Source organism: Cottoperca gobio, chromosome 18 (assembly GCF_900634415.1).
Source record: "Cottoperca gobio chromosome 18, fCotGob3.1, whole genome shotgun sequence".
Taxonomy (NCBI): Eukaryota; Metazoa; Chordata; class Actinopteri; order Perciformes; family Bovichtidae; genus Cottoperca; species Cottoperca gobio.
In genome coordinates, this window is record NC_041372.1 from 1,132,604 (window position 1) to 1,200,143 (window position 67,540).

General features: G+C 43.5%; 2 protein-coding genes across 9 annotated transcripts in view; one reads left to right on the top strand and one right to left on the bottom strand.

Annotated features, from left to right (window-relative positions):
• The window catches only part of LOC115023593 (adhesion G protein-coupled receptor L3), a 187,706-nt gene extending 177,913 nt beyond the window's left edge, over positions 1 to 9,793 (bottom strand). For 7 of the 8 annotated variants that reach the window (XM_029454691.1, XM_029454689.1, XM_029454688.1 and 4 more), the window contains exon 1: positions 2,556 to 2,665. The gene's annotated coding sequence lies outside the window, so the exon portion shown is untranslated. Of the gene's footprint in view, positions 1 to 2,555; positions 2,666 to 9,441; positions 9,513 to 9,656 lie in introns of those variants that run through there. The other variant, XM_029454686.1, reaches the window with a different exon arrangement.
• A 6,916-nt stretch (positions 9,794 to 16,709) lies between these two features.
• On the top strand, positions 16,710 to 57,803 carry mpdz (multiple PDZ domain crumbs cell polarity complex component). Its single transcript, XM_029454661.1, is given in 50 exon segments — positions 16,710 to 16,767; positions 19,668 to 19,746; positions 21,112 to 21,278; positions 23,567 to 23,746; positions 23,941 to 24,080; positions 24,293 to 24,509; positions 24,901 to 25,023; positions 25,295 to 25,492; positions 25,932 to 26,034; positions 26,498 to 26,586; positions 28,338 to 28,575; positions 30,096 to 30,182; positions 30,480 to 30,559; positions 30,989 to 31,135; positions 31,258 to 31,422; positions 32,031 to 32,216; positions 32,680 to 32,889; positions 33,754 to 33,909; positions 34,087 to 34,239; positions 36,070 to 36,366; positions 36,703 to 36,814; positions 37,463 to 37,661; positions 38,407 to 38,448; positions 39,412 to 39,519; positions 39,779 to 39,859; positions 40,088 to 40,265; positions 40,404 to 40,514; positions 42,609 to 42,701; positions 43,948 to 44,010; positions 44,103 to 44,174; positions 44,909 to 45,080; positions 46,061 to 46,257; positions 46,484 to 46,575; positions 47,182 to 47,254; positions 48,036 to 48,107; positions 48,912 to 49,007; positions 49,113 to 49,187; positions 49,313 to 49,481; positions 49,560 to 49,705; positions 50,246 to 50,329; positions 51,302 to 51,495; positions 53,418 to 53,565; positions 53,654 to 53,740; positions 53,838 to 53,897; positions 53,899 to 53,935; positions 54,043 to 54,206; positions 54,904 to 55,008; positions 56,010 to 56,104; positions 56,356 to 56,479; positions 56,575 to 57,803. Coding segments are annotated over 49 exon segments (6,348 nt in total). The 5' UTR covers positions 16,710 to 16,767; positions 19,668 to 19,730; the 3' UTR covers positions 56,722 to 57,803.
• The last annotated feature ends 9,737 nt before the right edge of the window (positions 57,804 to 67,540 follow it).

The following is a 67,540-nucleotide window of genomic DNA, read 5'->3' on the forward strand; positions in this document are numbered from 1 at the left end:
CCATGAATACATTTCCTCGTTGGAGCTCATTTCCACGGGAATATGACAAGTAAACGCAACTGATGGCGACGAACATCTGGAGAAGTACGTGCAGGATGACCTTCAGCATTCAAGCTTTGCCAGATCACCACACACACACACACAGACACACAGACACACACACACACACACACACACACACACACAGCAGCTAGATAAAGACATGAAAAGGGTTTTATTCCCTCCATGCTGCTTTCAGACCAGGGTCGAGTAGCATTTGGGAAAGAACAACACTGAAGGTTTCACTAAAAGGTCTTTACACTTTAGGAGAATAAAGCAACAATAGGTGCCGTTCATCTAACAAAAAATACTCATCCAATTCATCGTATCTACCTTACATGTGCAGCACAAAGGCTGTTGACATTAGACAGAAAACGTACGTGTGTGTGTGTGTGTGTGTGTGTGTGAATCTTTTTTTTCAAAAGCTACCGTTTGAAGACTGGTTAACCAAACTAACAGGACGTGATCCGTGAAGCTGGACCCCACGTCTCCGTTCATACTGCGACGGCTAAATGGATTCCTTCTGGCTGCCATCGTATCCAAAATAATAAAAAAAATAACGACACAAAATAAAATAAATGGAACCGACAATGCAAATAAATTGAGTGGCTGTAAAACTACACTATCGCAGGGCGTGGGATCACTTCAGAGGAACAATACAAATAACTAAAATCAGGAAAAAGCATGCTTCCCAATGAGGAGCATATGAACCCATATTGGTGTAACGCAATACAGCAGGAAGACATGTGGAAGAACAAAGAGGTGATGTGTAGACAGTCACTACACAAAGACAAAAGAAGAATAACTCTCTCACAAGTGTTTGAGGTTAAAAGACTAAAGCAGATCAATGTGTAGCTGCACATTTCCATTTTTATTTCCACCACCTATCACTATCTCAATGCGTCGCTTTCCCCGAGATAACAGATTTAATCAACTCAGCACAGAGTCGCATATTCAGCTCACTATCTCCCTACAATGGACTGCAACATAACAACAGCTTCAAGGGAACAATTATTCTATTTTCATACAGTGCCGTCCCATCAGGCATCACACCAGATGCCGAGTTCAACTGCTGTTATATTAAATATAACCGAGATTATATTCCACGAGGAGCAACATTTAGCTGAATCTGAGTGGAGGAGAGGCACTGAAAACAAAGTGCAGGTTGACATAATGTGTGTGTGTGTGTGTGTGTGTGTGTGTGTGTGTGTGTGTGTGTGTGTGTGTGTGTGTGTGTGTGTGTGTGATCTGCTTGAGGGCACGTCGACCAGTGCAGATTATATGACAGATGGTGCAGCACATAATGAATGTAATTGTCAAATAAGGATAAAACCAGCAATAATGTTAATGATATTCTGGAATAGGGGAAATACATTATGCACACACACACACACACACACACACACACACACACACACACACACACACAAACACGAAAAACTCCTCCTGACAAGATCCCCCTCCAAGTTCACAGTTGTTCAAATCCAACAAAGATTGCACCATATTCCAAACACTGATTTGGGAATGGAGAGCATCACGTTGCAGAGCTGAGAAAACTTCCTCTCTGATCCATAGTGATGGTCTTCGCTACCTTTTCCACTTTGATTCAGATGTTGAAAGACAGTGAGCTGTCCTCACATCAAAGCATGCGGTGCAACGGCCCGCAACCCTGCACTTCTCTCAGACACAGGACAGCATGTCTTCCTCAGCAGGTGCATCATTCTCTATTCCCTCTTTTCATACAGTACGAGTGCATTAAATGGTGATATTTGTTGTGCAGTATTCATACGCCTACAGTGACACTTTGGAAAAGGGGGTATTCAGTAAAAAATAGAAATTCTACATAGCTTATACCAATAACTTAAATATTTTATAGCAACATAGTCACCCTATCATGAAAAATGCAGATGCTCACACCACTGCATCTCTCCTCACACTCCAGTACACCCAGAACAACCAACTACACCAGAAGCACACGCAGGCCTGCATCGGTACATCTCTGGATTTATGCTCTACAGCCAGCTCCTGTATTAGCTATAGCCCATGGACACAAGGCTACATATTCAATTTAAAGTGTAGAAAACTGACACACTGTCCATAATTTAACGGCATGAAAAATGTAAATGCAAAAACTTCATCCATAGGCATGCACCCAATATGCAACTTCTCTGCTAAGCCATTCATTTTTTTTACTACACAACAATCCCTGGATACATCAGATCATAATACAGCCCTCCATTACAACGGATTTATTAGTCCAACACGAAATAGAATTTTTCATATTGGCTATCAATATGGTGCGTTTGATCGGCGCTGATTACACCTGAACGCATCGACAGCCCAGTTAAAGTAATTAAGAGCAGATTGGATGCCAGGACTGACATTACAGCACACATCAACAGTGACTGCAGGGATTCATCCATGGGCATTATTATCCCCGAGCTGAATGCGCACATCACGGTGGATGTGCGCACTAACAGACGGACATGCATTCTGTAGCGGGAAGTCACACTTACCGCAGATTCACAAATGACTGCTGAAAACAAGCTCACGTCCTTCCATTCAAAGTATTAGCGATCATTTCTCTCTCTCTCAACTGTCTCTCGGGCGTCGGGTAGCGTCCTTACGCACTGTGTGTGTGTGTGTGTGTGTGTGAGGAACGGACTTGATGAAACGGGTCGAGGAGGGAGAACGACGGATCCAAATAGTTGCCTCCAGCCTGCTCCGTTCAATATCCTCCGTTCAATCCGCTGTGCGTCCTGAATCCGAGTCGCAGTGATGTCGCGCTTTCCTCGTGTTTGTATCCACGGTTCCTGTCCCCTTACATCCCTGTATGGCACAAGGCGTCCTTCTGTGCGGGGGCTACATCACGTCCCATGAAGCTGAAAGGCGAAACGCCAGCTCACCTCTCTCACGCACACAAAACACACACACGCGCACACACACACACACACGCACACAAAGAGTATCCAGAAGAATTTGCAAGGAGGGGGGGGGGGAATCTTGTGCGAAAAGGATCCAAGTTGTTTGGGGTCCAAAAAACTGAGCTCTCTGCGACTATGACAAACCAATTGTGCGCACTGACTGGGAGTAATTCTGTATGGAGACCGAGGGTTTGGAGAGCCAGTGAAAGGTGAGAGGAAAAACTCGGATGTGGATTGCCGCTCTCGCCGTATACTCGGGCTCCACCTAGCAGCAAACACGAGATAACATGCTACAAAACCGAAGCCTCTACCTACAGTGTGTGTTGCCTCGAGGCTGGCAACAAGACCTATGTTATATTACATTCTGTCTGTGCGCCTGTGGCTGCAATATTTATGCCAAATCCACACCTGCCTTCTCTCAGAAGAGTCGATGTTTCTTAAAAATGCAAGAACTGCCCATCAACGGTTCAATAAAGGAAGACATGCCTAACACTGTTTGAGGTGTGGAAGATACAATGGCACACGTGCCTTAAAGTGTTACACATGTGCATTTATAAACAGCATGATCTGTGCATGTTTCTGTCTTCAAAGAGAAGTTCAAGGTCCTTTCTCTTGCTGGGAGCCTGTTTTTCATACCGATCAATTTGCTGGAGGCTGTTGAAGCTCCATCTTCTTATTCTGCCACATCTACTAGAATCCCAGCTGTTCCTCTGACTTTAGAAAACACAAGTTTGTGATGACCTTTTGAACGCTGCACATCACCAGCTGCAAACATTCAGCATTCAACCCCTTAAATCACCCTGTAGCCTATTAATTACTTTAATAATCCTAATTACAATCAAATAATAACCAATAATCGTCCAATCATGTCCCAGAGCTCCACTAATGAGCGTTTGAACACAGACCTGGTGAAGCTCTTGTTTCCTGTCTGAGAAACACCTTGAGCTCCTGAACAGCCTGGTGAAAAACAAGCGTCCGCCCTGCCTTTGAAAAAGATGCAGCGTTATCTCTCCCTGGCACGGCTTCCCATGCAGCCCGGATGCAAATGGATTTCTCCAGGTAGAGCACTGACCAAGGCTGCCTGCCATTACACTCGCATAAACCAGGCAGCTTCAAAGCGACACCTTAACACACGGCTGCTATCTCGACGACATAAAGTATACAAGAAGTACAAAATAACTGTCTTCACATTAGCAGGAACATGAATACTACCCAACACTGCAGATGCCCACAGACTAATAGGATTCTCGTCAGATTCGGATCAGTTCCCTTTTATCTTCTGAATAACACACTCCTCATGATAACAGTATAAAAAGCTTGGCGCGTCCTCCATTATAATGGAAAAGCATTTCAAAAACATGGAAATGAGGGCAAGTTAAACCCGACTATAGTAGTTTCATTGCAGGGAAAGACAAAACTCATGAAAGTGATAAGGAAACGTCCCTGAACTGCATGAATATAGTAGTTTCCTTTTTGAAAAAGAATGCGAGTAAAAACTCCAAGAATAAATGGTGTTTTTATTGAATAGTTGTCAGTATTATGAAGTCCTGAAGCTCTGATCTATAACAGTTTAATGCCCATCAATAGCTTTCTGTGAGAACATGTATAGCCACGTTAGCGGCATTACAAAATACCTTTTATTCTATTATTGTTTCCAGTCAGAGGGTTTGTTCCTTACTTCCTCTCCTCAAGATGGGGATACCATGATGCCGTCAGATGAACAGCTTTTCATTATAATAAAGTATCCTTCCAGGAACTTACGAAAACAAACATTCTTTTTCATATTGCTTTTTTAAACTGCAAAATTAAAATGAGTTCAATTTTGGAGGTGAAACGTTTTAACTAGATCAAATCCAACACCCACACAACATGCTCGTCGTGATTAAAACTCATTATGAACAGAATAACCCAGTATTCAGGGTTATTCAGTGTTTTCATATTAACAGTGACGTCTTGGATGTGAAAGGTTTTGCTCGTAGCGGTGAACACAGATAGCCTTCACCGACTCTGTTACCCTCCGCTCGACGCAGCTCAGAGTCTTTCAGCGCATTGTTTTGGTTCATTCGCACGTCTCAAACACAAGAGCTGCCAACTCGCATGTCTTTAGAGTATAAAGCACAACATCACACAAACTAGCAAATTAAGTCTTCAGCACTCCCAAAGTAAGTACAGTTCACTTTTAATGATGCACGGCAGCAGAAGAACGCAGACTTGTTGCAGCCGGAGGGTTTCTGAGACAGTTGTGGGTGTGACCTTCAAACACCGTCAAAAACTAAATACTAGGACCAAAGAATTGTAAGGAAATTTGGCAAAACAATTCCATTCATAAGAAATATCATATTCTGTTCTTGCAACAATCCAGATAAGTGACCAATTGATCTACACATTCATTAAAAAATATAGAAACTCCATAGAAATACAAACACAATACAGAACAATCTGTGCACCGTGCTCTCCCTGCACCGCACAGACACAGTTAGAAGCTAGCTGGTGAATATATAGTGCAGCATTTGCATCTCAGTAAAAGCAGTGTGTACAGCAGCATCTCCATTCTCTGGCTCACGTTCACAATCAAAGCTCGTGCACTAATAACAAACTGGGGGGAAGTGGCGAGTTTCTTGTGCATCACCGGGTAGGAAGAAGATGCATCCTGGGACATTACACACTGTGCTGTTCTCACAAAAGGTAAAGTAGAATTGAAACATCTTAAGTTTGCCTCGAGTTAACACTGTAACCGTTAATGAATAAAGAAGTGCAGAAGGAAAGGGAGAAGACATAAGAAAAACTCTATTTGCTTGTAAACAGCAACACTTCACTTCATGGCGACATGTGTAATTGTGTGCGTAACATGCTAATGCCAAACTTCCAGCTGCCAACAATGGATTTACTAAATACAGAGAGTTAAGCACCTGAGACAGAGTCATAATTGAACACCATAAAGTGATGCAGAGCACCATAAAACCTCTGTACAGCTACTCACCATGCTGCTGGAAGAAGCTCCTGCCAAATGAAGCTGTGGAGGAAAATGAAGGCTTATGGGGACAGTTGTTGTGCAAAGTGAATCCAATAATGCAGAAGCCGTTTTTCCCCGTTTATCCACGCCTGGGAATCATCATCTGCACAGTGCTGACACTGACACATGCAGCAGTGCTTAAAGCGCTTCGACACGCTTTCTTCAGATGTTTGTGGGGAACTGTGCGGATGTGCACTTACAGAGAAATAGTCCTGGTGATATCAGGACTAAAAGTACCAAAGAGAGAAAACTAGCTGTGTTTAAAAGTAGAACTACTTTGTGAGAAGACATTTCCAGGTCGTGGGATAATTAAGATCAACGTCACCTCCCGGCTCGAGTCACAGCTGATCTTGACCACCACTTTGATCCACTGCTTGAGAGCCTTCAGAACAACAATGTCACACTTCTGCCTTTGTTGCTGAAAGACCAGAACCATAATACACACTGACACTAGAAATCCTTCTCAGGTAAGTCTAAACATACACTGCTTCAGGCATTTCAACAAATGCTGTTTCTTTCTTTCTCTTTGTGCTGTAACAGAGTTCAGGTGTGGAGACACTGACAGGTGAGTCGAGGCTTCTCGTCAGAGGTCGACGGACAGGTTCAGACCTTTTAAAGTCTCTTAATACAACTCTCATCTGCATGTTGAGAGTTCTTGATGAAGGATGATTAAAGCAACTCACAACTGTCTGACATGCAGCATGTGTATTACAAATCACATCATTAATTCAAACACGATGAGAACATCCTGTGATTTGGACCTTTTATGCATCTATCTCTACAAGAGATATTTGAGAGAGGTATTTCATACGAGTCACAGCAGAGAAGACGAGTAGTCAGATATCGCCTTAGACTGAAAAGGTTAAACCAGCGTGTTTAATAACGGTTTGATCTGGATTTTACCATAAACGAAATCTGGGACTCACAGTGACGATTGTGTTTTAACTTACTTTGCACAACGGGGACAAAGGGAAGCAAAGTATCGACCAGAGAAGTCGAAAAGTTTAACACAACTCTAACAATTGGGGAAACCGTAACGCGTTTATCTGCTATTTTAATTCAGCTATTATTATACAATTTTATTTCTGCTATTTTATACTATTTTAATTCTGCTATATTATATTAATTCTGCTATATTATATTAATTCTGCTATTTTATACTATTTTAATTCTGCTATATTATACTATTTTAATTCGGCTATTTTATACTATTTTAATTCTGCTATATTATATTATTTCTGCTATTTTATACTATTTTAATTCTGCTATATTATATTAATTCTGCTATTTTATACTATTTTAATTCTGCTATATTATACTATTTTAATTCTGCTATATTATACTATTTTAATTCGGCTATTTTATACTATTTTAATTCTGCTATATTATATTATTTCTGCTATTTTATCTACTATTTTATACTATTTTAATTCTGCTATTTTATACTATTTTAATTCGGCTATTCGTATCATGGTACTTCAGACTCATGTACATCTACACTGTGATTATTGTACTGTAAATGCTCTTATTCTGTCCTTGTACTAATTGTTATGTTTTTGCTGTGAAGCACTTTGGGCTGCAATTCCTGTATGAAAGGTGCTATACAAATAAACTTTATTATTATTATTACAACCTGTTGCATTATTGAACCTGTTGTAGAAGTTTGCCAGCGTGTTGAATAGTTGGTTGTGTTTAACTTCAGAGCGTGCACGCACATGACAACCCACAGTCAGTGGGCACGACACGACTGCGTCCAACATTACATCAGCTTCCACACACCTCACTCAGCAACACCTACGTTTCTTTCACCCACTGCAGCCTTAATCCTTCAACAAGGGAATATTACAATGACTTGCACAAAGCAACAAGGTCAATTCAATCCCCCACATGTGAGAAAGAAACTCCGCAAACATTAGCATTAACTTAAGAATCAGTTGACTTACAACTGACTTAAATGTCTCAATAATTCAAGCTTATTGTCGTGCAGTCTGTGCGTGTGTGTGCGTGTGTGTACGTATCTCTTTGGATCAAGGTAAAAGTCCTTCTTTTACATCTCATTTATATGATGACTAAGACATAATGAAGCCACCTCTAATAGAATTATTGTAATAATTTAATCTACAACAATCATAATATCGGCTGCTATCCACTTCAGAGTCATTTGTGTCCTAATGAATAATAGTATAATGATTTCCAACACTGACGTATAATTAAATGTAGTGGAAATAAAAGCTGGAGTGTGTGTGTGTGTGTGTGTGTGTGTGTGTGTGTGTGTGTGTGTGTGTGTGTGTGTGTGTGTGTGTGTGTGTGTGTTTGTGTGTGTGTGAAGCTTTGTGATGTTTATGAATTGGTCTAAGATGGTTTTAGTAACAGCTCATCATACATCTTAAACATATTAAACATATTTAGAGTATGAGGTGTTTGAGGGATGTAAGCAAGAGGCATTTCTGCTGGTATGAAACCATTTATTTCCCATTTGTCCTCTCTGTGCTTTTGTTTTTGTCTTTCATTTATTGATTTACTCTTTTAAATGTCGTCTCTTCTTCTCATCAATTTAATTCCTCCCTCTATTTATTGTTGTTTTCCATTAAGATTGCTACTATTAATTCTCCCTTTCTCCGTGCTACTCCTCATCGGTATGTTTGCTATAATTAATTACTCAAATAATAATTGAGGAGATGATACGTTGTTGTCTGTCGGGCTGTGATAGAGTGTCTGCTGTATGTGTGATTGTCTCTTGTACATGTTGTTAAATCCAAAAGTGAAAAATTTAAATAACAATAACACGGATGGCACATCTCCATGATTTGATTCAGCTGTGTGTTCTCATGCGCTTGTAAATGTGTCAAATATATCCAAACATAATAAGAATATAAGCGTTATTAATAATCACATGTACACCTCCAGTGAATCTGTGTGTTCGTGGAGACTTGGGTTTGACCTTTGCTGTGTTTAAACTCCCACATGACTGAGAAATCACTGCAGCAAACACACACGCACACGCACACACACACACACACACACACACACACACACACAAAGGCAAAGACTGAAGCTTTGTGCTAAAACGAGACTTCCTCGACCCACATCGCAGCGTTTCAACACTTTCTGATCGCTGCACTCAGTGTTTTTGCACAATATGCAAAATTTGCACATTTGTTAAAAAGTTTATTTTGAAAAGTTTATCCTAACGGTGCTAGTACTGCTATTCATGTTATTTAAAGGTGTAGGTACGTTTGGGAGAGAAGAGATCTAACATTGAAAAAGACACAGAATGATGCACGTCCTTCCTCCTGTTCCAAAGTTTCATTGATTTTCACACTTTTGTTTTGAAATGAGATCACTGGAAAGCTAAAGAAGTGGCGCTACGGCTGTTTTTGAGATGTTTTGGCCATTAAACCGACTGCACACATTATACATATTCAATTATCAGTACACTAGATGGAGTTAAGACACATTCCTCACCTTTAGAGAGCCTGAAGAGTCGAGAGAATAACAATCATGAACTATGGGAACGCCATCAGGATGAGTCTTAACTGAAAAGAACAAAAAGACAATAATTAAATTCATGAATTGCAGCTTTAAATAAGTCAATTCATTAAACAAGACATTTGTTTTCACTAATTGCTCGGACTGTAATTATGAAAGGAATTAATCCACCTTTTGGGAAATACTCTTACTCGCTTTCTTGCCAAGAGTTGAGTGAAAAGATCGATATGACTCTCAGGTCTTCAACATCACGGAGGTGAAAGTGGGAGCTTCGTTCAGCAGAAGGACTGCAGCAGGGGAACAGCTACAGAATATGTCTGAAGCTCAGACGCTCACTGACTAACTCAGGGTTTATAATTTACTTTATCTGTATACAAACACAACAGTTCAAATGTCAACTTGTTGTGTTGCACAGAAGGAAAACATGTTTTTAAATCAAGAAATAATTACAGCTCATAATTCCTCCTAAAATCTGAAACTTACATTTTTACATAATGTGTACGAATTAAAGAATAAAGATTTACAAATATATGAACCCAACTCTGAAACACTGAGTTTAGTTTATTCAAATGAAAAGTGCACTTATAAATACAATTGATTATTATTATTATTATTATTATTATTATTATTATTATTATTATTATTATTATTATTATAATAACTGAGTAGCTTATTCACCATTTTCTTGGCAGCATGAAACTGGTTATTTCTCATATCAGCATTCTTTATACACACACACACACACACACACACACACACACACACACACACACACACACACACACACACACACACAGCCAAAAAATAAGCTACATTTATAGCGGCTCAGAGGTATTTGCTCTGCACCCTCCATAGCGTTTTTAGTCTGATGCTTTGATTGGTTTTAGTACAGACTGCACTATTAACAAAATTATATTTTATTTCAGGTCAAAATATAATTCTTAATTTAAATATTGGATTGTTTTCTCTTAGTCAGTTCCTATTTTCAACAAAATAGTGGTTTTACCTTTACTTGTAAAATCTTCCATTTTTGGCCGTCAGTCGGAGAAAGAAACTAAACTAAACGGTGTAATAGTGCACGTGACTCTGATGCAGTGGTCTTCACTATTTTATGTGAGAGCCACATTGATAGGACAAAGTCGATAGGAGAGCCACTTTTACCGCAAAGTATGAAAAGTTACATATTGATATATGCGATTAATTTAGATTAATGAATCATAAAGCTTGTAATTAATTAGATTAATTAGTTTTAATCGCTTATAAGCCCTAATAATAATACATAATCATTTAGTCGATTGACATTAGTCATATTTAGTATTAATCTGAATCTGTAAAAAGCTCCTTGAAACCTCAGATAAATGTAGTGAAGTAAAAGTACAATATTTCACTGTCGTGAAGTATAAAGCTCAAGTAAAGTACAGGTTACTTAACGTCAGTTACATTCAAACTTCTTCAACTGTAACTAACACTAGCTTTAGTGTTGTTAGCTAGCTGTTAGCATCTCATATACAATGCTCTGCAAGTATTCTGTATGAATAATCTGAATTTATGAATTCATCTGCATCTTTCTGTTTTTATGCAGCAATAATGTTATATAATTTCCAGCCACAGAAGCCAACTGTTTACAAGTCTAAACATTGACTGTACGCAGGCTACAGAGCTAGCGTTAGCATCCTGGGGCAGATATCTCCCTGAGGAGGAGCTGAAAGAACAGTGAATATTAGACTTACATTAAGAGGAGCAGAAACATGACTCCCAACAAGCTGAACGTAAGCCAGTGTTGTGTTTACAACAGGGTCCACTGCCCCCAAGTGCCCAAACACATATTTATACTTCAACAAAAGACCTTTCTCACAGGAGACAGTTTGACTCGCCACAGCAGGAACAGCACAGGTGTTACTGATAACACTAATGATGTCCCAGTGCGGAGTCCACATGCACAAGAAAGTGACATCAAAGCAGCTAAATGGAATCCAGCCATCATTCATTTCATAATGTACACCGGTGCTGCTGTGAAGAGTCAAAATTAATGTTTTATATATACACAAGTGAAGGGTTCTTAAGTTGTAAACAAATAGTAGGAAATAAATAAATACAAGGATGATTATATTATCATCCTTGTATTTATTTATTTCCATGTATATACATGCGAGTGTAGGAGTGCGTCTTCATAAATGTATTATATGATGATGTGAGTAACAAAAATAGATATAATGCTATAATTAATGACAACTCTCTGACAAGCTCATGTGCTTTATTTCATTGAGTCCTCGTCAACACTAGATTCCACCGGCTGTCTCGAGATGCTGGTTGCTTGACGACATGCAGGTGGTCATGTGTATCACGACATGGAAGATCAGTCAACAAGCAGACAGATTTTGCAGAGATTCTTGACAAGACACACTTTATCTCCCCCTGTCACACATACAGCACGGCAGCCACTTCCTTAGCAATTAAAAGCATTTCACACACATTGTTTATCACCGTGACAGGCCTCCACAACTCTATGTGACTGAAAATGTCCACAACAAAAAGTTGAAAAGAAACAGATTCAGACCAAGACTAAAGTCACATTACATTACTGTAACTTTGGCCTGTAGCCAAAATCTTTCCTAATAATTACCAGAAACATTAACTGCTATTTTTCGGCTGTAAGAGCAGCGTTGTCGTCGAGTTACAGAAACATATAATTAACCGATAAACACTTGACATTCTTCCACTGTAACGAAAAAAGACATCCTAAAAATGTGTAATTACAAGCTGGATTCAGAAGGCTGACTCTTTTAAGGGCTAAACTAACATCATAAAGAGCATGAAAACAAAACATAATTAGCTGAGCTCCCATTTATCAGTTTCTCTCAGGAGCACATACTTCCATTAGCCATGTGAAGCACTACACATGCAAACGTAACACGGACGGAAGGAAGTTCACAACAGCTGCAGGTTTGTCTCGACAAATATTAGATGGAAGAAGACTTGGACGTTCCCGTCTGGGTGAATTGCAATAGTTTATCACCTCATGCCATCATCAGGTCAACACTGACATTCCCTTTAGCTTCAGCTGCATGTTGTGTGCATTGCTCATGAGTCACCATGGTTTTTTTTTTACAGATAACAATATGAAAATGTTCTTTTATCATAATCCAACAGTATAAAATACATCTTTTCAATTTGGTGACACTTACAAGAAGAGGATCCGATGCCACTTCCAGCTACCGTCTTTGTTCGGCTGAAAAAAAGCAATTTGGGACCACACATCATTTTAGTTTTATTTTGTAGCTCACTGAATATGTTTAGTTGCAGCTGTATAGAAAAGTATTTGAGGATGTGTCTTGAGAACAGTAGTGAGTTTATTTCAATGACCTGCGGCAGATTTCAAAGTGTGGCTGGTAATTTATCTTTGACAAAAACAGATGCTGTAGCTGTGACTCGACTGTAATCATCAGTCTCAGATGTAAAGACAACGATTGGATGAGAGGTGCTGTTATATGAACCTCAGCAGTGACCGACGTTTGCATTTAAACATTTCATTCTGTTATCCTCACTGCTGCTCACCTCACTTGTTGCGACTCGGGTGCATTCAAAAGCTCTTGATATTGTGGGACATTTAGAGTGCCACAGTGTTGAATGTTAGTGTCAGGGCTTTTATTTCAGCTGTCGGTTAACTGCTCTAAAAGCTCCTTCAAGTGATACAGGCTGTAATCTTCTCTGAATGTTCGATGTCACAGAAACTTGAAGATGGAGGCAATAGATTGTTCTTAATAAGCCTCCAATCAACGACCTTCAGCAAGATGCCAACTCTCACACACATGACACCTTTATGAAGTCTGAAATGCAAAGATGCATTTACGTTATGACAGGTGTGTTCTGCTTCTCACTTGCTTTCCCTGATCGATGGTTCCTTTCATGTTAATGAATCAGAGGAGAGAGAAGTGTTGGTCTTGAGGAAAGAAAAGATCTTTAATCGTGCTCTTTAATTATTACATTTATCAGCTGTAGATATATAGAATAAGGGAGATAGTCAGATATTCTTTTACAGGTTTCAGTCCTGCATCAGGGCTCAACACCAGAGAACACTGAATGTGTACGATGGATCTGATGGATTGGCATCACATGGCATCAGGATCATATTATAGTTTAAATCCTAAACCTTTAGTTGTTCTTCCTTGTTGTCGCAGCATTGACCCAACATGCAGCCGCAGTGAATTATTATGTCATTATTCTCTGGCACTATTGTATGGAAACTACTAATCATGATGTCTTTACATCTTTTAAGATGTTATAGTTCCAAATCTGTTGCTAGATTTATTAGCAATGAATCAGGACATGCAGCCTGCTCTTCCTCTCTTTCCACCTGCTTCGATTCCTTCAGGGCATTTCTTTATTGCACCATGTGACTCTATACCTAGCTGGTGTCTTATAAAGTGTGATAACTGAATAGTGAGTCAAGACAATGTGTGTTTTTTAAGCAGTGATGTCATCTTCATAGCAGAGATGGTTGTCATTTTATTGCTAAATCATTGGGACCTTGGCACAAAGTACATCAGCTATCCATCAACACAGGTGTTTCTAATAGCGTTATATCACGCAGGCACGACAGCTAAGTGTGCTGCATTTTATAAATGGCACAGTGCCTTCTTTAATGTGATCAGTTACACGTGTAGACATGGACAGCAACTCACACCGCCCCCCCCATACAACAGTTTAATTGGTGTTTTTTATTTTGCACAAAATACACCACATAACCTTGTTCACTTCAGCTTTAACTTCTGCTTTAACTCCGCTGCATTGGTCCATTTAAAAAGGTTAATGAGATGAACAAATGGCATGAGAGCGGAGCCTTAAGTAGGAGCTAGAAACCTCTTGAATCCAGTGGCCACAGATTTGGTGTCACTAAGCAGATTTAAACAATGATTATTGCTGAGAGCCGTGATAGGCAGGTATAAAAATACAAAATGCTGAAGCTGCCTCGCTCCTCTTTCAATCTCTTGTCTTTTTCAGCATTTGGCTGAGTCAGACCTCCCACATGAAATAGGCTTATTGTCAAAGTAAGAGGGGAGTTATAGGGTGGATAAGAGGGAGGTAGAAGTAAGATATAAACGTTGAAGGGATTTAGTAAGTATCAGCTCTCTGAAAGCAGCTTGGATCCCTTTCACTCCCGTTGAAATGACTTCTTACTTAGTGACCTCGCTGCTTCCTCGTCTGGGGACTTTATCCATAAAACTAAAAGTTCTGCCGCTGGGGTCAAAGGGCAGATCAACGGTGTGGTGGCACCAGCGGTCCGTCTCCGTCCCCAACAATGAAGGGAAAACAATGCAATTAATATGAGAACATTGCTATTTTGGTGGCGTCACATCTGAGTCATACGTTCACAGGCAACAGCTTCTGTCCCAGTGGGCATTTGATGCGTTTCATTTCGAGTAACAGCTCATATAAAATTTGATAACCATGGTGCAGTGCCGCCTGAAAGGGAGTGCATAATCCTGTAAACAGGACGCAGATGGAGAATTCATGCTGTGTCCTTTTCCAAGGTGCTTCCTAAAAATACTTTCCACTCAGATCACACAATACATATGTTGCTTACTGGACTGCTTATTAATACATTCAGCATGTGTGGGTGTGCAGTATTACAGTGTGTCTGCATGGGGCTCATGAATCAGTGACCGATGTGCCTGATTCACCAGCAGCGCTCATAATCAGACTGATGAAATCTGAATCATAACACAAGTGTAAATCCTGCAAACAATGGATCCCCTGCAGCAATGTTTGTAATAACCCTACATTAAGAATTCAGGTCTGCGTTCTCACTGATTTGCCCTACAATGACTCCAATATGTCTAAAAAGAATGACAGCAGGGTTATTCTTCCTTTGTGTTAGATACGGAGCTCAGCATTCTGCTCAAGGGCGAATAAACCGTGCACGGCTGCATGTGTGACTCATCTCAGGTCAGGCGATCTGATCGATTCAAGGATTTAATTCAGCTGCATGATCATTCTCTCACAAACCTGCATGTTCAGAAGTTATCCTTCAAAGTAACTTTTATTTCGTTCTCATGTCTGATGTCTGAGTGGTTTTCCACAGTCGCTGTTGACAATACTATCTATGCATTGTGCAGGTGCAACGTCGCCTCTAAATGCCCCCGAAGTGCACACTGCTGACTACTTTATTTCATCTAGAAATATCATAAAACTAAGTACATTTACTGTATTTAAGTACAATTTTGTACTTAAATAGTACATCCATTTCATGCAACTTCATGCTTCTACTTACTTTATCTGCATGTCAGAGGGAAATATTGTACTTTCTACATTTATCTGATCGCTTTAGTTACTTTCAGATGAAGATTTGACAGTCTGGACGATATAACAAGCTTTTAAAAAACAACATTTAAGATGTGGGAGTTTTTAACGGCGATGTTTCACTCGCAATTTCTTACATGATTTAATCTAATAAATGCTCCAATATATCACAAATATCAAAGACTAGTGAAAATGTGAAATAACTTTAACAGATTTGTGTATTAAAACTGTTTATTTTCTTCTTTCCTCTCGTTAATCATCTCTCGACCCTCAGATGTATCTGCCGTCTCTGTATGTAAATCTGTATAATAATAATAATAGTTTGAACCAGTAACATTAATGCTTCTGTATTAATATGATATGATGTCATACACCAGTAAAAAGGGCCAAACCAGTACTTTATACTACAGTTGACATATTCTTTACTTATTAAGTAGGACTTTTACTTGTAATGGATCATTTATACATTGCTGCTTAAGTAAATTATCTGAATACTTCTTACACCTCTGGATACATGTCTAACTTTAGTGCATTGATCCCTGGTGCTTAATTATTGTAGCTTTTAAATGTATTTATTAAACTGGGCTGTACAAGTTAAAAGACCCTGCAGAGGCCACATGAGGTGTACAGGCTCAGATGCTGCCATGGTGAGTCCCTCTGCACTAAACGGGTGCACTAAACCTTTCCACATTTTACAGACGACCCGTTTGCAACATATTTTCTCCCCTAAAAGTGTGAAAGTGCCCTCTGATGAGAGGGAATAACTTGATGTCCAGGGTTGTATTACTGGAGCACAGCCCTGGAGCTGGGAGGCCGAGGTGTCAGGACAACCAGCAAGCGGCGCTTCAGTCCCAGGCAGCCCCGGCTCTCGGTGAACATGTCCAGAGGATCGAGTTACACGACGCCCCATCTTTAAGCCCCAGTCAGTGCGCCGTTAGCCGCAGGACAACAGAGCAGAGGAGAGGGGACAGGCCGCCGGGGAAGTACAGGCTCCACACTCATGTAAGTGAATATTTCAGCACACAGTGTCGCTCCAGGAAATCTTACTGAAGATTTGGGAGTGGAAATAACAACTTGAGCTTGTTGCAGGGAGTCGCCTTTGTTAGCTACACTGTCGCTAATGAGAGGGACATTTCACGAGACGTCTGGTGTGGCGGCGAAGCGAGAAAACCGCTACAAGTGTCTCTTTTTAAGTGTATCGTGTTTTCTGTGAACTGTAAGGAGCCACCGTGGGGGGGTTTAGTCCCAAACATGTCCGACTATGTAACTTCTTCACCGTGTCCTCTCGCCTGTTGCTTTGCTCCATGGATGAGATAGTGAAGGAGGAGGAGGAGTTGAGAAAAGCGGATTGTCCCAAGTGCCTTGGCCACTTTATTCAAAATACCAGCAAACCTGACTGGATTTACTTGAAATCCGCGTACTTCTATTACAGCAAACGCTTTGTTAAGATAAGCAAGTGTTACATGGGGACGTGAATCCATCCGACATTGCCTATTATTTTGGAGAAGAAAGTGCACGAGGACATGACAGCCCGTTATAATCATCTGTGGTCACAGCAAAGCTCACACATGACTTCAACGAGTATTCTCGGAGCTCCCGTGTTTTGTGGAAAAGTCTACTTTGTAACAGCAGCTAATGAGTTTCTTCGGCCTTCTAGGAATCATTACAAGCCTCCGGATACTGCAGAGTGAATAATCTCTGTCTTAATAATGTTTACCTCCAATACACCGGACCCTGCTAGAAGTCCCTGAAAGCACCACGTATAACAACGTTCTAATTATTTATAATTCAGGTTACAAACATTTCTCTTTCCAAGTGCCTATGATTGAGCTACTATGTTTTACTATTTTATAAATACCACTTATTGTTAATTATGTGTCCCTCTGTTTAATAACTGCTTCATGTACTTTGTGCTCTATTTGTTTTTATAATATTTTATATGGGATGTTCCTTTCTCTTTATTTATGTAAAGTGTGAAATGAGCTGTAGAGATACACTTGTTATTTTGACATATTATTACAAAAGAACTGGGCAGGTCATCGAAAACCAACTACATAAGCTAAATACCATATTGTATTATTATATTAATGTGTATTTATTCAATCTGAAATGAATATTTCTCTGGAACTGGATGCCAGGAGCAATTTAAATCATAATTTGGGCGCTCATACATTTGAAAAAGGTTTCAGTAGCAGAAATAAAGTAGTAAAGATCATCAGAATTATTATATTCTCCTGCAGCGATGTATTATATATACTGTATAAATGTATATTAATACCTAAAGTTCAACACTAATTAAAACTAAGTTTTACACCCGTACAACAAAACAAACCCAATAATTGACAGGTTGAAGAAAGTGACCTCGTACTGTATGTAGAAAGTCAGTTATATAAGTTATAATGAAGCAAAATAAAATAAATAAATAAATAAAGCAGCGCTGTGGTGATCCCGCTGCCACATGTTGTAGCTATTCTCAGAGTCGGCTTTTAATTACCTTAGCAATCTCCTTTAATCGTGTAATGTCTCCCTGAGTCATGTCATGCTCAAAACAAAGCCACAAAGTCAAGTGTGACGTTCCTGAGATGGGAGTTGACAGCCATGACACCTCTGACAACAGCACGAGTCAAACACATTCATATTATCATTCACACGACGCTTCTCTGATTCCAGCATGTGACAGACACATGAACCACATGTAACTTAACGACAACATGGAGTGTCAAACACAAAATCAGATTCATATTGAGTTACATGTAACTTTCATATAAAGGATAAAAGCCCACGTAAACTAATGCTGATAAAAGATATTGTCATTTCATGATATAATATAATATAAAAGAATAAAAATGCAATTACACCCTTTCCAAGAGCAATAAACATATAAGTCTTAACAATATTCAGACATGGGAAACTAATCCTAAATGAATAAAAGATAAAAGAAATAAAACCACACGACCAAAGCAATAAACAAAATGACTCTGGTAACAGAAATGTGCAGCGTCAGCGCGTCGCAGTGAAACGCCTGCAGTTTGTTCTGCATCCTGTCGACTCCGATGCTGGAGACACTCTTATGTAAGCACAAGGAGCAATGTGGAGGTCAGGGCGATGACGTCATGTCCATATATGGAACGCTGAGTGCATCGTAGTGACTGAGACAGGAGAGCTGCAAACATTACTTAGATTGTGATTATTTTTTAAAACAAAAAAAGATTGAGGACTTCTTTTCTTCATGTGCGAAGAAACCTGGACTGTAATAAAACAAGCTTTATGCATTTATTATATGCACTAGATCACCAGGTGGGAAATTCTAATAGACAAAACAATAATTAAGATTAATATAGGATAAAAAGTAATTGTTGCCGTTTTATTATGATGCAAGCAGGTCCGACACTGGTCTTAACATAAGTGATAAGACAAGCCTGAATATGAATTTTAATCATCAGAAAGGTCAAAAATGTGCTAAATTGATCTGATAGGAGTAAATTGGATAATGGTATTTAACGCCGGCTGGAGACATGTCGTGCATGTTACACATTCCAGAGAAGGGAGTCCCAGCGATGTGAATGCCCAGGTGCTAATCCATCAGTAAGAGCATTAGTAAATATAAGAGAACCAAGCGGCAGGAGATGCTCAAAGAGACACTGCAGTTCCTCAGCACAATGGTTCCTCTGTGATGTTATGGTGACGCATTTTAAGAGATAAAAATGTCCCTGACAGAATGGAAATTAATCAGTTTTCTGTTTCATGTTGACCTTTCATCAGAGAGGTTTTAAGAAGTTGGGTTCAGAGGAGAATGAGCCTCTCAAGCTCTTACTTCCTGTGTGTACGGTGTGTTGTGCACGTTAAAGAAGAGTGTGTGTCCTCATGTTCAGTTCTCTCACACATTGTGTTTTTCTTCGCAGGCCTTGAGAAAGGAAGAGTTTTCTGTTAATGGGGAGAAATCACATTCAGCTGGAGTTCTGAAAATGATAGAAACGATGGGTAAGCAATCACACCGAGTGTTCTTTATTATAATATAAAATACATGATAAGGATGCGATAAGTGTGTCCTTTGTATCCATCGAACGTTATTTTCTCTCATTCCTCTGAATACAGTAAACTTTATTAACTAATGTATATCACCAGGAAACTTCCCCAGTTCATTACTTACATTAAGAGTTAAACATTTATTCAAATGTTATGTTTAAATATGCAAATAAGGAATTATTTAATGCTAACTTTTAGTGAATTTAGGAGAAATCTACTCACATACATAAACAAAGTTAGTCAAATAAACTCCTAAATGTGGATTTTGGATGTTTTTCTTCCATTAGTTTGAACAAGACAAATTCACCAGTGCATGAAAGACGAGTGTCCCCCTGGTCGGACTTTACCCTCTTACACCAAACACAATCTTTACTCCATTCACCTGTATTGTCTCCCCTTAAAAAACTCTATTTGGAAACTTGAAGAATTCAATATCAAACGTCATATTCCTTCAATTTTTGACAATTCAAACATTGTGCTGTGCTCCAGGGCCACACACACACACACGCACACACACACACACACACACACACACACACACACACACACACACACGCACGCACACACGCACACACACACACCTCACTCTGAGGGACTCCTCATTATGCTCAGTGCTCAGAGCAGTGGTGAACAGAGGAAGCTGCAGAGTCTCTGGTGTTATTGGCTTGTGTACAACCTTTGTTCAAACAACAACACATCTAAGTGCAAAAAAGAGCTTTTGGACCCTGTGAACGCCCTATTAGGTGTTAGTCACAGTTGGTGAGCTTCGGAAATTGCTTCATTTCTGTCCGGTTGACGTTGGTCTGGCCCATTCTCACTAACAAGCCACTCTGGAGTTGCTCGATTGCGGGGCTTATGCAAGGTCCAGCAAGCAAATTGTGGAGAGCCTGCTTCTTTTATCTTCTCCTGCTGATACCCATTCATTGTTCCTGTGCAACCCACCATTGACCCGAAAGCCAAAAAGAGGAGATATTGCTATTCTGAAGACAAACAGTTTTCTTTGCTTCGGTGCAAAACCTGCCGGGTCTGGTTAGCAGCAGTCAGCCTGCACTAAGCCTGCAGGTGGAGATGTGTGGCTCCCTGCTGCCTGTGCTCATTTACAAACAATTACAGAAATAAGATAAAAGGCAACATGGAGGTTATTGTTATTAAAGTAAAAACAAATCATAAATGTCCAAACACCCTTCCCTGTCTCTCTGCCCCTGTACTGATAAAGCATCTGTCCTCATCTCCACCTCTATCTCTCCCACGCCTGCTTCTCCCTGCGTCCACTCCTTCACTCCGGCCGGCGCTGTCACTGAAATATGCGACGGCTTGCAGACACTCAGCGTGCCTTGCAGGCGGTGGAGCGTCTCCAGGCCAAGCTGAAGGAGCGGGGGGAGGTGCCCACCGAGGAGAAGCTCAGCCTGCTCAAATCTGTGCTCCAGAGCCCCCTCTTCCACCAGATCCTCGCCTTGCAGAAGTCGGTCCAGCATCTCAGAGACCAGGTACACTCACGATTACTTCATGCTGTACCGTGTCGGTCCAAGTATCCATAATGTTGCAATAAACACAACTGTAGGACTATTTTATCTATTCAAAGCTTTGTTTTCAGCCTCAAATATGGAGATTGTCTGCTTTTTATATCATATTAAAGTGAATATCTTTGAATATTTTAGGCTGGCTGACAAAAGAAGACATTTAAAGACATCACTTTGGACATTTCTTCACTATTTTCTGACATTTTATAGACCAAATCATTAATTGATTAATCTCAAAATGAATGATCCATAATGAAAAATATGTTCTGGAGAAACAACTCAGAATGTCCCAGATTAAACTCTGAAAATGGTGTTTTATTGTGAAGTAAGCACATGGATCCACCTCATCACAGCATGCTGTGTCATCTCACAATATTTTATCGTTTTCTCTCGTACATTTGTTTTTACTCGTAAATGTTTGACTTTAATCTCAGAAGTTCTTAGTATTTCTCTGTATATCCCCCCCCTCCCTCCCCCGGCTCTGTAATGTTTTAGTTTCTTGTCTCCTACAATGTCCTGAGTGACCTCATTGTTAACCCCCCCCCCCCCCTTATAATCTCCATCCCCAATAGTGGAGCTGCGATGGCCAAATTGCTGTCAGGGTTCACATGAGCCGGACATATAGCTCAGATAGTTGGTCGAACTTTTGGAGCTGATTCTCTCCATTGAGGATAAAACATTTTAGGAGAGAGTTGTTGAGTACGGTGGAAAGGGGCCGGGGTAAGCGTTTGAGAAATAGAGACGGAAATATGCGAGCTATGCAGTGGGAGGCAGGGAGGCTCCAGCGCTGTACCCCTTGTGGAATTTAGATTATAAAAGCTCTGCTGGCATTTTTGTGTTCTGCAGATTTTTCTTATTACAAAAGAGGTACATTCCTCCTCCGTGTGTGTGTGTGTGTTGATGCATGTGTTTGTTTTTACTAAACAACATTTGTCAAGCAGCCATTCATCCTGAATTCCTTTCAGATCTTGGAATGGACTCGTTCCACGTAGTAAAAACGTTACAAAGACGTACTTCTGTCACTGTTGTGTTTTTATTGAGCTTACAAAGCAGAACTGCACTTGTTTGGCCCCTTAAGCTCAACCAAATGGGAGCAAGGGTGCGTTTTGTGTTTTGTTGTGAGACAAGAGCCAGACAATAAACACACACACAAATACACACACACACACAGTCCGTCTCCCGGCTCTGCTAGTTAGGCCTTGCACAGCCCACGTTGCTATGGCAACAAGGCCCGACTCTCCAATGAGAAAGAGGCCGCAGTGTGAAGTGGGGCAGAAACAATTTCTTAAATGTGCAAGAACCAAACTGGAACTTTAATCCTCTTAGCCAGGCCCCAGCTAACAAAGCTCATGCATGAGGACAGCAACTTAGCAGCATGCTACGCTACGTTAGCCCGAGCATAGGGTTTTGTTTGCAGCATGCAGCACTAATGTGTTCCTCAGGACTAATCTGGGACTGTATTTAAAGGGGAGCCATAATTTACACTACACGTTCCCAAATGCTGAAAGTTGAGCACTTAACTTCCCAAAATGCAAATGCACAAGTCCACAAGGATAGCTTCAGCGCGGCTACGCCGTATGCCAAATGAGTGTTTATGAAATTATGGCTGTGCATGTGTTGTGTCCGTCCTTTTGAATCCAATTCAGATGGTCATAAACATTATGCCCTTTGGCTAATGAAATTGGAAAAACACGGTTTTATGTAGATGTCTCGTTCATGTAATTCATCTGTCACACAAGTAAAGTCATTGCAGTAATTAAAACCCAAACATATTAAGGCATCCAGATGGCCAGAGATGCTTTCCCCCCGCCGTGATAGAAATATTGTATTTGGAGCCTCGTCATTGTTGGAACATCAGCTAAGAGCCATTATGCCCTGAAGGATTAGACTGTCAGGGATCCAGCTAATCGTGGTGGATAACAAACTATCTGGCATCCCAGTCGTCTCACACACACACACACACACACACACACACTCTTCAGGGTTTTGGTGTCTAAAATTAAACTGGCTAAATGTTTACGTCCACAGTAGGAATGAGTCATGATGTTTTTTGTTTGAACTTTTAATTGTTTTTTGTTGGATTATCTCCAGTAATTGCAGCTCTCTGCAGGATCATTCTGCAGACATTCAAAGCTGTCGTGTAGCCACAAACAGACATCCTCACATTTATATTCAGGTGAAAATGCATATCAGAACTCTGTCAGTGCAACATCTGCCGTTTTCAACATCGCTCGATGCGTGTTTGTTTATTCCAGGAGAGTGTCCCGGCGTCACGTGGGAGCGACCTCGCCGACCTCGCCGATCACGGTGACCACGTAGCGGCAGTTAAGCCCAATGACGGCCACGTTTCCTACTCAGACATATCAACGTCTACACTCATCAATGGAAAGACACCATCGGAAGAATTTGAACATCTTGTTCACTCCATGGCGCAGGTAAAGACACAAGCTTCATTTGTACACTCTTTCTTAACTCACACCTAATATCCAGACAGTTAACGAGCAGAACACACAGCGAGGCACAAATGGACTTCTACACACGGCCTGCAGCTTTCACACTATAGTGAATTAGCACAACGCCATATTACATGTGTATATATATAAATTCTATTTATGTGTGTATGATTCAGGGGCGCTACTTGACACACGTGGATCTGCTGAAGCCAGAGTCGGGAGGTCTGGGCTTCAGCGTGGTGGGCCTAAAGAGCGAGAACCGCGGCGAGCTCGGCATCTTCATCCAGGAAATCCAACCAGGAAGTGTGGCTGACTGGTACGTAAGAAGCAACATGCCACCCTTTAAAGACTTTAAGATTAAAGTCTTATCGCAGCAAAGTCAACGTTCCAGAAAGTTTTTCAACATTTGGCCTTTTGTTGAAGAATTAAGGAATTCAAATTTTTACAACTTGTTTCTAATTGCTTTTGATCAAACGACAGTTCCTCTGTACACAGTGTATATCTGATGTACTTCTGTCCCTCTGACAGTGATGGGAAGCTGAAGGAAGCTGACCAGATCTTAGCCATCAACGGGCAGATCCTGGACCAGACCGTGAGCCACCAGCAGGCGATAGGCATCCTGCAGAGTGCTTCAGAGAGGGTGCAGCTCACGGTGGCACGAGGACCCATACCTCAGCTCAGCAGCAGTCCTGCAGTGTCCCGCACGCCCTCTGCTGCCAGCACACTGTCAGCCAACTCCAGCGCGGTACAAAAACTCTCTCCCTCTAATGTCGAGAAGGAGAACGCTCACACGCACTTACTTATTTTAAAAACAAGAAATGTGCAGAAAGAACTCTGCAAGGAATGTGGAATAGGTACACAACGTGACTCGATGTTCTGTGGAGGCACACAAAAAACTACAGCTGGTCACACACATGCTTTGAGTGTGTAACACACACACACACACACAGTTGAGCAGCTCCTGCAAACCAACATTGTAAAATGTGACGACAGCAGGACGAACGCAGGAACACAGCGACAAATGCTTATTATATTCACAATGAAAACACCATCTGCATTATCCATTCAACTACTTTTACAACTGGATGAATAAAAGTGTTATTTGCTTTATTGTTCCTCCTCTTTGCGACGCCTAGTGGCAGCACGTGGAAACCATCGAGCTGGTCAACGATGGTACTGGTCTCGGCTTCGGTATTGTGGGAGGAAAGACGACTGGAGTTATTGTCAAAACCATCCTTCCTGGAGGCATCGCTGATCAGGTGATCACCGCAGGAGGGGGCTTTCTATTGTTAATAGCTGTTGTGTGTACTGTGTTTACCATAAATGCTCTGGAGAGATGGATGTGGTCAGTTAAGTATTGTGAGAATTACAAGCACATAATGAAGTCTTCTGTTTGGTACTGAGAGTTTCATTATGGGTTTGGATTTCTACTGAAGCTACACAGACTTATTAAACGGGCATCGGGCCCAGAGTAACCCCCCCCCCCACATGCACAGACCAATCCAGTAAACGCACTTTTTTCTCCCTCAGGATGGCCGCCTGCGCAGCGGCGACCACATCCTGAGGATCGGAGACACTGACCTGCACGGGATGGGCAGCGAGCAGGTGGCGCAGGTGCTCCGGTTGTGTGGTAACAGGGTGAAGCTGGTGGTGACTCGGGGGCCTGCGGAAGACGGCCCCTCTGTCTCCGCGGTCATGCCCGTGGTGCTGCCCACCGTCAGCGAGCAGGTGAGAGGCTGCTTCCCTCTGAAACACACGTTAAGAATAAGGAATGTGTTGGAATAGAGAATCACTATAGTAAAGCAGTTTCTCTAATACACACGAGTTCTTTTAGTCGTATCCTCTTCCTGAATAAATGGAAGTTATCAGCATGGCCTGTGACTCACACAGAAACACAGAAACAACCAAACAGTGATTTCAGAGCCATTCTCAAGGCCCTATTTAAACATGGATGATATGCAGTGACTCACTGGATGAAGGACATCATCTCCTTTTGATTGCACACATGATCTGTTGTTTTATGGCTCAGAGCGCTCACTATCCAAGCAGCCACTGTGGTGCAGTCCAGGACTTTTATTTTTTACTGCCGTTGTCAAATGAATCATCCTTTACTTTATTTCTGTTATCAGTGGATGTTGACCTGTCATTATTATTCATCTGCTCACAGGGCTATGAGGAAGAGGAGGATGAAGCGTTTGACGTGAGCCTCACCAAGAACGCGCAGGGACTGGGCATCACCATCGCCGGATATGTTGGAGATAAAAACTCAGGTGAGAAATGGAACAAATGAACATTTAAATGAAAGAGTCGTGTTTAAAAACCTCCATTAACGTCCACTGAGTTGTTATTATTAATATTGGGTTAATATTAGACCTACATGCAGGTGACATTCAAATGAACGCTTGTATTTTAACCCAAAAGGTGTTTTTTACTTCCCTAAAAGTGTCCAAAATAGTCAACTTTGAAATATCTTTTCACATTTATTGGTTGATAAAATGTAGCGATTAGCGCCAATAAAAGACAGCATCTTATTATAAGCTGATTTATTCATTTAATGAATGAATTAATGAACGGCCTTTGCTGAAAAGTCTTTATTTTTCAAGGTGAGAGTGTGCACTGGGTTCATCTGTGTTTATGACTTCTGTAATACTGAAACCTGCTCACTCATCCACACTCTGAACATCTGTTTGCTTCTCGTCTCTTTCATGTGTTGTCCTTGTTCCGACGGCTCAGAGCCCTCTGGCATCTTTGTGAAGAGCATAACTAAAGACAGCGCTGTGGATCAAGATGGCCGGATTCATGTTGGAGACCAGATAATCGCTGTAAGTACAACAATTATGCTCTTTGTTCTATTACTATTCCCTCTCTTCGGTAGCGTGAGGTAATAATAAAATCTATTAAAGTGGTCACATTTAGGCAATAGAGGGTAATTATGAGACGCATAATGAATAATTAACTGATAGTTCTTAGAGTGTTTTTCCTTGAGACTTGAATTAGCAGTCAGAGCTTCATTACTGCAAGACGTTAACGATGAGGGAATGTTGCTTTGTGTCTTTCTAAAGGTCCATCTGTGTGCTTGATTGAGTTTTCTTCTTAAATGATAAAGTGCTTTGGGACACAATTTAAGAACTTAAAACATTTCATTGACTGAATTATTGACTTATGCAGTTTCTACCTGTCCTAAATGATCTAAATAAATAAAGGTAAAGGCTGAAAGAGATGTGAATACTTCTGTGAAGCACTACTTAAGGGCTGCAACTACGATTATGTTCATTATTGATTAATGGTGATTAGTGGTTTATAACATGTCCATCCCAGTTCCTCAAAGTCCAAGTTGATGTCCTTGAATGTCTTATTTTGTCACTTTAATAAGATGTAAAACAGAGAAAAGCAGCAGATCTCCATATTTTAGAGGCTGAAAACAGCTTTTTCTGACATTTTGCTTGAAAAATGTATTACTTTCTATCGACCGACTAATGGATTAGTTGACTAATCGTTGCAGCTCTAATGATGTTATAATCACTTTGACTAATGTTTCAATGTTCTCTTCTAAACAGAAATATATATGATTTTGTATAATTTCACAATTTCTATCTTCAAAGCTATAAAAATACATAAAATCACAATATTTTCATGTTTTCTTCAGTAAAGTATTCACCAAATACTCTTATACTACAAATACCAATTATTATTATCAAAGTATTTTCATATCCTGCATAATGTATGTCCAGACACTGTCCTCACAATGTCCTAGACAATGTCCTCACAATGTCCAGACAATGTCCTCACAATGTCCAGACACTGTCCTCACAATGTCCAGACAATGTCCTCACAATGTCCAGACACTGTCCTCACAATGTCCAGACACTGTCCTCACAATGTCCAGACAATGTCCTCACAATGTCCAGACAATGTCCTCACAATATCCTCACAATGTCCAGACACTGTCCTCACAATGTCCAGACACTGTCCTCACAATGTCCTCACAATGTCCAGACAATGTCCTAGACAATGTCCAGACAATATCCTCACAATGTCCAGACACTGTCCTCACAATGTCCAGACAATGTCCTAGACAATGTCCAGACAATGTCCAGACAATGTCCTCACAATGTCCAGACAATGTCCTCACAATGTCCTCACAATGTCCAGACAATGTCCTCACAATGTCCAGACAATGTCCTCACAATGTCCTCACAATGTCCAGACAATGTCCTCACAATGTCCTCACAATGTCCAGACAATGTCCTCACAATGTCCAGACAATGTCCTCACAATGTCCTCACAATGTCCAGTCAATGTCCAGACAATGTCCTAGACAATGTCCAGACAATATCCTCACAATGTCCAGACAATGTCCTCACAATGTCCTAGACAATGTCCTCACAATGTCCAGACACTGTCCTCACAATGTCCTCACAATGTCCAGACAATGTCCTCACACTCACAATGTCCTCACAATGTCCAGACAATGTCCTCACACTCACAATGTCCTCACACTCACAATGTCCTCACACTCACAATGTCCAGACAATGTCCTCACACTCACAATGTCATCACAAACGCTGTGCAGGTGGACTGTGTCAACATCCGGGGCTACACCAACCAGCAGGCAGTGGAAGTGCTCCGACACACTGGCCAGACGGTGCACCTGAAGCTGATCCGGAGGGGCTTCAGGCCCGACGAGATCCCCCCCGCTGTGGCCCCCAGTGTCACCGCGCTGCCCCCGTCCACCACCATCATCCCCACCACCACCATCGTCATGATGGAGCTGGAGCTGGAGAGGAAGAAGGCTGAGGAGGCTGCTCAAGGTAGACATTTAATGAGGACAAAAACACACTTCCTGTCAAAGAAAGGTGCCGCTTGATGTGTAAATGTGTCAGACATCTATCAATATAGTTAAAATACAGAAAGCAGCCGCAGATACAAACAGAGTCAAATACGGTTCAGACTAATGTCAACATCGTGATTTATTATAGAATGAGAAAGGTGGGAGGCAAAAATAATAATTCATAATTCATGATATTATTCTCTTAAAATGAAACCAAAACATACTGGAATCACTTTAACTGAGAAACAAATGGTTTTATAGCATCAGAGATGAAACATGTGAAGATATTCACGATTATACTGATTATATATCTTATAGCGGGGTCTCTCCTGCTACTGAATGATTTATTTGTTAATATTTTAAGTAAACATCTTACATCCTTCACAGTGAAACATTTATTATTTTTGCCTGTTGGAAATAGCAATAGCGCGGAAAACACATGTTGTAAAACAGTTTACATATAACCGGCTGCACTGACCGTCAGCTCGTTCAGACCCTGAAATAAATCCAGTAATTGAGTCACAGCTGAGGTCTGCATGTGTGTGTATGCTCGTTCCCATGATGTTTCCTTTTTGTTTTTTCATCATGATAACATCAAACACGAGAGACAAAGTGTAAACAGAAAGCTTCTCGCCTCCAGCTGCCTTGACTTAGACCTCCAGGCTGCTACCCAAGCAAGAAAAGAAACATGCATACATGAAGCTTGAGAGTGATTATATCTGGCAACAGGAAGTTCAAGCCCAAAAACACTGCAGAAAAACAGCCCGAGCAGCGAGGGTGGTCTCGTGGAGTATAACAGATAATAACAGAGTAGCGATAAACATGGAACAAGTATTATTCTGATAAGGAAATTATAGCTGATACATTCATTGACTTAACTCCGGTGCAGCAGGTGGCAGTACGTACCTTTAAAGTTGGTTTGCAATCCGCCAAAAAACCCAGAGAAGAAGAACAACAAGTGCAGCACGCCGACTGGAGATAGTGATATGTGATATGTGAATATGAATCCATCTTTATCACATGTTAGCCTCAACATATTATATGAGCTTATGTCCCTCCAGTTAAAAACACAGCACAGTTTGGTGAGTAAGAATATATTTAGCTTGAGATCAGAGGCTTGTAATGGATCATTAACTGGGATTGGGATTAACAGGAGAAATGTAACTGTTCAGGTTGTTGAGCTCCTTTTCTAGTATTAGTTTTATGTTGGCACTTAAAATGTGCTGTTGTATAGCGTACTCATTTCATGGGCGGCCACTTCGCTGCCCTGTGGAACTCCGAAGACATAAACAGTGGCAGGAAGTTGTAAAGAAAAGCAGCAGCGTCATTAAACAGATATTAGACGTTTAGAGTCTAATCAGCCAGGACAGCTTTTTCAAACTCTTCTGTGAGAATGAAGTAGTATCAAATAAAAAAAGAAAGTAATTCATATATTTGTTGTGCGGTTAGTGGAGAGCAGATGACCTGTCATGTGTCTCACTCCCCACTGTGTGTTTACAGGCACCGCAGATGAAAAGCCGCTGCAGACAAAGAGTGAAGGATCTGATGTCAGCCCAGTCACGGATCAGCTGACAGAAGACAAACATGGTAGGAGGCTGCCTGGGATTCTTCTTTAAGTGCGGCAGCAGAGATACTGGGCACACATCTGACAGATAAGGGTTACTGTTGTCAGGAACACACTCACAAGCAGAACACACACTGCTTAGGAAACAACTGACGTGTGTGTTGTGGCAGGAGTTAGAACAACGCAGATCAAAGTTTGTTCTTCAGTGGGTCTGATCTGGAAGACAACACAAGTACTTAGAAATGTACGCTGCGCTGCAGAAACACTTTTTCCTTTTATGTTGTTTTGTGTATTAATACTTTTGTATTGTATTCTTTAAGGGACGAAGCTAACAGCCTCTGAAGAGGAAGAACTGATGAAGAAGTGGCTCGAGATTCTGGGTCCAAGTAATGAAGTCGTAGTAAGTTTCATTATCTTCTCTCTGCATCAAATTGCAGCTGCAACGATTAGTCGACTGATCAATCGTTAAAGTCATTTCTCAAGCAAAAATGTGAGAAGATGTTGTATATCATAGTAAAGTGAATATATTTGGGGTTTGGACAGAACAAGACATGTAAAGACATCTTGTTAGGACATTTTTCACTATTTTATAGACCAAACAATTGATCAAGTAAATAATCGGCAGATTAAATGATAATTAATCGTTAGTCCCTGAATCAAGTTATACTGACCAGAGCTCTTGGACATTTGCTTCATAATGTTTAATAACTAAAACCTTCTATCTTCAAAAGCAGAACAACAGTCGTCAAACCAAACGGATTGAGTCATGAGCACGTTTGAAAGTGAAAGAATGAAGTTTCGCATGCTAACTGAGATGTTTCCCTTCCAGGTGGCTCAGGTGGAGAAGTTCAGTGAGAACAGCGGGCTGGGCATCAGTCTGGAAGCCTGCAGCGGGCATCACTACATCCGCTCTGTTCTACCTGAGGGCCCTGTGGGTTGCTGCGGCCAGCTGTTCAGTGGAGACGAGCTGCTGGAGGTGCGTGGCGCCTGAAAGGAAGAGCCTTTAGTTTCACGGTGTAGAACTTTCATGTTTGTTTGCCATTAAAACTTACAGAGGCTCAGCCTGTTCTTATCCGACGCTCACTTCTCCTTCCTCAGGTTAATGGTTTATCGCTGATCGGTGAAACCCACAAGGAAGTAGTGAGAATCCTGAAGGAGCTTCCTCTCTGCGTGTACATGACCTGCTGTCGGCCCGCCCCGCACCTGCAGACGGACATGGACGAACCAGAGTCACAGACTTTGCCCACAATGTTGACATTAAAGGTACTGCATCTGCACCTGCACCTGCACCTGCACCTGCACCTGCACCTGCATCTGCACATGCACCTGCTTCTGCACCTGTGGAACTAAAGCAAATTCACTTACATGTACGACTTTTTGCGTGTACGTTTTTCAACTTTCAGTGACTGAATCATGAAAGCTTTTGCAGCAGATGATGGTTTCCCCGCCTCTGCATATAATAAGCACGGGAATATGATTGGAGAGCAATATTCCTGAAGTCCTCCTGCTTTATAACACATCGAGCGTTAATAGCTTAACCAGAGCTGTCAATCACTCCACTGGCTTTCCACATTGTCAACCCTGATGGATTAAGACTTAGCAATAAGCAGATGAGGCTGAAAGTTTGTTAAAACCAATTCTAGTAATACGTCAGCAGCAGCCGGAGATATTAGACATCAAAAACAGCTTTCCTCTGGGGGAAGGTTGTTTTCATCTCCAGCTTTAACTGTGATAATGCACTAAGGCCAGAGCATCCCAGACATTTCCCTTTTATCTCCTGCCAGAAACACAACCGGAGGGTAGCAGCCGATGGGTTGGGAGAGAAAGTGAGGCAGGCTGTTACATAGAGATTTTGGGCTTTTCCTCTGCAGAAACAAACAGACCTGAGCAGCGTACGAGCCGCTGAAGACTCAGAGGTGAAGGCAGCGACAGCGACACAGAATAATGTGACAGAGGAGGCCGTAGGATCTCCCCTCGCTATGTGGGAGCTGGAGATCCAGAATATCGAGCTGGAAAAGGGAGAAGGGGGATTAGGATTCAGCATTTTGGACTACCAGGTGGGAAATCTTCCTGGGATTTATAGAAGGTTTCATAAGACATGGATCTATTGTTATTTTACAGCAGTTTATTTGTACTTTTATAGATATTGTTTCTATCATAAGCGTATGTAATAGTCACAACATTGATATTTTTGGAATATTGTCTGTTTTCACCCACATGTAAATGCTTCCTTTGACAGTTATACAAATATTATATAATCTTGTTCACGGATATCAGAGCCGAGCGCGTCGTCCACTTTGGGAACATTAAATCTGATTTAAGACTTCCAGAGGATGTCCTGCAGACAAGCCTTAAAAATAGATAAACTCAGGTCAATAAGGACATTTTTTATAATTATAAAGCTTATTGTTATTTAAAATGTTTACGTTGTAGTGTTTTTAATAAATGATTCCAGAATATATAAAGCTAAATGAAACTACCTGTTGATCTTCTGACTGCACTCTCCCGGCTCCGCCACAGGACCCGCTGGACCCCGCCAAGACGGTGATCGTGATTCGCTCTCTTGTTCCCAACGGCGTGGCCGAGCATGATGGCAGACTGTTGCCAGGCGACCGGCTCATGTATGTTAACACCACCAACCTGGAGAATGCCAGCCTGGAGGACGCCGTGCAGGCGCTGAAGGGAGCGAACCTCGGCATGGTCCAGATAGGAGTAGCCAAACCGCTGCCTGTAAGCATTACAATAGTATTTACTCTGTTCTGTGCTTGAACCCGTCTGAGAACTGAAGGCAGAATATGACGTGTGTGTTGGGGATCTCTCACTGCGTGCATGGGAGTCAGGTTGTCTTTGTATCCAGTCACGACGGTTCAGCTTACGAGGCCTTGAATATTTCATGCAGGAAGAAGCGAGCTGCACGGTTTAGCATTCCACCCGCTGTTCAGACGAGGACCAGCCTTAAATGCTCTGCGCTCTTGTTTCATATACTATCTTATTGGATTTTCCAGGCGCACAGACCCTCTTGTACATTTAAACACATCGGGGCACCTGTCAGAATACCGCGTCTGTCCAACAGCGTGTTCACCGCTCCAGGCTCCTGCACTCTGTGTAGGTTTCTCTCTTCATAAGTGCTGGCATCCTCTCGGCTTCAGTTTCTCCCGTGTTGAATCAGCCGTTGGATCACAGTGAGACCTGTGGGCTGCCAAGGTTAGCTGGAGACCGAGCAGGAGGAAGCTGGAGTTATCCAACCCTCCTGCAGGACGGGGATGTGCTTCTGAGGGGTATTTGAAAAATGTCGATCTGTCTGGGCTGCATGCTAACCAAGATCCATATGAAGAGCTATAACTGAAACACATGTAATGTTCTCTTCTGCTGAGAAGTCCTTCAGACTCACGAATGTGCCGTTCTGAGAAACTTCTCTGCACCGACATCAATATTTGACTCCATAATTACAGTATAACAAATAACATCTAACATCTTTTTTCATTCCATACTAATTCATTTGTACCTGATTTGGTCATATATAAAAAAAAAAGAAAATCAGAAATCTAATTACATGAAGCTGGAGAAACTGAAAGAATGTCTCCACTTTCTTAGGGAATATGTGGATATTCCCAGTCTCCACACCCATATGGTGAGCAGGAAATTACTTCATCATCCATCATCCATTCATTTGACTTCAACAATATTTTGGTTGAAGAAGGAGAAGAAGGACTGGCTGAGGGCGTCGTTTACCGGGCAGAGCCTGCATTGGTTAGTTAGCTTTTGGGACAAACTGAAAAATCAATCAGAACATCCTGAAAAAAGGAAAAACAAATTATACTTAACATGTAATATAATATAACACATGTTTGTTTGAAAACCATGCATACAGTTAGCATGTACATGTTGTGTCCCGGTCGGTGACTCTTCTTCTATTCGTCATCACAGATTGACTCCAGCGACGTGGAGCTGTCTGATGAAAAGCTGTTAGATCATACTTACTCCGGGATAGACGACGACACTTTCCACGCATCCATGATCGCTCTTCATGGCAGCAGCTGCAGCGCAGACCTGGATTACCTGCACTCATCCACACCCAAGGTACGCAGCGCACAGGAAACGTTAGCGGCAGGAGGAACTCAGCGCAGAGAAGAACTCCCATGATGCAACACATTTAGATTGAGAGACCCCTAGTGGCAGAAAATGACATATTGTACTTTTAAATATTACTGCAACAGTAACTGGCCTTTGTCACAATGAGCTTTTCAGCATGTAGTCACGAGTCTTTGCGTTTGGCCATGGAGAGCCAACATGTCAGGAGAAATGCTTCTTTGTTCAGCAGCAACTTTACTGACCGTGTAGTCGTGTGAGAGTTGTAGCTGCTCGTGTTGCTCTGGGTGCCCGACAGCAACAGCTCACCGAATGGATTTTAAACTATGAGGAAAATAAACAAAGAAGAGCAAGGGGCACACAAACTGTTTCCCAGCGGTCACAGCCGACCTTATTTGCGGGGCCTTCCTAAGAATTTACACTATAATGGGGGCAGCCGAGAGGGACCGGGGGATTTCACAAAACAGATTTCAGATGTTTGTACGAGGTCAGTCTTCTGTGGTGATGAAGGCTTTTCTCCCTGAAGCTCCAGAGGCGAGAGGCAACAAGTCCGCTGATAAATCTCACGTCCGCCTCGGAGACAGTAAACGGCTGAGCGATGTGTTCTGAGGAATATGAATGTTTTCTACCTCTAAGGTCAACGGGGGTGTTAAAGATCAAATGAGGCTTCTGTCATTAAAGCAGAGACGGCTCTTTTTCTCTCCGGTGCGTCGAGACATTGAAGTCATGCTGCTTGGTTTTCTAGTGTTGAGCTTTAAAGAAATTAAATGTCAACCTCTTTTATCTCTCGATTTTTGAAAAAGTCTGATCCATTTATTATACAAAGTCACACATTTGAAACGTGTTACAGGTTCACGCACGTGCATCGGGATGTTCTGTACACATAAGATGCACGTACGTATACAGTATGCACTCTCGTCTCTCCCTCTGCAAAGACTAATGCAGCCGATTAGATGAATTTAACAGACCAATAATATCATTTCTGGCTCTGACATAGATTCAAAAACCATGGATTTAATGGCATCTTAAGCTTTATCCGAGTCCGCTTGGAGCGTGACAGTCAAAGTTTGATGTTTGAATTGTTTTTATGATCTCCACTTAATATCATATGCAATTAATTTTGAGTGTTTTAGGAAACTGATTCTGCCTTTAGATATTTGCTAAAAATGACTTCTAGTTCCATCGTCTCTGCAGGCCATAACATGAGTCATTACATGCAGTATCAGGAAGTGATGTACACTTTTTATGCTGTGAAGTTACTACACTTTATTATAACAGGGATTTATATCTTTTCTGCCTTAAAACATACAAAACCATGTAGACGTTGTCCGTCTTCCTGATTGCAGCGCAGGAACACTTGTACCTGCCGTCGTCGTCGTCGTCGTCGTCACAGCCCAGTTCACTCTGGATTTATAGCTCTGCCTTATTAAAATGAAACCTCCTATTTCTTGTTCTACTCTACTTACCATGTCTGCTTATTGAGCCCCACTTGTGTTGTGCATTTGCATATTTGAACTGTTTTCTAAAGATTTATACTTCTGTTCTGGCTCCCAGAGGGAAGTGCTCGCTGAGATTCATCACTGCTCAGCCTGCCTCTAATAAAGCCTTAAATGCTGTTACAATAAAACTACATTTTGTGCATGGCAAGCTCAAGATCTCCAGTAATCTCTGTTGCTCTCTATTGGCCACTGATGGCTTTTCTATGGCTCATTACAAGGAGGGCGGGATGGCGACTGAGCAAGATGAATTCCCCCTGTTGGGCAATTGTCTAACTATCAGAGGGGAACGTTCATTCAGCGGCTGTGCTTTGTTTTACACCAGCTGACAGCTCGCCTGGCCTTGTTGGATGAGCATCCCTGCTTTGAAACGCTGCCCGGCCTCGCAGACAACTCTCCAGCGCTCCCCCCGGAGAAGTCTGCCTCTTTCACTCCTCCGAGTCTGAGAGGGCATGTCCCGACTTTCAATGCCACACTAAGCAGTTCTGATCAGTTCCTGGCACAGCTCGCCACCAAAGAAGAGCCAGTGAAGTGCTCAGACTGTGAAGCAGGCAGCAGATCGTCCGTCCCAGATGAACCTGCGGAGGTGGAACATATTGGAGATATAAAGATTCTGATGAAGGTAAAATGACTACGATATTGCAGATTCTCTTCATGTCGTGCAGCTTTAATAGAGCTTGTATATAATAAGTTAGAAAAAGATGAGCATTGAGTATTCTGATGTGTTGGAGGTGCTTTATAAAACCTACTAAATAATCCTCCTTGACCTCTTAAATAGGATTTCTTAAAGGCAACCTCGCTCCGTCCGACGTGAGACTCTTTTCAAACATTAGATACATAATTCAAAGCTTATTTATTTTTCAATTCAGCCAATCAGCTGCACTCAGCTTTGTTTGGAATGCGTCCGGATATTTTCATCTACCTTCATGAATAACGCCGCTGAACTCTCACATTCAAGGACGAGCAGGCTGGTGGCAGAGAATCGGCAGACGACGGTGACGAGGAAGTGCTGACCTCGGGGAGCAGCTTTGAAAGGACGATCACGGTTGTCAAGGGCAACTCCAGCCTTGGTTTGTGCTAATTTACTTTATTGATTTTCTCCTCATCCGTCACATGATTGTAAATGAGGTTGCGGGACTGAAAGGCGCATTGGCCTTTTACTTTTGTGTCATTTCTTATGAATTGCAGATTTGAAGTAAAATGATAGAGAGTATTCTGGGCTGTTTTCAGTGTGAAAGAATGATTTCAGAGTATTTGCATTTCAAAACCTCCCCATGGGGCTTGCTGCCGGCTCAGAGAATACTAAGTGTGAGCTTCTAAAACAAATAGGTGTTATGAAGATCCTCAGTGCCTCATTTTGCTTCTTAGTGCACTTTGAAGCTTTTCTGTTTCAGGCTCAACGCAACATTTCTACATGGAGTTAAAGCCACTGCTAAATATAACACATTGTTTTACATCTGTGCAGAAGCAGCGTGTTCGCTGAGCGAGAAGTTTAGAGGTTCAAACTTTAAGATCGACTGGTCTCCAGATGTGTTACGCCCCGCTCCTGAAGTTACTGTTGAACACCAGATGTGTGAACTGCTTAGAGTCAAGTGTACACTTCTTTCATAGCGGAGTCGGTCCGCAACACGTCTCTCCTGGTGTCGAGGTTCTGATCTTAACTTGAGTTCAGTCGAAAACCCAAAGTGTGTCACAGTTCCTTATGTTCTACCTCAAAGGGATGACGGTGAGCGCCTTGAAGGACGGTCTGGGGATGCTGGTCCGCAGTATAATCCACGGAGGCTCCATCAGTCGGGATGGACGTCTGGGTGTTGGTGACCTCATCCTGGCCATCAACGCAGAGCCCACGGCCAACATGAGCAACGCTCAAGCCCGAGCCCTGCTCCGACGGCACTCTCTCATCGGACCAGACCTGGGGTAAGAGAGTCACACGCACGTTTACACGTTAGGGAAGCATCGCAAACGATTGTGGAGGAAGTTTTAGAGCCAATAACACAACAACAAGGATCTTGTTCCAATGCTTTGCTTCGTACACACACAACTATAACGATTAGTCCATGGAGATCTTTTCTCTGTTTTATATCTTATTACAGTGAAAGTCTGGGATGGACATTTTAAATAACGTTAGTTACAGTTCTAGTTGAAATGTCTTATTATCATAATGTTGCCTGAATGAACAGTACAGCAAAGATACAACTGATTTAAATAAGGAAACATGTCACTGGTGTGATCCTCTGTTGGTCATCGCTGCAGTCCACACGCAGGTGTAACTCTGGCGAGATGACGATGTCGATGTCGATGTCGATGTGGTTGGAAGTGAAAAAGCACGACGGTGTTGATAACCAAGGTCTTTTGTATAACTGGAGAAACTAGCAGAGCTCCAGGTTCGTCCCGAAGGACATCAGGGTTGCATCATTGCAATTCTTACAAACAATACATGTTGTGCGTCTCAAATACTGATTCCTAAGCATTTCATATACACATTTGGACTTTGACATCATCGCGTCTGTAAAGTGGGGGATGTAAAGAGGTTTGAACGGGGTGCTCCTGCACACGTCACATGCTGCATTAAAGGAGCAGCGCAGTTTGGTGTTTCACAAGTTGTGCTCGCTGAACTAAACTTGGCAGTTTGTTGCATAAAAGCCAAATCTCCACGTTCTAGATCTGCTTGTGCACCTGAAGACGATCTGTGCCCATTTTATGTGTGAGTATAACGTCCACGCTGGCGGTGTTTCGGCTCAAAGCTGCCGTCTTTGGTGTCCTTCCTCTCATTCTCTCCTTCATCGCAGTCTGTACAGAGTTTCATCCAGACGTTGACGTTGAATCACATTATCCTCATGTTGGGACACAACACTGTGTATTAACCAACTCATCTTCATGTCACTTTAAAGCAGAGCACACACACACACACACAGTTCAAATGTTCTCTGGATGAATCTTGTTTGACTGCATCTCTTCGTATCTTGCTTCATCACTTCTTACTTCCATGACTAACATGTTCACTTACCACCTGCATGTTTCTCTTCTACCATCTAGAACTCTGTTAACATCAACCATCAGTATTTAAGCTTTGCTGTGATGTTCTCATTTCATCTTCCTCTCTCTCTCTCTCTCTCTCTCTCTCTGCATGTCATGTTTAAAAACCAAACAGCCCGTCTGTTGACGATCTGTCAGCTTCCCTGAAACGTGTTAATGTGTCCTTCAGAACTTCACTCTGAATTGTTTGGGACTGTTAGTGGATGTCACATTTTGTCAGCGAGCTTTTGCTTCATTTCTTCCCATGAATTAGTCACCGGCTCACGAATTAATGATGTCTACGCCCTTGCACGTCGGTCACGTGTGTCACACAGTAGGTGTCAGAAGACGTCTGTGTTGAACAGTCAAAGATAGACATTCATGTATAGACTGAATGCACACAGCTCAGACTTACTGCACTCTGCTGCTTCAGGGATGAGAGAAGAATATAAATAAACAGATTTGAAAGAAGCTCTTTGCACTCGAATGCCAGTTCTTCTCTATGTTTGGTTAAATTAGTGAGTTCATAGTGAACTGGGGCATAATTACCACTAAGAAGAGTGATGGAGTGTGGAGACACAGAGGATGCCAAGTCGTTTGCTTTAAGACATGTTTGTCTAATATGTGTGTGTGTGTGCTTGTGTGTGTTCAGCATCACATATGTTCCAGCAGAGTATCTGGATGAGTACAAGGCCAGCCAGGAGCGGACGACAGAGGATGTGTTCAGTGAAACGGCTCCGGTACCGGCTCCAGATACAAAGTACGTCCTGGTTCTCTCCAACTTGAGTCATGTGACGGGTGAGCGTAGTGCGCTCTGATGAGAAACACACGCGTCAGGTTTAACATGTTTTCCAAAACTCAATGCCGAGCATGTTTGCCCAGTCAGCAGTACAGCATGAAACAAACTCGTTTTATATAACACGACTTGTCGTTAGTTTGTGGCCCCTAGAAGCTTCAATGAACCCCTGACAATAATGTGAATTGTACCAAAGTCTTTCCTTCCACTTTGGTGTGTTCAGAGTTGTTCCTAACCTCCCTGAACGAGAGGATGGAGAGGGAGAGGAGAGTTCCTCCTACAGCAACTGGAACCAACCGAGGAAGTGAGTACACTGCATTTAACATGTCAACACATGTGGTTTGGAGTCCTTACACAGCAGGATAGAGGCGGCCGATGTATCGAATATCGATATATTTCCTGGTAATGATCCTATGCATCAAAGGGGTCAATCAAAAAACAGAAACAGAGAGAATAAAGGTTCCAGTGTTTAATCAATAGCAGAGTCTCTCAGCTTTGAAGTGTAAAATGTGAAAATGTTTACCTTCCTCAGAGTGGAGCTCTTCCGAGCGCCAGGCAAGTCCCTGGGTATCAGTATCGTTGGGGGCCGAGGGATGGGCAGCCGGCTGAGCAACGGAGAGGTGATGAGGGGCATTTTTATCAAACACATCCTGGGCGACAGTCCTGCCGGACAGGACGGGACCCTGAAGACAGGAGACAGAATCGTAGAGGTGAAGGAACATCATTTACATTCTTTAATCGTCAGCTGTTGTTTTATTAAAGTGCAGTCAGAACCAAAGAGCCCTGGGGAGAAATGCTGAAGAAGAAACTGCTGATTGTAATCTTCTCCCGCGTATTCTCTGGGTCAGGTGGACGGAGCAGATCTAAGAGATGCCAGTCATGAGGAGGCGGTGGAGGTCATCCGCAGGGCAGGCAACCCCGTCACCTTCCTGGTGCAGAGTATCATCCACAGGCCCAGGGTGAGTCCGCATGACACTGTCAAACTAACCACCTCAAGTCCATCGGCACAGGCCGTTCAAAAACACACAACCCTGGAGTGTCAGGTTTGATTTGGGAAATCTTTCACGAGAGCAACAAGCAGCCCTGTGTGGCATATTAAATATATTAGCCAGGTTTTAACCTCTAATTGCGACACTCATTGAAAATCACAGTTGTTGTTTGAAAGTGCCCTCAGGCTTTGAAAGCTTCACTAAATAATCCCTGCAGCTGCTGTGACTCTGGAGTCAGACCTCTCAGACTCAATCACTTTGATATTCCCACAGGCTTTACATGCTTACTCACGAAGCCTTGTAGCAACTCCATGATGTAATGGAGCACATGCACAGCAATAACTCAACTAGAGACTCTGAGCAATATCTTAAAGCAGCTGAAATCAATATTTATATATAATATAAACAGGGGGTGTTTTCTTTAGGCCAAAGCAGGTAAAAGCTGCTGTGTGTGTGTGTGTGTGTGTGTGTCCAGCAGCACACAGTGCATACAGTGTACGAGCAGCTATTAGCTTCACTTAGCAGATCATATTCCAACAACACAGCAAAGAGAGTGAACAGAGTCAGGAAGGTGTTTCTCTAACAATAGATAAATAATCTGAGATATTTACAGGTTTTGCTCAGCAGGATAATCTTCACACATTATTTGCGGCACTTTTATGATTGCTGAAGTAAAAAGCTAACGTTGGGCTGTAAAGGAGCTACAGCACGCTCGGACTGATGTTCTGTGTGACGACACTTCAGGGGTTACGACTCATTTCTGGACTTTAAATGATCAGGTGACATAAACAAATGAATGCTAACGTTGCTACACGTGTGTAAGAGAAACACACAAACAGGTAATAATATGTCAGTGTTGTGTTTAAAGTTTGTTTTCTATTGTTTGACCTGGAAACAGCTTAGCCAGCACCTCTCAGGCTTTACTTTAGCTTTAGGCTAACGTTAGCCGTTTCCAGCCTTTATGCTAAGTTAAGCTAACTGTCTGTAGCTTCATTTAAAACATACAGACATGAGAATGGCATAAGTAAATAGTTCTATTTCACAAAATGTGGAACAATTACTTTAAAAAGGCATTAAAAACCTTATGCTAAGTGTTCATGTTTTACTAACGCTGCTACATTATGAGTTGCTATCTGTGTCCCTGCTTTCTCAGGCTGAGTCTATACCGTCTGCTGTAGACAAACACACCTCCACCTCTTTCACATGCATGCCACATCGCACACGTGAGGTAATCTGTCCCTCTCCTTCCTGTTGCACCGTCACAGCTCCTCTTCTTCCTTTCTGCCTCTTTCATAGACACGTAATGCGTGTAGTGACCGAAATAAAGACGAGAATCGGAGGCTTCTGGGAGGAAAAGGCGTGCCCTTATTTTAATATCCATTCATCCTCTTCTGTTAACAAGGACATGACCCACAAGGATGTTTTTAATCAAATGGTGGAAGAATAGAAAGTAAAAAACCTGGTTATTGAAAGTGAATTGTACAAAGGAACTCATCAAGTAAGCAACAGAAAAGCAAATAAGGAAACGGTTCGTCCCCGTGCGGCACGGCGGCTGTCAGAAGACAAATTTCGAAAAATCCTTTCCGAGTACTTTCAAGTCACTGATACTGAGTTGCAACTCCACTGAAATTCTTTAAAATGGAAAAATATAATCGTGATTGGCTGCTGCAGGCGGGTCATCATGCCGTTTTTAAATGCAGCCACCTGGAGAGTATAAAAGCATATCCGTGCGGTCTGCCTTTAAGTTTCCAATCCTTCTCTTGTAAGCAGTGAATAATCTCAAGGTAGCCTGGAGGAATCTTTGAAACATTTTGTTAAAGTATTTCAGAGAAAGAGGCTTTGCTATGATTTTTTTTTGATGTAGAGGAATGAATGTCCTGAAGGAAGCCGCCTGCTTTAATGGTTCCTCATTTCAATAAAACCTCAGGTGCTTCTGTCCTCCACACACTCCCCCCTTTCTTTCCCTCCCGGATGGCCTCCGATTCAATTTAGTCAGAGAGGCTCAGCCATCATATTAAAAATTCATCATGTTGTCAGCTTGTTGGTCCTGTGTGTTGCTTTTAGAGGCCGCTGCTGCCCTTTCTGCAGCTCGATAGCCAGCGCGGGTCGAGCCTTCGCTGCACTAATCAAAGCTGCTTAGCACCTGCCCTCCTTCAGGTTAGAGAGCCCCCCCCCCCCATGTCTGTCTGCCTGCTTGTGTTTTTTGTCTGACCTGTACTGCTTTCAAACGGTGTTAACAATGAGCTGCATGACCCGAGTGAAGACGGCCATCAAAGAAAGCCCGCATGTGTTGGTGTGGAGCGCAGGTGAACTGGGGGGGCTGCACGATATGAGGAGCACGTGGGATATCTTTGTTTAATATTGTGCATTAACGATATTAGATATAGATATAGATTGTAATCTGTTCTGCTGCTTTCAGTATCCTGGTAAAACACAACAAAGTGCTTGTTAAAGAAAAAAGAAATGACACCATATATTGTGCAGCCCTCAGGTTTTCATTAGAGAGCCATGAGATACCAAACTTTTATTTCCCTTTGTGGTTAACCTTTGCTGTCAGATATGAACATTATTAAACTTTGTGTCCTACTTCTGTATAAATAGTGTGTGTGTGTGTGTGTGTGTGTGTGTGTGTGTGTGTGTGTACCTTCCCCTCCACGGTGAGCACACGTGCTGTGTTTATCCCTCTCTTCTGTGCTTCTGTTGCACCACACAAGAAGTGAAATGATCGCAGAGGCTTTTACTTTAAGTGCATTTTATTTTCCTCCTGTCCTCAGCTTCCCCAATTATCCCCCAAACATTGTACCAAGTGTCTCACTGCCCATGCAAAGAAGACAACTTGATGAGACAGGCGGCACTCAACACAAATACCATTATGTGAAGAACCGTAAACTGCAGGATTCTTTTTTTTCAAAATTCCAGACGTTCTGCCCAAACCTTTTAAGCTCGATCGTTGGACAGAAATGGTCACGATTGGACGGACATGTGATGCTGCTGCAGAAGCCTTTTCCCTCCACACATCAATGTGTTGGCCTGCTTCAGTGTGTGTGTGTGTGTGTGTGTGTGTGTGTGTGTGTGTCAGTCTGCTTGCCAAGCTTCAAGTTTGCTGAAGAAAAACGTTCTTCTTTGTTTAAGAAATGTGTCTTCTTCTTCTTCAGCAGTAACATCACAAACAGATGGTTTTCATGATGCTGCACATAGTCCCATCGCACTAAAAGCAACTCAAACACTACAACCCCTCCTAGTTTAAGGACTTTGGATCGTTAGTGAGTGAAGTGCAAATCATTCAGCGATTTATAAAACAACCAAAGCCGCACTCATTGACTCCACTGTGCTCTCCACACGTGACACAAATGAGCGAGTGTGTGCTGCGGAGGGATTTACCGTCATGTGTGTGTGTTGACAGTCATCAGGAACAGACTGCGGAGAGGACAGAGCCGCAGCCATGACGAGGGACAACAAGGACAAGGTGGGGGGGTTTCACTTTACTACCATGAGCTCAACGTGTCCGTCAGTAGGTTTCTGTGTCGTCTCCTAAAGTCCTTTGTCTCTTCTCCGTAGGAGGGTTACAGTCACAGTAGACTTGTCCTCCGCCTCTCCCCAACTAACCCTTTCACTCCTACCCCGTTTAAGGTTTGTGGGTCTCTGTGTTGAGCTTTCCTCTTCCTGCTGTATGCTCGTACAGACGTACGCGATGCAGTTCAGAGCTGCAGCGAGCCGTCACTCTCGTTATCCGTTCATCTGCACATTGTTTGAGAGTGAAACATTCTTCACTTTCTCAAAGTCAAAGGTGACGTCATTAATATGATATAAAACATATCTGAAGCTGCATTTACTTGACTTTAAAAGGTTTATGGATAATTAAAACAGTTTGACTCGTCGTTGCAGCTCTAATACAGTTCACGCATTGACTATATTCTAACGTGCTGTACCTGCAAACACTCGTACATGTTTTAATATCTCCGTCCGTCTCTTTCCCTTTGTGCATTTCCTTCTTGTTACTTTCTTTTAATAAACAATACAATGAGTTTTCCCTTCAACACATGATAAAAGTGATTTCTCTTCCTGGTTTTCAGGTAAGTGTCATGATGGGTGATTATTAGATTTTTAAATACTAATTTAATGATAATTAATTACACCAGTAATCATAAAGTAATTAAATTCTCTTAACTATAAGATCTTTTTCTAATTAACCTCATTCTGATTTGAGCCTCTAGCTTCTGTATCACATCATTATCTTTCAGCCTAAAACTAATAAAAGTGATGAATCTGTTGATCACATGACGTTGATTCAAACTCCAGCACAAAGATAAACCTCTTACCTTTCGCCAATAAATTATTTCCCGACTCCCTCTGTGGCGTGACAGCGGGTGAAGCGTGAAGCGGCGAAGGCATCTCCCAGCAGCTGCGTCCTCCCCCTGCCAGTGGTGCCCCATGTGGGAGAGACTGATACCGACACGCTGACAGAGAGTCCTGGCAGACCTGCTGAGGCAGAGGAGGACAACGAGGAGGAGGAGGATGAGTTTGGATACAACTGGAGTGAGTTCACCATCTCTTTTCTTTCAGGGTGCAATTATATCTTGTGCTAAAGACAGTGAAAGGGTTAGTGACACTGCAGGGCGACATGTTTCACTAAGAGATAGCACCATCAAACTACCAGTTACAAGCTTTATGAAATGGTGAATGTAGGAGACACAGTTAGTAAGATAAACTCCACTCGTCTGACAGAAGGCGTTATAGAGGAAAAGTCGCCCAAACTCTCAGGATTGATGAGTGCATGAAAAGCATTATTTTATCTGTATTCTCGCTTTAATTTCACACCTGTGGGAATAAAGGTGAGAGATAAAAGGAGATACATGCTGTATCACCAGGCCACCACTAGAGGTCCTCCAAGATACACTAAGTCCATCCAGAGTCTGCAAGAAAAAGAAAGTGATTGACATGATGAGGCAGCGAAACCCAATCAAGCTATTAGCATCCCGAAGACGTCGAGTGTCAAACTGTAGGATGGAGTCACCGCTACAACGGGTCACACGGTCACATTCAAGTCAGGCGACCAGCATGAAGGACAGACTGCAAACACCTGGGACTGTGTGTGTGTGTGTGTGTGTGTGTGTGTGTGTGTGTGTGTGTGTGTGTGTGTGCGTGTGCGTGTGCTGCTGTCCTGCAGGGATAAGATTGATGAGGTTAGGCCTGGGGAGGTGAGTTGTGGAGATTAGAGCAGGACTGATGGTCCAACAGTGGCAGGCAGCCCAGAACAACAGCAACCCATTGGTCTATCTGACGCAGCAGACACAGGAGAGAGAGGGGTGTGGGGGTGGGGGGGGGCTAACAATGGACACAAGATTGAGACAAAGGGATAGAAGCTCAGCAGTCTGACGTTTCTAACTTTGTGTGTCTGTGCATCTCACCCATTTCACACACCTGCCCCCTTTAAGAGCAACAAACAACTGATGTGGAAGATAAATCTGGCACTTCTCATGAGTACTGTCATCTTCATCTTCACCTTCCTCTTTCAGAGAACGTGATCCAGCGCTATGGCAGCGTCCCGGGCGTCCTGCACATGATTGAGCTGGAGAAAGGCAGGACGGGCCTGGGCCTCAGCCTGGCGGGGAACAGGGACCGCTCTCGCATGAGTGTGTTCGTGGTGGGAATCGACCCCAGCGGGGCGGCCGGCAGGGACGGACGTATGGGGGTGGGGGATGAGCTGCTGGAGGTGAGATGAAGTGTCGAATGTTTACAAACCCACTCGAGTGGAGAACCACACAGTTGTCAGGATACGCGACTCATTAAAGAATAGTACATCAGCTACTTCATGTCACCCTCACGATGTTTGTTCACAAACTGTCACACAGCTCGTGCAGAATAATAAAGTCTGTTGTGTGTGTGTGTGTGTATGGCATATTTACTAAGTATCATGCTGTGTTTCTGTATCCCGTCAGATCAATGGACAAGTGCTCTACGGCCACAGTCACCAGAATGCATCGTCCATCATCAAGAGCGCTCCATCCAAAGTCAAAATCATCTTCGTCAGGTAGCAAACGAAATCCCTATGAATACATTTCCATGGCAACTAGACCACTGACCTGAAGTTGTAATGCTGCTCAGTGTTCAGCAGAGGGAGCTGTTGTTCAACAGAAGGACGCCCTCCCTCACACGTATCATAGAAGAAGCAGCTGATTTAGTAGCTCACAGCACACTCTGCAGACCAGTTCTGTGTGTGTGTGTGTGTGTGTGTGTGTGTGTGTGTGTGTGTGTGTGTGTGTGTGTGAGAGATGTGAACACAAAAAAAAAAGCAGATTTTTAAGTGCGCTGTTGGTCCTATTCTCCCACAATGCAATGCACAAAGGTAACGGAACAGCTCCTCATAGCTGCAAAGAATTAAAACTACAACTAATACAAAAAACATGTATTTATGTATAAATAAAGATATAAATACATCACAGTTTTGAAAACCTCTTTGTTAATTGTAATTTGGCTTTTTCTGGTATAACGGCACACGAGAAGCTCAGTATGCAACTCAAGCATCAGCACAGAGGCAGGACACGTTTGACCTTTGACCCCCTGAAAGTAAATCATGGCTCCACCGTCACAAAGCAGCGGAGCGACGACTTACGTGAGTTATGACTGTTTGTTGCAGGAACACGGAGGCGCTGAACCAGATGGCTGTGGGACCGGTGAGAGAACACGAGGGAGACGCCGAGGAGCCCCGTGTAGAGGAGCCCCGCGTAGAGGAGCCCCACACAGAGGAGCCCAGCGCAGAGGAGCCCCCCGTAGAGGAGCCCCCCGTAGAGGAGCCCCGCGCAGAGGAGCCCCGCGCAGAGGAGCCCCCCGTCGAGGAGCCCCGCCCAGAGGAGCCCCGCGCTGAGGTACCACCGCGAACATGGCCACACGCGTAACACACGTCACAACAGACAGACATGATGCAGATGTGAGGGAGTGAAGTTCTCACACACACAAATGATCAGTTCTTCTAATAACCTCGACCTCATGCAGTGAAATAAACACTCAGAAACTTTAACCGACAGCAAAAGTAGAAAACCAGGATCTAAAAATAGTCCTGCGCTCGGTATGTTACTTCAGTAAAGACGGTCATTGTGCAGAATGCCTCCTTTAATTACAGCTGACAATTATGGAGATGTGCTGCTTCATATCATTTTAAAGTGACAAAACATGTAACGACAAACTTTGGACTTTGGACTGGGACATTTTCTACCGTCTTCTAACATTTTAAACACCAAACTAATAACGGAGAAAAGAATCTGCAGATGAAAACACAGTACTTGAGTGAATGTAATTACTTTTTATGCTCCTGAATTGTTTTCTTTGATGTTTGCTTCCTAAAAGTCTCTCTGTGTGGTCCTGCACTTCCCAACCCCCCCCCCCCCCCCGCCCTGTGTGACAACCCAAACCACAAACACTCTGTATCCCTGCAGCCAACAACACACTCTCATTTATTTACTTCATGCTGTAACTGCTGCTGTCTCCTCACAGGCAGAACCTGCTGCTGCTGCTGACGCCGACGCAGACACTTCAAAACATGTGAATCACGCCATAAAGCTGAAGGTGAGACACACTGAACCCACACACACACACACACACACACAGGACCGTGCGGTGGAGACACTCAAAGACAATAATAGAGAGGAAGTCTTGCCATAATGAGGGAGGTGTACACAAGACAAGTCATTGGGGTATGACGGGGAAAGAGAGGGAGCACACCGGAGCAGTGGAGTCCGACTAACTGCCAGGAAACAGGAAAGAGACAGAAATAAAAAAAGGGGGAATAAACAAAACAACAGTTCCAAAGGGGACATAAAGGTTCAGCTCACCCAGAGAGGAACACGTTTACCCCCCCCCCCCCCCCATGGTTTCTGCTTTCCAGCCCTGTGGATATCTTCAGTTTTATTCCCCGACGACACCAAGCGTTGAAAAATATCACATTTGAAAAACTTGCAGCAAAAGCGTCCCTGCAGTCAGCTGCTCACAGTGAAGTCCGAGGACACGCCGCTCGTAATGTTTTCTACATGAGCATCCAGCTCTGACCATCACACTGAACACATGCACGACGTCACACAACAAGAGGTCAGAAACATGCCTCTTGTGACCCTTTCAAAATAAAAGATTGAAAAGGAGATTTTGATGGGAGCCCCAGTGTGGGACTCTCCATATGGTTTGTAAGGCCACGGGGGATGACAGTGTGAAGGCAGCAGCATCTGGGCAGCTCATTATCTTCCTGCAGATAATTGTAAAGTAAGGCTTGTTTTGAGCAGCTGCTGCGGCTCTATTATTTAGTGTTCGTCTGCACGCTCTGTTCAGATGTTCTGCACTAAACGCTCTTAATGCCCTCGTGTTGCGGTCGTCCAACAGGAAGACGGAGGACTCGGCATCACCTTCATGGAGGGAAACACTGAGAGTGGAGTTGAGATTCACAGTATATCTGAAGTGAAAGGACACACAGGCAAAGTATGTATGTAACCTGCTGCAGCTGATGCGTCGTGTGTGTGTGTGTGTGTGTGTGTGTGTGTGATCCTGGTTTCTAATCTAATGTGTGTGATGTGCTGCGTGCAGGAGGGCTGCATGAAACCAGGGGACAAACTCCTGGCTGTGAACGGTCAATCCGTGCTCGGCTACACTGTGGAAAAGGTAAATAAACTGTGGTCATCATATCTCCTGTAAGTTTGCTCACACACTGAACACGACGGTGTGTGTCTGTGTCCTGCTGTCAGGACTCTTGTCTCTCTGTCTCAGTCATCTCTACTGTGTTGCAGGTCAACTCTCTGCTGGTAACATCCAAAGGTCCAGTGAAGCTAACCTTCTCCTCTCTGCAGTCAAACGAGCAGGACGGGGACTGCTCGGATGACGACCTTGGCAGCCTACCCAGCATGCCTAGTGCCGCCGTGACGTGTCTGAGTCAACCCGAGGCGGAGGCAGTCCTGAGTGCGTCCCCTTTAAGAGGTTCTTATTCAGGAAGAAGTGAAGGATCAATGTGCTGACTCTATGCTTCCTCTATCGTAGGTCCGAGCCGCTCGTCCACGCCTTCCACTCTGGCCTGTGACCCGGCGACATGTCCCATCATCCCCGGCTGTGAGACCACCATCGACATCTCCAAGGGCCGCACAGGCCTGGGCCTCAGCATCGTGGGAGGCTGCGACACCCTGCTGGTAGGAAACAAATTACATCAATCATTTCTAAGAATAATGTGTAACGTATCTCTGCATCCAGACCTCTGTTATATATTTGGCGTGCAGTGACACTTTTTAAAGTTACCACCCACCGTGCACACTGAGGTGGTGCCATAACGCAGGTTCCAAACAGGAATGTAGGAAATGATGTTGTCACAGCCTTCCTCCTGCTCCTCGCCGCATCTATTCTGTCTGCTCAGTCAGGCTTGGGGGAGCCGCTCTTTGTCTGGCCACGGCTGCAGCAGACAATATCCAGCCCGGGAATGTGACCTCTGACCCCCAAATGACACTCACACTGAGAAAACACTGCAAGTCAGGAACAAACACTTACAGCACGAGGGATCCAAAATAACAACGTCTGCTGTCAAAGGCAAAAAAAGTGAACAATCATCCCCTCCACCAAACTGGTGCTTTTACAAAACATCTTTCCTCACTGTTTCCTGTCCCTCTCATTTCCCCCAACAGAAGTCCTTACTGCTCCCTCTTCTGTACTGATCTGCTGTCTTTCTCTCGCTCCAGGGGGCCATCATTATCCATGAAGTTTATGAAGAAGGGGCAGCCTCGAAGGACGGCAGACTGTGGGCAGGAGACCAAATCCTGGAGGTGCGCTGCGGAATAATGAGCATCACACACGAGATTAAAAAAAGAGGCTCAACCCATGTCAATAACTGAGACGTGGCAGCCCGGAGGAGCTTCAACATGAAAGCTTTGGCTCCAGTCAAATACACAGAACTCTAACTCAACACTCAAAGCGAACGTATCGCTGTTAGTGAGACTGAAGAGTGTGAATTGTGATTGTGAGAACCTTTATCGACATGGAGCTTCTGTGTGTGACGTGGACAGACGAGTGAAGTATGGCAGCTCAACTTGGATTTGCCCTCCAGTTGACCTCAGCTATTGTTGAAGAGGGAGGGCAGAGGAGGAGTTGTGTTATTGTAGCTCTCCACACACACACACACACACACACACACACACACACACAACACACACTTAATTGCCCTCTACTATTCATTTCTGTCCTGGAGCCAAGCTGTGTTGTTTAGAAATCAGGTCAGAGAGGAGAAGCGAAGACTTCTCTCCTCCGGTCCACAGCAGCGCTGCGATGGGAACAATCCTTTTTGCATGTCTGTGTCGAAGGCTAATGGGACATTTCCCGCCATCGTTAATGTGGGAGAAGAAGCTGGACATCTTTAAACTGACCTCTCAGGCTTCTCACGGACTTCTGTGGGAAGCCTGCTTCTCTTGTTATATTACGATCCAGAGTTCAGACAGCTCAGCAGTTTGAAGAAATGTGACCTCAGCAGGCGAAGGAAAATTCTCTTTTAGCATTAAATTAGGCAGTTAGCACTTTTTATAGCTCTCTGCTGCCGCGTTCACTTTGTATCAGGAATAGAAACAAGTTGCTCTGCATTTCTTACTCCCCTTATATAACTTGAGTTCATAGGCACAAATACAGCTCGCTCAACACTTCCAAAGGAAAGTGTAAAGTGTTGAACCTGTTATTATATGTTCCTGTCGCTACAGTAGGACACCACATCACCGCAGACACACTGACCTCCTTTCCTCTGCTCCCAGGTGAATGGCATCGACCTGCGCGCAGCCAGTCACGATGAAGCCATCAACGTGCTGCGGCAGACCCCGCAGAAAGTCCGGCTGGAGGTCTTCAGGGACGAGGCCCAGTACAAGGAGGAGGACCTGTGGGACTCGTTCACTGTGGAGCTCCACAAGCAGCCCGGGCAGGGCCTGGGCCTGAGCATCGTGGGGAGGAGGTGACACGTTTAGGATCAGTGCTCCAGAGAAATCATTGTTATTATTACATGTTAGGAACCCTTAGGTTGGACTAATACTACACATATGAATAATAAGTAAGAATGTTGCTCCTTCTAGCTGCAGCTGTGGGGGAAGATTTACACGTCTCACTGAGACGGGTTGTCGACGCAGCTCAGGCTTCCGTTCTCACAGGAGCTGTTACGGGTTAAAGCCCGCGTGGGAGAAGTCCTGCTGGTTGTTCACTGTCACTGTGTGGGTGATTGATCTCACCTCTGGGGGTTACCCTGAAGGAATGACTTGCACAGACCACACATGCATATGCACTGAGAAATGTGTGTGTAAAGTGTGCAAGTGTTTGCGTTGTCAGAATCACAGCTTCAGTAACTGCTGCGAGGGCGACGGGCTCACGTCGGGACGGCAGGAGACAGTGAAGTTGTAAATCTTTGCGTTGGTCACATTGGTTTTGCTGCACAAGTGGAAAAAAGAAGTGAAATGCTGAAAAAGAACAGACAAAGTAAAACTCTGGGCTAAAATGGAAAGTGCAAGCTAGCAGTTAGTGGTGAGGAGTAGTGACAGCCCAGAGCCTCTGGCACTGGGATCCTATCATCAAGTTGCTTCACAGCTTCTGCTCCTGTTACTTTTCTCCACGTGGAGATTGGCACTTCCACGATGACAAGTCAACAGTAAAGAAAACAGTCTCCGCTCGGGCTGCATGATATCTCAGTCACATCGCAGGACGTGCAATGTCTACTCATGCTACGACTTTGCTGCTCGATTCCAAAAGGAACACGTCCTATGACTAATCCACAAGTCTGATTGAACATCATTTACTCTGATTTAAGGCTTCTCGGGCAGTTTGTTGGCAGACACACCGGCTCTGCATGCACAGCGACTCACCGGTCACAATCATTTATCAAACAACCAGAGCAGGCAGCGCCGGTCGTCCAGCACAACCTGAGAGCAGCGAGGAACGGGAAACCAAAACGTCAGCTGGATGGAAATATTTCGGCTGCGGAAAAGAAAGTGGAAGAACTGATCATTTGTCCTCATCTGGTGAAAAGTATATTAGATATGAACATATTGGAGATTGTTGACCGTTGCCTGAGAAGATGTTTCTAACACTCTGCTTTCTTGGATAATGATATACATCATTATAATTACAGCCTCAAAAAACCCCGGGTGTAAAAGCCTGGGAGGGGCTGCGGAGGTGGGATCAGCAGGTGACCAGCTGACTCCAGTCCAGAGGGTTAATATCTCCTCAACATCCTGGCGATTAGGAGGAAATTAAATAACTTTTAAGTCAGTGTTTTCTAAGTAATACGCACAAGCTTCTCACTTTGTGTGCCCGACCCGCCTGCAGCACGTTCGCAGTGAGCCTGCTCTGCAGTTTAAGTGGCACGGCGACCTCATCTCATCCTTTACAGCGACACTTTCACACCAGTACAGTACAGAGTCCCCTGTTCAAAGAAAAGCATCTATCTGTGGCCATAAAGCATGTTTATCAGTCAGGACTTACTGACTGTGAGCACTTTCTGAAGGCAGACGCAGCTTTTTATACCCTAACCTGGACTCAACCGTCACCACCGACCTGCTGCTGCTTTCACTGTCGCTTCTAACGCGTATCGTGTTTTAATGGAAACTACACATTTCTGCACTTTTGCATGTGAAACCGTTAGACGATGTATTTTCTATTCTAAGCCGAGCATACGCAGGATTCAAGATGGAAATCACATTTATTGAGGTCACAGTTGCTGTTAAATGTTCCATCTTTAGCTGCAGCTGCTTCCCTGGAGGGTAAAGCCACATTTGTGCAGAGGTCCACTAGAACAAATAATAATTGCTGGATCAATAGTGCATTATCAATGACATGTTCAGCAGACAGTAAATGTCATCTCACTGTCACGTTACTCGTCCCTTCCAGGAACGACACGGGAGTGTTTGTGTCGGACATTGTGAAAGGAGGTTTGGTGGACTCTGACGGCAGACTGATGCAGGGCGACCAGCTGCTCTCAGTCAACGGGGAGGACGTGAGGGCGACCACGCAGGAGGCCGTGGCTGCACTGCTCAAGGTACAAGCATCACGCTGCAGAGGGAGCATTGTGGGTGAACGTCTGCTCGAAAAACTGTTGGGTTCAAAGCGATGCCTTGTGTTTGTAGTGCTGCGTGGGGCCGATAAACATGGAAGTCGGGAGGTTCAAGGCCGGGCCCTTCCACTCAGAAAGAAGGCTGTCTCAAAGTAGTCAGGTACTGGACCTCCACTGTCTCTCAAGGACTTCATGTTGCTCTAAACCAGAAGACAGAGGCTGTAGTAACAACGTGTGTGTGTGTGTGTGTGTTTCAGATGAGTGAGACAAGCAGCAGCAAGGTGTCGTCTCCGTCCTGCTCAGACTCTGGGAACCTTCCCTGCTGACCCCGACCAGCTAGACATGAGCCCAGACTGTAAGTATCCTCCGCAGCTCTCTTCTCTAAAGTTTCTGAATCTGAACTTGTTGGAACTGAAGGATTGTTTCAGACTTGTGTAAAGTCTCAGGGATGTTTCCTCACAGCTCCAGAGCATCAGGACACCAGAACAGTGGAGTTCACTAAAGGTCCCAATGACTCTCTGGGGGTCAGTATCGCGGGCGGCGTGGGCAGCCCTCTGGGAGATATCCCCATCTTCATCGCCATGATGAACCCCGTCGGCCTGGCTGCTCAGACACAGAAGCTCCAGGTACGACACTCACGCCTCCCCTCTCACCAACCAGCAGAATACTAAACTCACATGTGGGATTTAATGTGAATCTTAATTTTGTATAAGCGTCTCGTTCCCACTCACGTTACTCAGCTGGTGCCTCAAAGGTCAAGAGCCTGCAGCCTTCACAGTCACTGACATTGTATCTGTGTGTGACAGACCGGAGGAGGACAATAGCACCGCTAACACGCTATAATAAATCTCCCACTCCTACATTCAGACCATTAATCCTACAGAAGGGCTCATTGAAGTGAAGGGGTGGGGGGGGGGTTGTTGAATAGTATATTCATGCTGCTTTATCTTTTCAGTCTGAACGAGAGATGAGAACGTGACATAATGAAATCACTCAGCCGTTTGTATGGCGTGGTGAATTACATTTCAAATCCTGTTATCATGCAGAGTTATCCACTTTAGTGACGCAACGCTGCAATCATGGACGTCACATGACAGCACTCGGACGTATGTGCCGAGACATATTCATACCGCTTTCAGAGAATAAGACAACGTTTGTCCGGGCTGCAGCCGGCGATTACTCATCGATTAATCTGCAGAGTGTTTTATATGTGACTTGCATTGTCATCGTCGCTCACATTGTTTCCGACCCTGAGAAGCTTCACTGCTGACGTTGTTTTTCTCTGGAATCCTTTTAAATTGTAATAAACTGTCACGTCAACAGATCGGGGATCGACTCGTCAGTATCTGTGGGAGCTCTGCTGAAGGCATGACCCACACACAGGCTGTCAGCCTGCTGAAGAACGCCACAGGCACGATACAGCTGCAGGTACACACACACACACACACACACACACACACACACACACACACACACACACACACACACACAGACACACACACAGACACACACACACACACACATACATACACAGACACACACACAGACACACAGACACAGACACACACACACACACAGACACACACACAGACACAGACAGACACACAGACACAGAGAGACACACACACAGACACACACACACACACAGACACAGACACACACACACAGACACACACATACAGACACACACACACAGACAGACACACACACAGACACACACACACACACACACAGACAGACACACACACAGACACACACAGATACACAGACACACACACAGACACACACACAGACACACAGACACACACACAGACACACACACAGACACACACACAGACACAGACAGACACAGACACACACACACACACAGACACACAGACACAGACACACACACACAGACACACACAGACACACACACACAGACAGACACACACACAGACACACACACACACACACACACACAGACAGACACACACACAGACACACACACAGACACACACACACAGACACACACACACACAGACACACACACAGACACACACACACAGACAGACACACACACAGACACACACAGATACACAGACACACACATACACACACACACACACACACAGACACACACACACACACACAGACACACACACACACACACACAGACACACACACACACACAGACACACACACAGACACACACACACACACAGACACACACACACACACACACACAAACACACACACACACACAGTTGAATATGTCCTGTTCTTTACTTTATCGGTGTACAAAGATTTCACCTGAGAAGAGCAGTGGAAGGATTTGAGCGGCAGACTTTGAAGAACCATAAAACTTGCTATCAGTCTTTATCTTGCAGGTCTACAACACCATAAAAGTGTGTGTTTGTACGTGTGTGTGTGTGTTGCTGCACCCGTAGGTGGTAGCGGGCGGAGACACCACGGTGACCGGTCCCTCTCAGGAGCAGGCGGCTGCAGCGCTCACACCCAGCTGCATCTTCCAGGACGACCTCGGGTATCAACACTTTATTACACACTGAACATTTCACCATCTCATCTAAGAGTCTAAGAGGTTGTTTATGTTACTGAAGGGAATGTAGTCCGTAATGTGTACCGACCATTGTAGGTACACATATATATATTGCAGAGCCAGAAGACGGGGATCGTGATATTCAGAGGAAAACTCAATTTCCAGGATTTATATTATATATATATTTTTGAATACGCTGTTGCAGTAAAGTCCCTAACTGTCTGTCTTTTCCTCAGCCCACCTCAGTATAAGAGCATCAATCTGGAAAGAGGACCAGACGGACTGGGCTTCAGTATAGTGGGGGGGTACGGCAGCCCCCACGGAGACCTGCCCATCTACGTTAAAACAGTTTTTGGAAAAGTACGTGGAACAATACTCTGTTTTATATTTGCAGAATTGACAAATTGCCTGTCGTTAATTAAACCTTATTTGTGTGTGTGTGTGTGTGTGTTTAGGGGGCAGCGGCGGAGGACGGCCGGCTGAAGCGAGGAGACCAGATAATGGCCGTCAACGGTCAGACTCTGGAGAGCGTCACTCATGAAGAAGCCGTTGGCATCCTGAAAAGGACCAAAGGATCCGTCACGCTCACTGTGCTGTCATAGACACACACACACACACACACACACACACACACACTCTTCACTACTTCCTGCCACAGTTAATCCAACACCTCGCAGGTGTCACGTCAGAGCACATCTGCACACTGAAGCATTCACTGATAATCACGTTGTCGCTCGACGTAGCTTTGAACACTGTGATCCACGAGAGCACGTAGATCCACGAGAGCACGTAGATCCACGAGAGCACGTAGATCCTGTACGAGTCATGCAGAGTAGTAGTCGAGGATGACTTCACACTGTATCTGTAGTGATATTAATCAAAAAGCTTGTAAATAGTATTAGAAACAACTGTTTCACATTCCACGGCTCTGGATTGAAATATTCACTGAAGGTTTCCTGTATTGAAATGATTTATGAGATCATTATTGTCACGAGTATTTTACAATAGAGAGCAATATCAGAATATGTCTCCAGAGGACAGGCCGTTTCTCAAGCTGTTAACAGTCGGGGGTCTATGAATGGGAGGGGGCTCCCACTGAATGAAACGGCATGAAAGACCCTCGAGGTCGTTAACAGATTAGCAGAATTAAGCCGGTATTAGCTGATAGCAGCATTATTTGTCTTTTCATTGTGCTGATCTTTCTGGAAGGGGTAAAGTCTGTTGTTTGAGCACAAGAGAGCGTTTCTAAGTAAAAACACACACAGGTGTGAAATCTTTCAAACTAAGAAGTGTGGTTTGAGTGCACGTCTGAGTGTGTGTGAGTTTGTGTGTGTGTGTCCTACTCACTGAAATATAGTGCTGCTAAAGCCGATATATAAGGTATTATGTCAGTATTTGGATTTTTTTTTAAAGTATTAATTATTGTCCATTTCATTGCATTCAAGTGCACAGAAAAGCAGAAGAGCTGCTCTGTAGGTTTGAGTGGACGAGTGTTGAACCTGTACATGATTATATAAATCTTATTGTTCACCCAATACAAAGTCATGTAGCTCCTGAAGTCATTGTGTGTGTCGTGTGCTCTGCTTTCAGTCTTATTACCTTAAGTATGTGTCTCTAGCACTGTCAATGTGACAGCATTGAATTTATTCACACTGAATTAAATAAAAGTGACCTTTGGATTCAATGCATGTGCTCCACTCACTTTCTGGTGCCTTGTATGCAGACAGCAGACAGCCCCCTCTCTCCTGAAATAATTGAAAAACACATAATTAAATCCACCCAAGAAGCTTGTTAAACCTCAGCAGTGACTATAAGCTCACATGTAAGAATATAATAATATATAAAGTCCAGGGCAGCTTTCTAAGCAGCTGCTTGAGTTATTGCCCAGGACACATCACAGCTGCCATACATCACGCATACACGTCCATCCAGGAGATAAAAGCAATTTACTGTTGCAGCAGGTCGCATTTAAATGGAAGGTTCGGAGGCAGAAGCTAAAAGGCGTTGAAAATAAATGCGCATGAACAAAGATTTATAGATATGGGATAATATGGACTTGCGTGAATAGACTCAGTTGTCACTTGAGACTTAATAAAGACTGGATATAGAGAGAGCTCTCCATTAAAACACCACCTCCCATCTGTCTGCACTGACGAGCACAGCTGCTCCACAGCCCGTCACGCTGTGCCTGGAGTTCTGTGCATGAAGTCTGTGTCTTAAGTCGGTTTACAGCAAACACGGGGGCCACCAATTAATTGCAGGAGTCACAGAAGACCTTTGAAGCCCTCAGTCTAATGAGCTCTGAGGTTTGTTCACATTCAGCGGCCTGTGAGAGAAGAACAGGCTCAACTGTTCCCCATGAGGTCAACGACCCGGCAGTTACCTGCAGCTGCTGCTAGCTAACACCAGCTAGCTAGCCTGTGCTCGACAGCTGAGCTTTGCACATTGTAATGGCCCCCACAGGTTTAACTCCGACCCAGCCTCCCTCCGGACTCTGGAGACGCTGGTTGGTTTACACAACACTTGTCTGCACAAGCCTTTTAGATGATCAGATGTTGCCCTGCGTCACACGCTGGGCTTGAATGTGGGCGAGTGGTGTAAAGTTTCCACGTCACTGGTGCCGCATTATTAAGAAGTCTTATCAGGCCTCTGTTGTACCTTTGGAGGCTTGTTCGTGGCAACATCCCATGAAGATGTACACAAAGACGCTTTATGTCTTCTTACACGCAGCATCTCGACTCCATATAACTGAAGCGTGGGGAGATAAAGAACACTTCACAGCTCAGTATCATCATGACTCACGCTCGCTGCACACTGGCCATCAGGAGCTTAAGCAAACAGAAACCTATAGGCTCGGCATGATGACTCAGCAAACATGCCAGAGGACACCATCACGCCGGTTAAGCAACTCAAATGGGTTCTGCTCAATTCTTGTGATTATCAGGGCAAACAGGGAGAAAGTGCTGGAAAACATTTGAATCATGACGTGATGCATCAGCTACACAAAAGAAGTGGAAGGCATGTTTCTATTGATTGGCCTCCACCCCCCACACCTCCTCATTCAATCATTTAGTTGATTTGATGAGTGTTCCCTCGTTAACTGTAGTTTTCATCCCGTCACTCCATGACTGACTATACATCACTGTAATCTGCAGCCCTGATGCACTCAGTGAGTGTCACTGAAACCTCTCAATATTCAATGTAGCATAACAGCTGATGACCTCAATGACCTCTGTGATCCCTGATGTTTGTAACGTCTCAACAACTATCGGATGGATTGTCATGTAATGTGATACATGATGCCCACGATCCTTTTCCTTTAGAGCTGAGCTGAAGAGCTAGTTAAATACCATTAGATCTACTGCAATATTTAAATCCTGTTGTGTCACTCTACAAGACCAGACTGTCTGCAACAGTGTTTTCAGGTTACTATAATAACGCTGATGAGCTCAGGCACGTTCTCACATGACAGCATGGAGGAAAGTGAACACTTTTACAACAGTCAGCATTTATTTGTGTTTCTAACAAGTGTTTAAAATCCTTTTTCCAAACCTGCCCTGACATACAACAGTGTCACAAAGAACACACACTTGGTTAAACATCATTCCTCTGCTGCCTACCTGATGTGATCAGACCTCTCCTACACACAGACTGACTTTGTGTCGTGCGGCACACGGGGTCTTAAAAAGGTCACATTTCCTTGCATACACAAACAGAATTATATTTCCACCGTGGCAGTGGTGTAAAACGACTGCTTGATGAACACGGCGCTGTACAAGGAGACAATAATCCGCCTTCAGCAGCTTTGAAGGAGAGAGCCAGGTTTGTGAAGCAATCATTTGACCTTTCTGCACCGTGACTCTGTTGCCTCAAGTCTTTACTGACTGTCAGAAAGATTAGATCACAGGCGCACACAAGCCTCTGCATTGTTCAGTCAGCGTACACTCGCTGCTCTTTAACAGCCCTTCCTCTCCGCTCACACACACTGGGTGGAGACTGTTGGTGACAGCACTGGAGACACATTTCTATCGTACACTAGTTGCTGCATTTAATGACTAATAAACATTGGAATGTGATGAAGCAGTTCATTATGCCAGTTTCGTGTTTTCATAAGATTAGTATGTGTGATTAAACTTTATGAAAGAATGAACGATCACCACAGACAAAGGGGAAACATTACCGCAGACTCATGAACACGTTTTACAACTCAAACTGGGAATGAGTAGCGAGCGAGGAAAACAACCTTTTGCATGACAAATTTGATCCAGCGATGTTCACAGTGTTCTCATTTATCTACTCTAGTTTTACATACCTCACTCTGGATCATACAGATACACTACCCTCTTTATTTAAATAATAACAATGACATGACCCCACATTATGCCACAGTCATACTTTGCGAACAGGAAGCTGGATGTTATCATGATTTACAGAGTAACCATGACAGCTCAGCACACTCTTGTTCGAATAAAGCTGGGAGTTAACCAGAGCAGCGGTGACATCATGCAGATCGTGTTTCCTCACCTTTGGCCGTGTTTGCACAAAGTGGAGTGTGAGGGCCGGCCGGTGTTTACACAGACAACAGAGCACATGCTCAATGAGGGAACACCAAACACTGACAATAGATGTTTAACCCTTAACTGCAGTTATTACATGTTAGCAATGCAAACAGTGTGCTCACACTATCTCTGATAACAGGAAGCTGTTGCAGCACAAGTTAAACACACCTTGCGTGTTTCTCTTGGTATGTTTGCATTTCAGTTACAGCTTCAAATTACATCACGCGGCTGCGGCCTGATGAGGCGCAGTGTGTAATCATCGTTTTATGAGCTGTGTGCAAAGTAATGCAGTGACACAGCCGCTGGGAAATGTTTGCAGAACTGAGGGTGAAAGGATCACCTGTGTTTGCCCGGGAGAGGTGCACATGTCTGACCTTGTGGAGGGACACAGCTGCAGGGCTGTGGAAGCAGCATTTACACCCATCATGACATCAAATGAAGCACGCCAAGAGTCGTTCCCTCGTCTCAAAGAGAACTACAATTCATTTTACCGAACAACTTCTGAACTCTTGCTGTTTTAAACTGAAAACAGTCTCATGAAGCTGAGGCTCGGTATTTTATCCTTCATCACGATGATTGCTTGGTAAACAGTAGAAATACTCACATCTAATCATCTCATCTAACAAGAATGCATCCTGCTTTTTTCTGTTGTTGGATTTGAATGAGAACGCTCCAAAGAAGGTCTGAACTTGACCTCAGTAAAGCCTGTTAGTGTGAGAAACTGAGTACAAAGTCAGCCGCCGGCCTCATCCTCTGGGGACCATGAATCTACAGAATGTCATTTAATACATCAAATAGTTACAGATATCAGTGTGAACCAAAGTGGTGGACAAACTGACAAACTGAGTTCCAAGCCACCAGTTCCAAAACAGTGACGGAGTAAAGGTGGAGCGAACACAGTGCAGAGTGCCTGCTCCACATGTGTTAGTGCTCAGTGTGTTATTGAGCTCTGCTGGTGTAAAAACAGGTAAATGAGCCGGTGCCGACGCCTCCGGCCCGTCGCTGCAGATTTGAGCCCATGTTACAGCCTCGCTCATCAACCCTGCCCCCACCATTACACCCAAACCAGCGTCAAATTAAACGACGATCCGTAAATAACCCTTTTCTAAAAGTGGTTCAAGCTTTGACTTAACTTTTGATTCACGGCTAACGACCTTTATTATTCTGAGGATGACACTTTTAGAGCCTGTTATCAAACCTTCATTTACGACCCGGCTTTAACCCTCTTAAGACCGGGTTACAAGTGTTGTGAGTTATAAAGTGTGTAGGGGGGGGGGAGGGTGGAGCTGTAAACCCTTGCAAATGTCAGCACTAAAGCTGCAGTCATTACTGCTTCACGTAACGCTATCTCACCTTCATAACTGTCGTTACACTTTAATAAAGTTTTGATAAAGTCAGATTTTCAGCCTGTGAGTTATTTATTTACCCTGTTTTTGCTTCAAAGCCTGAAAGAGATTTTTTTGTCTACTCTATTACTTTCATCTTCTCTGTTAGCGCTTCAGTGAAACAGTACGGTGTGCAATGTTGGAAGACTCTCAGACGCATTAAAAGCTCAAAACTAAAAGAAAGTTTCTGAACCAAACAGTCAAGTTGAAGTTGTGACATTTGGATTTACTGATTTACAAAGTTAACATTGAGGCAAAACTGCATTGCAAGTTTTAAAAGAATATTAGTTATGTCTATAAAAACATGTCTAAAGATGACTTTCATCATTGTTTCTGTTTCCATCCAGCAGCAGCTGTTCTGTGTCAGGACTGAAGCTGTTGATTTATGAGGATTTCCAGGTCCCTCTGAATGAGAGCACAACAGCTTTAAAACATGTTTACAAGCCTCCGACCAGGTGAAGGTCTCCCTGAGGTTCACGTCTGTTTGTGCTGTTACTGCACATTGTTGCTTTTCCTCCAGATCACATGTCAGACAGTTCTGTTGGCCTTCCTGAGTGGCTGCTCCAAACAGGTGTACTAATGGCCTCTGGTCATTGTTAAATCAGGCAGAGGGCACAGGAACCACTGCAACACGCATCTTTCATGTCAATGTAGATGAAAAGATGCTAAAGAAGCACCCATGGGTGACTCTCACGCAGGAATCCACTGATGGCTATCTGACACGCTGTCTGAATGTCACAATAAAGACAGAAATGCGACTGGGTGACAATGTTGCAGCAGCTCCTCTGAAGATAAAACATGCTGCAGTCTGGATTATTCTGCACGCGCACCTCCGGCCAAAATATTTGAAAGAGCTCTGAAGTAATGTGTTTATGCATTACGAGAACAATGACTGGAATTTTAAAAAGAACACCTGTCAACGTCAATATAAAACACAACGCAGTGGAAAAATAAATTCATTTGCGCCTTAAAATGCAAACAGCTGCAAATGAGCAGTTTCTCCCTCAAGAGCAAAAGAGATTCCTTTCTCTACAATAAAGGACCTTCAGCTACAGATGAAGTCTGTGTTTGATTCATTCCTGAGAAAATGTCAAAAAGCAAAAGAGAGCTCACGAGTGTCAGTAGCCGACAAGCATCCGTCACAGCAGAGCTGGAGGGTATTTAAAGAGAAGCTTTCCATCAGGCGTGCATGAACCTGTTATTTGCAAGGAACCAAACTGATTTATGCACTCCTGATATGCTGCTATGTTACTTTTAGTTTCCTACAGGCAAATCAAACACGGAGGCGTCGCCATCCATCATCGTTTGCTGCTGTGAAGCTGGATTCATTTTGGATAAATTGCTACCTTGCTCGGAGGATTTATTTAATGACTTCTAGGACAAACGGAGAAACTGTCCCAGCCTGTGTCGTCGCTGTGAAAGTAATAGAGCACGTTTCTGTTGGTCCACAGCTACAACAGAGAGAGCAGCCAGGACGGCAGGGCCTTCACACATGACGGCATCACGTTCCATGTCCCCGGGGAGAGATCATCCGCACATTTCTTCAAGTTTGCAAAAATACTGCACGGTCACAGACGGCCTGTAGCTCTCCCTCCTCAGAAGATCCGTGCACGACGTCTCCAGAATGCATCATGCTTGAAAGACTAAAGAAAGGAGACGATCAGACCTCGTCAGAGGAGTAACCACCCTGATGTAATGTCTGTCATTCCTCTCGGGAACGACGGGAAACAATCTAACAAATGCACGCAGTAAACTAATGTTGGGTTCTCAATAACAAACTTAATGAAGGTCCTTTAGCGGAGAAGAACTTCAATGCTATACAGAGCTCCATTATACACACAGAGGTAACCTTCACATAACCTTTTCCAAACATTTATAGTGCGACACAATGTTATTATCTCAAGATGGAATGTCTGCGAGGCCGTGCAGACTTCCTCCGCCTGCCGTCAGACGTGGGCTGGAGTGGAATCCCTGCTATGCTGCGTCGCTCGCCAGAGATTCACAATGAATGTCCTTTTCCAACACTTCATAAAGAAAGAGATAGAAGTTGCAGATCTCGCTTTGAAGGCATCAAGAAAATCCAAAAAGGACGATCCAGCTGTGCAATAAAACTAAATGTGGACCAAATGTCCAGTTTAGATGGGAGGGGGGGGCAGTAGGTGATGAAATAGTTTAAACTCAAAGTTCACTAACTAGTGTTTAGGACAATCCCTTCCCCTTGATGAATTCAGTAAATATTCTGGATCTCAGGTTCTAATAGTGTAAAAGCTTGAGTAAGGAAAGGTTCCTGAAGCCATGAGCAGAGTGATCCTCAGCTGAAAGCATTCAGTTTTAAAGAGCAGGAAATGTACCTCGCTCTTTCAGCACTTCTAACCTATCGGCAATCTGCACGATCATTCGTCTTCATTAGTCTCTCAGCGAGTACAACATGCTCACCTGTGAGACCGCAGTACTCAGAAGGTGAGGCAGAACATCTGACTACATGAGCAGACAAGATGTCCGTCCTGCACCAGTGATTTAGAGATGATCCGTGCACAAGCAGCCTGCAGCCTCAACAGTCTGCAGTTTGAACCTTGGAGGTCCGGGACTGTACCTGTACTGTACCTGTACTGTACTGCCCCTGTACTGTACCTGTACTGTACTGTACCTTTACTGTCCCTGTACTGTACCTGTACTGTACATGTACATGTACATGTACATGTACATGTACTGTACTGTACTGTACCTGTACTGTACATGTACTGTACATGTACTGTACATGTACATGTACATGTACCTGTACTGTACTGTACATGTACTGTACATGTACTGTACATGTACTGTACATGTACCTGTACCTGTACTGTATTGTACTGTCCCTGTACTGTACCTGTACTGTCCCTGTACTGTACCTGTACTGTACCTGTACTGTACCTGTACCTGTACTGTACCTGTACTGTACCTTTACTGTCCCTGTACTGTACCTGTACTGTACTGTACTGTACCTGTACTGTACCTGTACTGTACCTGTACTTTACCTTTACGGTCCCTGTACTGTACCTGTACTGTACTGTACTGTCCCTGTACTTTACCTTTACGGTCCCTGTACTGTACCTGTACTGTACTGTACTGTACCTGTACCTGTACCTGTACTGTACTGTATTGTACTGTCCCTGTACTGTACCTGTACTGTCCCTGTACTGTACCTGTACCTGTACTGTACCTTTACTGTCCCTGTACTGTACTGTACTGTACTGTACCTGTACTGTACCTTTACTGCCCCTGTACTGTACCTGTACTGTACTGTACCTGTACTGTACCTTTACTGTCCCTGTACTGTATCTGTACTGTACCTGTACTGTACTGTCCCTGTACTTTACCTTTCCCTGTACCTTTACTGCCCCTGTACTGTACCTGTACTGTACCTGTACTGTACTGTACTGTCCCTGTACTTTACCTTTACCTGTACTGTACCTGTACTGTACCTGTACTGTACTGTACTGTCCCTGTACTGTACCTGTACTGTACCTGTACTGTACTGTACTGTCCCTGTACTTTACCTTTACCTGTACCTTTACTGTCCCTGTACTGTACCTGTACTGTACCTGTACTGTACTGTCCCTATACTGTCCCTGTACTGTCCCTGTACTGTACCTGTACTGTCCCTGTACTGTCCCTGTACTGTACCTTTACTGTCCCTGTACTTTACCTTTACCTGTACCTGTCCCTGTACTGTACCTGTACTGTCCCTATACTGTCCCTGTACTGTCCCTTTACTGTACCTGTACTGTACAATACCTGTACTTTATCTGTACTGTACTATACCTGTACTTTACCTGTACTTGTACTTTACTGTACTCTTGACCCTGCAGGTGAGAACAAAGACAAACCCCCCCTAAGCTGCGTCATCAAATTAAACAAAGCCAGTAGGTGAACGACGTCACTGTAGTACTGCTGTAACCCTAACCGACAGCAGCAGTCTCCTGAGTCCTATCAGTAGCAGCCTGCTAAGAGGCTTACCTTACACCCCACCCCCCCACCCCCCCCAGCACAAAGGGCTGTCTGTGAGGCCGGGGAGGCATCCCAGGAGTCAGCCGAGACAGGTGGCTATCCCCACAGGGTATGTATGTGGGGGCTGGGAGGTTGAATGCTGGAGTAATCAGAGGCAAGTCAAGACAAAAGTGTGTGTTATTTCAGCAGTGTGGGTTTACAACTGTTGAAGGTCTGGGTTAAATGTTTGCTGAGAGGAACACTGCAGCAAAGGAAGGAAAACAAAAGTGTTTCTGTCCATCTCGAATGTGAATACCTGACACATGGAAATAATAAACAATAATAATAAACAATGTTCTGAACGCTCCAGTAGAAGCAGGAGGAGCATACGCTGGGACTTTATGGATACAAGAACATTGTCTTCAGAAGTTAACGTGGTAATACACAACGTTTTCTCATTATGAAGTAAATGTTGATTGCACAATGTAATGTCTGCAGAGCGACACCATCAGCCTCACTTTCACTGTGCAGATCTGTCTGCCTCCTGGACAACATCTCCCTTTCAAAATAAAAGCCCTAAACAGAAACACTGCACCACTGCCTCCCAGAGAGCATCTCACTGAGAGGCAACTGAACAACACCGCTTACACCTGCAGTAATTAAACAGCTGCTTACTCAATATTTAATGTGCAAATGTGCAAATGATTTTCTATTGAGATATAATAGTTTAAATAAGGGTATATCGTAACATCAGAACGTCTCTTAGTTACATGTTGACATGTTGGGGGGAAGAAAATATTACTTTTTCTCTTAAAACAAAAACAATCAGACATAAGGTGCGGCCCCTCCCCCACCCCAATACACACAGCCTCTAACGTAAATAGATGCTTTTGATGACCATTTCCTTTGATTAATTGTTTTATCCATTAAGGTGATGAACAATGTGCATTTGTGAAAGAGATTATAAATCAAATCGCATACGGTTCATAAATCAACACGAGGAAACTGTCGCTCCACATTTACACTTTTCTTTTTCTCCGGCGGACTCTCAGGTAGATGAGGCCTGACGGGAACTCAAACCGTCCAAAATGACACTTCCGCCGTGGACACTGTCCAAGTCCTGCTGGAGTAGAAATGATCTTGTGTTTTCATTGAAGCTCTGGCTTTGAATGAGGGGGCTTTAAGAGGGTGCCAAGGAAACCACGCCAGTGTTGCACCCTGATCCCTTCAGATATTACAGGTCCTTTACTTCTTAAACCAAAGCACTTGAGTGAAACCTTGCAGGTCCTGTTACACAGAGGAGAGAAGGCTTGAGGTTTGAACCTGGACGGTCCTGGGAACTTTGTTTCTCCATCAGGATTTTATTTTGGGTCAGGATCGTCTCAATGTGTGTCACATGTTAGCACAACAACAGCTCTGTGTGTTTGTCAAACTGCTGAAACTTGTTGATCAGATAGAAACATTTCGAAGGGAATGAGCGGAAAGACACTGAAACTCTGGACGACAGC